We start from the raw sequence: 72,089 nt of genomic DNA, 5'->3' as shown, positions 1-72,089 counted from the left end.
CAATACTAGTTATACCTCAATATGAACTGCTGTATCTGGCTTTTTTTACTAACTAGATTGTAAAAGCTCTTTTTGAACCAATACAATGTATTCTGCCAATAATTTTCATCCTGAGGATTTAATAGACCTGTGTGGCATTTATGCTTGTTTACATCAATTGCTTGATACATAGTGTTTATTCTGTGCATTGCTGTCTCTGTAGTAGTGTAAAATGATAGCTTCAATAAACATGTCCTAGAACTGTTGCAGTTTCCTCTTGTAATGTATGATAGGGGACAGAATATATAACCTGTGGATTCTTGACTCTCTAATATGGGAATTCTTGACACAACAGACTATCAATGGTCTTTTCCAGTAGTTTATTGAAGCTGTGCTGTTATAGCTATATGTCACAAAGAATACAATATAATCTGTGGATTCTTGATTCCTTAGTATGGAAAATAATGACCTACTAAGCCACGAGTTGTTAAGACAAAGATGGGAAATTTTGAGTACTGATGTATTTCAATATGAATATTGACACAATAGTGCATAATGCTCAGTGTTGGCAATGCAGATACCTGTATGCAGCAAATCCATGTAAAAATAACTTGATGTGACATTTTAAAGATTAAAGATACTCAGTTCATGTCCAGTATCTCCTTTAATATGACATACCTTATTAATGTTAACATTTTCCCCCCAAAAAACAATTACAGTAGTAGTCATTCTTATGGAATACTTACCTGTCAAATTTCATTTGAAAAAGAAAAAAGTTATTTTTAACTAAAACAACCATCAATTAGTATTTAGAATCCCAATTTTTAGTTTTGTGTTTCTAATTAATTTAAAGCTTCTAAACAGAGTTTTATCATTTATTTTAAGCACATGGATATACTGAATTGGCTTCCAAGATTAAATTCTTTGTGGCAAATTTCAGAGTTCAAGCCTCTCTGAATATATTGGCTTGTAATTCCCAGCACTTCTGATTTCCTCTACAAATCTCCCCTTCTCTGACCACAATAACAGAACTTTGCCATAAATCAGGAAGGTGGAATGCATAATCATTAACCCAAACATTCTGTTATTGTACTGTCACTCCATGAGATAGCTAACAGGGGATACAGTACAACTGAAACCTCCCTAACCCCTCTGCTGATCCAAATACAAAGTACATCACATCTACAACCTACCTGTAGTTCAGGGAGTAGGAATGTTACAGATGCACCATATGGTAGTATAATAAGATGCAAGTGCACCAAGAGGTTTTGCAATTGTCTCTACTCTTTTGTTATTTCTCAACCTGCTAATTTATTTCTGTGTAATTTAATGTTGTTTGATGCCTTTCTCCACCCCCCACCCTCTAGAAAAAGAAAAAACATCAAAGCAGAGTTGTGGTGATTAATGATTGTGGAATTTTCCCTCCCACATTAGTTGCTGATTAAGAGTCTGCATTTAACCAGCTGGGAGGGTATAAAAATGGAGCTGCTGCAACACCTAGGAAAACGTGGGGACATATGATTTGCCTCTTGGAACAGCAGCAATAATTTGTTGGCTAGAGCTAACTTTATGGAAGAAGCCTGCAGTGCTTCATTGCATCCAGTGGATTGTGTTTGATCCCTGCAGGCTGTTTTGTGCTGGTCAGATTTCTGGCCATGTCCCCTTTCCTTGTTATTCAAAGTGTCCCTGCCACCATTCTGTTTATTTCCCAAAGTGTTACCTGATGTCCTAATAAAATAATAATAAACATTTTAATTGTATTTTAACTGCACAGCAAGATGCAAATGCTAACAGTGGATTCAACCAATACTACAGCTAGTCCAGAATTCTGTTTCTGAGAGTAGCCTGTACCAAAGGCTTTGAAAAACAGCATGAGAAAATCCATAATGGACAGTTATAGAATAAACAGCTGAAGTTTCATCCTAACCCATATCAATTAGTGGATGGATTATATCCTGAAGCATATGTTAAAAAATAAAACTGCTTTAGCCTATCTAATATAATTGTGGGTGTTTTCATTATCAATATAAATGTCAAATTCAGTTTTGATTCCTACTAAATTATTGGCCTAGGAGATATCTTGTAACAATGGGTTCTGCAGATTAATTATGTTTTGGTTAAAAAACAAACAAACAAACAAAACAAACCCTATACCTTATACCTAACATTCATGTAAACATTTTAAACTGCTTTTCCCCCATCATGCATTTTAGCTGAGATAAAAGTATGTGATCCGATAAAAAAATCTGAGGCATACCTATGCCTGTCTTAACTTGAAATCCTATTTGCACAGGCAGATTCCCTGCCAGGTTGCCTGCTAAAATATATTTTTCACTATTAGCTAAGTTATAGCAGCAGAGGAAAGGAGAATAATTAAAGCAAAAACATTTTATGATATCCAAAAGTCTTGCTTATAGTTAGTATGTTATATTTTGTAGATAGAAGAGCTCATTTGAACTGAACTGTTTTGAAGTTCAAATACTACTTTAGCTCCAATAGTTTCTGAATGTATTGGAATTTTTATGTCTGTACATTAGTGTTAACTATTTTTTACTTATACTGGCTATATAAATAAGCTTTGCAAAATCACCTAACCTAAATCATCTGTGGCACAACTGCTGATCGATTTCACTGCCTGACTTGCAATAGTGTTCAGTATCTTTATGTTGGATAGAAGCCATGGTCCATCATCACAGCATTGTTTTGATATGGGACATTTTGCATTTTTCTGATAACCTATGTTGAAGTTGATGCAATATCAAATTAATAATGTGAGTTTTGAAACATGGACCAGCAGCCAATAAAAACATGAACTAAAACTAAAATACATCAAATGTATTCTCCTTAATATCTTATCTAGATTTGACTTTTAAATTGCAACAAATTAAATCTATTGTACAATCCACTCAAATACATGCAGGGCTTGATAGTACAAATTCTTTTCCATTTCTCAACAGGGTGTATGAGACTGTTGTGCGCCAGTGCATGTGTGCATAGAGGGTATTCATGGATATAGGCACTAGGTATAATCCTCTGAACTGAATGGAAATACAGTAAGTCTTAAGTCACCGGCACCATCACTCACAGGAACACTGATGGGCCTTGTGCAAAAGCCATCTGAGCACCTATCTAGGTGCTGCCCTCTGAGGGCCTGATTCATCTCTATTAAAGTCAATGGAAGACTCCTGTTAATTTCCATGGCAGCTGGATTGGACCCTTAGAGCTTATCTGGAAGAAGTTACTTGGTCATTGTACAGAAGTGCTCTCTTTGATAAAAGTACTGCCTTCTCATCTTTTATTTCAGAGATGGTTAAAACAAGAAAAACAAATCATTGTTTTATTTTTTAAAGCTTTGCAAAATGCTCCATCAGTTGAGCAAACAAAAATAAAAAATATTAGTTGAGTTAAAAAAAATTGCGAAGTTCATCTAATACATAACTCAGCAATGATTCCTAAATCACCTTGCCATGACACACACTATACTCCACACTTGAACTATGTAGCCTACACCAGTATTGTAAAGTGAGTCCTCCCTTTATACAGAATGTGCCTACAGGGTCCCTCACATTAGCTTACACAATGCCCATTAACTTATTTAGCCTATTCTTTTTCTTTCTGCCTCCATTGATGAGGAGTGATTTCACTCAGACCCGTGATCTCTCGTTAGGTGACCTGTATCATTTATGTTATGAAAGCTAAGACTATTAAACTAGTTTAACTAAAATCTATGCACTGACAGATATAATCCCTGGCCCTAAATTGTGGAAGGGTTCAGTTGGATACCAGCCTCAGAAATGGTTACGTTAGCAGTTAATTTAACTATGGGTATGAGTTGTTTACATTACTTAAAAATAGTGATACCAATACATTAAAGAGACACAAATACATTTGTCAGCACTTATTAAAAAAGTGTGTGTTTAAACATTGACTTTACTATACATTGTTTAAAAAGGGAGACATGCTCAGCTTTCTTTTTCCAAAATACAGACAGCTTTATCAGATCATTGGAAATGGCATTTTTCACATCTTGCATTTGTTTCTAATTAATGTATTAGAATCACAGACTAACAGAACTTTCATGGCTCATAAATGATTCTCTGCTCAGTCCAATCGCATCTGTACATTTTACCAGACACGTCTGCTAGATCATAGGTGTGTGTTCATTCGAAGGCAGTTTGTCCCAAAGTACAAATCCAGGATGACTTGCTGAGGTAGCCATATGATCTTATGAAAGGATTTTCTTGGAATGGAGCATTAGGAAATGTCAAACGACCTCACTAAAACATTATATTATATATTAGTAATGAGGTAAGCAGGCAGTGTTCAAATCCAAATGGGGTTTAGGCTAGCATTTGGAGTTCATTGAATGCCAAATTGTTTTGATCTGCTCTCATGAGATTTCCATGCCATATGCCAGACATCTTACAGAAATCATTTTATCTTGTGATATCTCTGCCATCTTGGGCCAAAACTCTGGTGCATCCAAAGCAGAACTGGAAAATATGCATCTTCTGCTTTTGGATGCAAAATGTAAAGGGATTCCGATTTGAGAATTCAGTTTTGAGTCATTGAAAATATACATCATGTTTCAGTGCCCCATGCACTGCTAAATGTAAACAAAGAAAATCATTGCCTATTGTTAGTGTACGGGCACCTCTGCTTGCTACAGCCCAGAGACCACAATGACACTCAATCAACATCTTGGGTTGCTCCCATCAGCCTAACCACAAGAACTCCTGTTGCAAGATATTTCAAGTAACTGGGTGTGCTTCACACAGCAGCTAGCTTAGGGTGACCAGTTGTCCCATTTTTATAGTGACAGTCCCGATATTCGGGGGTTTGTCTTATACAGGCACCTACTATCACCCCCGCCCTGGCCCGATTTTTCACATTTGTTACCAGGTCACCCTAATCTAGCCAGGGTAGTTGGAAGCTGCAACCTGATTCCCGTTCTGTCTTGTAGGTGAGGAGTTAATGTTGAGATAGGTTGTGGAGGAGAACTATTGTAGTATTCTTGCTGAGGCTCAGAGTACAGAGATGTCACTCTGGCATGAGCTACAGCAGGTCAATTGGGTAGAGAAGTCAAGAAAGCACTAATCATCCCTGGCCTTCCTCTTTCTACTCCTGTGCTCACCCTCTAACCCTCCCACATTGTCTCCTACATGACTTTGTTACCTGACTGCCCTGGAAAAATCCCTTCTTCTTTCATCCTTGCTTGTGCCCGCACAACAGTGTTTACTTCTTCATCCTTCACATAGACCAGCTTACTTCACCACGGAGAGTCCTCCACTATGGCCACCAAACAAGGGCAATTTGGTGAGTTTTCTGATCCAGAGAAGAATTTAGCAGACCAGACCCATCTTTGCTCAAGGGCTTCAAGAAGATATGCAGGACTTAGAATCAGAGAATCATAAAACTGGAAGGGACCTCAAGAAGTCATCTAGTCCAGTCCCCTGCACTCATGGCAGGACTATGTATTATCTGGACCATTCCTGACATGTGTTTGTCTAACCTGCTCTTAAAAATCCACAATGATGGAGATTCCACCACCTCCCTAGGCAATTTATTCCAGTGCTTAACCACTCTGACAATTAGGAAGTTTTTCCTAATGTCCAACCTAAACCACCCTTGCTGCAATTTAAGCTCATTGCTTCTCGTCCTATCCTCAGAGGCTAAGAAGAAAATTTTTTTCCCTCCTCCTTGTAACAACCTTTTATGTACTTGAAAACTGTTATCATGTCCCCTCTCAGTCTTCTCTTCTCCAGACTAAACAAACACAATTTTTTCAATCTTTCCTCATATGTCATGTTTTATAGACCTTTAATCATTTTTGTTGCTCTTGTCTGGACTTTCTCCAATTTGTCCATATCTTTCCTGAAATGTGGTGCCCAGAACTGGACACCATCCTCCAGCTGAGACCTTATCAGTGTGGAGTACAGCGGAAAAATTACTTCTCATGTCTTGCTTACAATACTCCTGCTAATACATCCCAGAATAATGTTTACTTTTTTTGCAACAGCGTTACACTGTTGACTACATTTAGCTTGTGATCCACTATAAAATTAAATAAATTAAAATTAAATTAATGGAGATATCCTATCTCCTAGAACTGGAAGACACCTTGAAAGGTCATCAAGTCCAGCCCCCTGCCTTCACTAGCAGGACCAAGTACTGATTTTGCCCCAGATCCCTAAGTGGCCCCCTCAAGGATTGAGCTCACAACCCTGGGTTTAGCAGGCTGGTGCTCAAACCACTGAGCTATCCCTCCCCCAGAACCCTTCTGCAGTACTCCTTCCTAGGCAATCATTTCCCATTTTGTATGTGTGCAACTGATTGTTCCTTCCTAAGTGGAGTACTTAGCATTTGTCCTTATTGAATTTCATCCTATTTACTTCAGACCATTTCTCCAAACTCTAAGGTTTGGAGAAAGCAGCGTGGGCCACAGGAATGTGCTGGCTGCCACTTTCTGCAGCTCCCATTGGCCGAGAATGGTGAACTGTGGCCACTAGGGGCCATGGGCAGCTGTCTGGCAGCCTGACAGATGATTACCCTGATGGGCTGCCTATGGGCCGTGGGCTGCAGGTTGCCCACCACTGGACTAGTCCTTTTTCTGTAAAGTGTCATGTAAACCTATAGTGTTATATACATTATGAATACAATTTACAACAGAAATTTCACAGACAGGCATAACTGGCAAATTTTAATAGGATGTAACTAGGGGCGTGATGACCACTTTAGGAGCCTTTGTTAGCCTGGCTGCACCACCGACTGGTAGCCGCCTGAGGTAAGTGCCACCCGGTAGGAGCCTGCACCCCAAACCCAGCCCTTAGCCCTGGAGCCAGCACCCCATGCTCCCTCCTCCACCCTGAACCCCCTCCTGCATCCAACACCCCTGCCCCAGCCCTGAGCTCCCTCCCAGAGTAAACACCCCAAACCGCTTCCTGCACCCCAATACTCTGTCCCAGTCCGGAGCTCCCTCCTGCACCCAAACCTTTCACCCTTCACCCTGTCCCATACTCCAAACCCCTCAGCCCCAGCCCAGAGCCCGCACTTCCTCCCACATCCCAACTCTCTGCCCCAACCCAGTGAAAGTTAGTGAGAGTGGAGGAGAGCGAGCGACGGAGGGAGGGGGGATAGAGTGAGTGATTCGGGGCCTCGGGGAAGGGGCGGGGTAGATCCTGGGTTGCACTTAAATTCAAAAGTGATCTTGTGCATAAAAAGGTTGGAGACCACTGGCCTACATTATAATAGGATATAACCACCCACTATAAAATCCAGTTTGACCTGTGTGAGACACAGGGTTGAATTAAGTGGTGGACAGACCCTGCCATCACAAAATTTTTAGGAACTCTGCTGGGAAGATTATAAAATCATAGAAGTGTAGGACTGGAAAGGACCTCAATAAGTCATCTAGGCCAGTCTCCGGCACTTAAGGCAGGACTAAGTAATAATGAGACCATTCCTGATATGTTTGTCTTACCTGTTCTTAAAAATCTCCAGTGATGGAGATTACATAACCTTCCTAGGCAATTTGAACAATTACACAGAATGAATCTCTATAAAAATCTTGGTATTACCAGAGTGGAAGGGACCCCACGAGGTCATCTAGTCCAACCCCCTGCTCAAAGCAGGATCAATCCCCAACTAAATCATCCCAGCCAGGGCTTTGTCAAGCCTGACCTTAAAAACCTCTAAGGAAGGAGATTCCACCACCTCCCTAGGTAACCCATTCCAGTGCTTCACCACCCTCCTAAAGAAAAAGTTTTTCCTAATATCCAACCTAAACCTCCCCCACTGCAACTTGAGACCATTACTCCTTGTTCTGTCATCTGGTACCACTGAGAACAGTCTAGATCCATCCTCTTTGGAACCCCCTTTTAGGTAGTTGAAAGCAGCTATCAAATCCCCCCTCATTCTTCTCTTCACAGACTAAACAATCCCAGTTCCCTCAGCCTCTCCTCACAAGTTATGTGCTCCAGCCCCCTAATCATTTTTGTTGCCCTCCACTGGACTCTTTCCAATTTTTTCACATCCTTCTTGTAGTGTGGGGCCCAAAACTGGACACAGTACTCCAGATGAGGCCTCACCAATGACGAATAGAGGGGAATGATCACGTCCCTCGATCTGCTGGCAATGCCCCTACTTATACAGCCCAAAATGCCATTAGCCTTCTTGGCAACAAGGGCACACTGTTGACTCATATCCAGTTTCTCGTCCACTGTAACCCCTAGGTCCTTTTCTACAGAACTGCTGCTTAGCCATTCGGTCCCTAGTCTGTAGCAGTGCAGTGGACAACTTTAATTGGATCACAGAATCCATATCTTAAATATGTAACAATGGAAGACAAATATTTAAACAGGGTCCTACATAGAAGAATTTGAATGTTATGCAGAATGGAATATTAATCTAGTACAAAAAGCCTCTGGTTGATCCACCGTGCAATGAAGGATTTGCACAGTATTGAATATTAAAGGACAGGATAATTGTCACTTAGGAGCATAGGGCCTAGCAAGAACATTAACCTGAAATATGCTGACTACTTCCTGAAAGGCAGTGAGTAACATCAACTCCCACAGACTTCAATGACAGCTGTTGGGTGGTCAGCACTTTTCCAAAAGCAAATCCTTAAATTCACATGTAGGCTCCTAAATTAGGAACCTATTTTTTTAAAATCTTGGAAACATAATCACTGATTATGAAGCTTGTTACCACATTGCACTAACATTGCTACAAGCCAGTTCTTCCAGTAAAGATGGCTAATTTGAAATCCCATGGGATATCATAGTAGCTCATGAGATCAGTGCATTATACACACATTCAGAAAAGAAATACTTTGAATTATAGCGGAATTATAAGAGTGTCAGAGATGTCTTCAAACTCTGGAGACTGGTTAATATGAAATGTATCCTTTTCCACTTGTTAATACTGGTGTACATGTCCTCATTAACTGAGCCTCATGCTAAGCAATGGAATAAGAACATGAATCCACAGTGTTAAGCATCTTTAGTATATGTACATACTTATTTCACTCAAGTTAAAGAGTCAGCTGAGTATTTGCATGATGTGCTCTAAATGCTAACATACCTAATCAGTACATTCAATCATTGTACCTAGTAATAATTCACCTGCCATGTTGCATTTATAATCCAATGATAATTTGATACATTTCCAAACAATTTTGTTGCATTTTGAAGTATTATCCCAATATGGGAATTGAATATCCAGTCAACTCCAAGAGCCCAGCTGACAAGGCAAATTTACAGTATGTAGCGGTTTGAATGGCTTATTAAACTTCAATCATGACCAATTAAAAAGGATTGTACTGTTCCTCCCACCCCCAGTAGTAAATACTCATTTATTTTCTTGTCTAATTTACTTTCTGGTGTGCCCCTATTAATAAGCTTTCTCCCCTGCATGACGCAACCTGCTGGGAAATACAGAGGAGAGGAAACAAAGAAGATTACACCTGCAGACATTTAAACTTTGCTATGATTTTATTCACTGAGGCCCTGACCATGCATTGCTTTATGTGACAGAGAGAAAGCAAAAAGACTATATGCATCCTATGTAGTGTTTCTGTAGCCATGGAGGCCCCAAGATATTAGAGAGACAAGGTAGGTGAGGTATTATTTTTTGTTAATAGATCAACTTCTGTTGGTGATAGAGAAGCTTTTGAGCTACACAGAACCCAGTCCCAAAGAAGAGCTCTGTGTAGCTCAAAAGCTTCTCTCCCTCAGCAACAGAAGTTTCACCCACCTTGTCTCTCTATATGCATCCCTAGTCAGTTTACACAGAGATACCGGTGTAAGAGGTAGTAGCACATATGCCCAGACCACACCTGCCCTCTGCACATCCTATTTGTTTGCCCTTACATAGAGAGGAAAAGAGCATGTAGGCAAAGAGTGGAAATGGCTGAGATCACCTGTGGCAGTTGGCAGTAGTGCCACCATCTGCTTAGATGACCAACTTGCCTTTCCTGCACCAGGGCAAGATCTCAATTTCTGCACGACAAGGATCAAGGTAAACTGTAGTGGTATTGTCAGTGAGCCTCTGAGAGCCACAGGTATCAAAGCCAATATTCTCTCTCAGCATGGTCAGCAAATCCAGTCTATCTTTTTTGTGAGCCACTCTTCATTTGTGGGCAAGTAGGAAGACATGGTTTCTAGCTCCAAGGTAATATTGTGGTGAGGATGAAGCCTAGTATCTCTATCTTGCAGGAGTTATAGTTTAAAGACTTTTGGCTCCTGAATCGAAATTTGTTTTCACAGGAACAGATAAGTATTACACAGATTCTAGAGCCAAAAATCAGACATTTAATTTCACTTCAGACAGAGCTTTAAATATTACTGCAACGAAATGTCAATATGCTGACTATAATACTGACGCTGCTAACCTTTCATGTAAACTGAGCATTTTGTTTCTATATATAAGATATATTACTTTTTTGCATGATTAATTAAAATATGATCTTATAGAATGGTAAATATAATTAAAATCTACTTTTGCTTATACTGTAAAATCATAGTTTCTCTCTCAGAAGACCCTGGCAAAGGTATCCCGCCTAGCCAATGCCCAGTGCAGGCTGGGTTATCATTGGACATTTAGCATTCTAAGAATTCCTGCTGAAGAGAATGGTTATTGGCAATCATCTTTACGTTATTCACAACTTAAATTGCATAAAGTTACTACCTCTGAGGGTTTCAGTTATCTAATGCACTTTCATGGAAGAAAATACAACCATATTGCTAAACAAATTGGAAATTTGCTATAACCATTGTGAGTAGAACTCTTTAATATTAAAATACAAAACGTTGAATGGTTAAATTGTGTTTAGAATGACTTAAAGGAATACCAAATTCTGAGTTAAACTAACAATTTTGCATCCACATATTGCAATATTTTCAGAATATCACCATACGGTATGTTAGGTACCAATTACAGTGTCATAACAATGAGCTATTGGTAAAGTGGCAGCCCATGCTTGGAATTCCTGTGCCTATTTCAAATGTCGGTAAGATGCTTAATATTATTACAATATATTTTAATTGCCTTTTTCCCCAGTTGTTTTAGTTCTAAATCTTGAGGTGCATTTAGAGAATGTGATAGTTATTATTCCAGTGTACCCATTCTAACAACAGCTGCTCTGTTGAGAAGGAGGAATTGTTAGGATGTCAGACTGTAACTAGTCTTGCATAGTAATATCACTACATATTATAAGATTAACATACATTACATCCCAGTGTGTGTAATGCATACTGGGCTAAATTTTCTGCTCAAGAAATACACTTCGGATCCTGATTAATCTTATGGCACAAAGGCAGCAACTTTTACATATAAATCCACGGGTAAAATTTGGGAAATTGCCTTTATATGATTTAGAAGCCAATGTCTCATTTTCAGTAGTCCCAAAGAAAGACTTGCCCCAGGGGAGTCTGCTGCAGGAAGGCATGGAAGGAGGAGGTGCAAATTGTGCTGCTGCAGTGCTAAGCCTGTAGAGCCATGGCCTTGGATGCAAGCCAGCCAGGACAATCTTGCGAGGGTAGCCTGGTTGCATCTTTTGCTGGCTGCAACACTTGCTGCCTTCTCTGTCCTTATGGCAGCTGCTCGGCTTCATGAGCTGGACGGTGCAGGCGGCTATACCTGGCATAGCACCCGCTGAAATGTCACATAAGAGGGTGGGTAAATCCTTCCCCAGTAAGAGTCGGAGCAGTGAAACACAATACAGCTCAGAGAGGCAAAAAGAAACCACTCCATACTTTCCTCAGCAACTGCCTAAAAGGCAGGGACAAATCCACCCACCTGGCTAATTAGAGGGGCCACGTGGTCTGAGGAAAAACTCAGGCCATGACTGACCAGAGGGGGAAAGGAATGCTTGCTGTCACTCTCAAAAGATCCTGGCAAAGGTATCCCACTTAGCCACTGCTCTCCCCGGGGGAACTATGGGGTGAGGCAGGGCAGAGAGTGCAGGCTGGGTTATCATTGGGCATTTAGCATTCTAAGAATTCCAGCTGAAGAGAACAACAATTTGCAAATAATCATTACACTGGCAACACAGTACTCCATGTGCACTACAAAGCATTGACAGAAGTAAACACTGCACATTCGCATGACTAACCACATGACTAATGCATGAGCCGCTCAGCTAACATAAATAACTGTTAAAATGTTACAATAATGTACCAAAAGGATCAGTCCACGCTGTAGACTGGTAACAACAGGGAAATTTTCAGGCTGCAAATAAAGCATTTTATAATTAAGGAAACATGTTTAAACACCCCAAACGAGCCAAAATATTTCTGTTTGTTGCTTTCCAAGAAGAGGCCAAACCAATCTGAAAACCAATTTCATAAAAATAAATAAATAAATAAAAAGTAGCTCTTGGACCAAGAACCTCTATATTGTGCCAACATTCATGAATATTACCATCTGAGTTGTAAGCCACAGAATTCAAGGCCTTATAATACTATTGCTGACCAAATCATAGCTTCAGTGATGTTTAAAGACACCGCCTGATATTTAAAAGGTTCTGGTCCAGCTTCTTGGCCCCACTGTGATGCATTAATTTCAATAGGAGTGTGGGCGTGCTTAAAGTTAGGTACATTCAGAATCAATGTCGGTTCCCAGGAGATTTTTTTCCCTTCTTACATTTTTTGTAATGTTCTTCTTAGAATATTACAAAAAGATTTTACATATTTACAAAAGAAAGCTGCAAAGGCTCAGTTGCACTAATACAAAACATTGTATTGCACTAAATTCTTTTCTAAGTAACACTAGTGTAAATCTGGAGTAACTCCACAGGCTTCAACTGAAGTACAATAGATTTGTATTAGTGAAACTGAGGACAGAATTTGGCCCAGAGACTCTACCTTGCAAGAGATTAATGTACTTATTTCACACTATCCTTGAACCTTGTAATGAAAAAAAGTCCAACACATGAGAAACTGAAGATGAATAGCAGGCAAGGGAAAAAATAAAAAGGAGAGAGAGTGGGAAAAGGAGAGATGTCCGAGATCTTCACCTTTTGTACTTTGGTCACAAACTTAATTTTCTCCTACATTTGAATTGTTTGAGTTTTCAGGAAGTATTCCCCGATATCTAGAAACTTTGTCAAATGGTTGTTAAATTGATATATTAGCTCCTAATCTGATGCTATCTTCCCCCATACAATCATTAACAATGTGTTGATGTGGATTTTATCATTGTCTCCACACTGTTTCCCTATGAATGGGCAGGTTTCAGACTTTAGAGACCCCCTCATGAAATTAGTTTGAAAACCTCACAGAAATCTTATCTCCATATTGTGTACCTGGCAAACCTACTCTGCCATTTGTATGCACCGGAAGGTTATGTGATATACCTATTAATGCTATACTGGTTCTCACTTCTGATCTCCCAAGGTTATATGACCAGCTATATTCAAAAGCTGCTAGAAAGTTGAAACAGACTGCAGGTAGCAGAATTTGCAGACCATGCTAGGGCAGGTCAGAAGTGCAAGAGTTCAGCTGGGGGCAGTTACTGATGTAGAGATATGGTATAGAACTGAGAAAGAGTGAGCAGAAGTTTTACTTGAAGATACTTTGAGTGAAATCCTGACCCCATTTAAATCAATGGCAACACTCCCATTGCCTTCAATGGGGCCAGGATTTCACAATGGGTGCACCAACCCCATGAGGAGACAGAGTGATGATTGACTGAAACCAGCTCAAAGTGAAACACCAGTTCCCTGTAATCATGGAAAACACTAAGGCTGAGGAGATTCATTTTCCCGCCTGAACAAAATGCTTTCTTCTAACCACCACCATGAAAGAAGGGTAAAACCACGTGCCAAACAAATATATGTTAAGTGTACTTTGCTCTTACTTTAGCTCTTAAAACATATACTTGAGTATATTGCACTGGGTAGTATAGTAGACTGTTCATAGGGAGAATATTACAGAGAGGATTAAGCCTTTTAGAGATGATTTAGGGGTATCCCTATTTTCCAGGGAGGGGAGGAACCTTGTAGAAATCTCCCCTTCAGTGGAATCTTTGTTCTTTTGATGAGTCAGAGATAATTATACCAGATGAGGAGAGCTTTGCAGGATCCAAAGATAAGCATGAGCTCCAGCCAAGATAGAGAATCTCCCCTATTTATCTGAATATTAATAGGGCTCAAAAAGAACTTTTTAGAGCTTGTACTTCTTCCTGTCATTACTATCACGCTCTCTCTCTCTTTGCCCCGCTCCTGTCCCCACATATACAGGTTTTGAGGGATCCACAGCATAAGGCTGAGCCTCAAGAAAATGAGCTGACCCTCAACTAGGTGGACACCCAGATTGATGCACACAGAAAAGAAAGAGGTAGTGTCCGCTGAGTGTAGAAGAAGAGGCCCCATATTTCCGCCACACAGGTATGCTGTATAGATAATATAGCAAAAAATTGCCAGGTCAAGAAAACACACACACACACAATTTAAAAATAAAAGTTGGCGGTAAACCCAGCATACTCTAGCTATTTGACTACAAAATCCAGATAGCCAACACTATTAATATATCGTAAGTGCAAAAAATTGCTAGACAATGTAGATGTCTTATACATCTGCTAGAGAAATGCAATCAAATATATGAGCATAGAAGGAAATTAAATTTACTATCCTAAAATAACTCTTTTCTTGCGTATTCCACTATATTCCTTTATTTTCTTGCTTATTCCACTCCCTTATTTTTGTCTCCTTCCATCTGAGTCATTTTAGTCCTTTTTTTTTTTTTTTGGCCATTTATGTCCAATGATCTCCTTTCATTGGAATAGACTACTGCAATTTTAGGGAGGGTTTCAAACACACACAACATATGGATTGCATTAATAAATAAAGGAACAGAAGCTCATCTTTCTGACATTATTAAAAGTGGGCAAATTAAGTCAAGGTACAAAACTACTCAGGAGAAACTTTCAACTTGACTACGAGCTATGTAGAGCCAACTGATTGATACCTCAAGGAAAAGAGAGGGACTTCAAGCAGCTGAAGACTGTACCTTTCCTGGACTGAAGAATGTCAACTGTGAATTATCAGTGGGGTGTCCCAGCTACAATAATTAGATATTCAACAGCTATTTATTTAGTTCTTTTTAACTCTAACCACCCACCCCCAAATAAAAAAAAAATGTCTGAAACCCTGTTCTCAATTGTCTCTCCCCAACCTTTGTCTTGACTTTCTTTGAAATACAGATTCTCCTTTCCACTCATTCTTTGTCTCCCGTATTCATGCTCATGTTTGGTATTCATCCCCTTTTGCTCTCACTTCTGTGTTACACGGCCTATTCCTCCTTGTCCCATCATGTGTTTTTCTGTTTTTATACTCTGCCTATTCTCATTACACAGACCTGGCATCCATTTTAAGATTTTTGTCCTCACCTTTACAACAGTGCCTATCCCTATTGATCTGCTTTTGTATTTTATCTTGTTGCCCTCATCCCCTCAACCACCTCATCCACTTTTCTGCAGTCTTTGTGCTTTTTTTTCCCCCCAAAGATGTCCTTCACACTTGGTATGTCTTCCCCCAACTTTTTCTCCTTCAGATATGTCCTTAAGATGCACTTCTACCTGATACCTACGAGAAATTTTCAACTTGTAATGGCTAGATATAGGGCCTGTTGGGATTGCAGATTGTTATCTATTTTAAACATAAATGATTCAGAACCATCTGAACACATTGCTCTTCCTATCATCCTCCTTCTCTTCTTTTTTTCCTATTGCTTGCTATACACACTTGTGTCTTATCTCTAATTAGGTTCCTTTGAAGGTCTTTGATGGAGTGACCATGAATCTTATGTGTTCACATGTACACTAGTACAAAGAGACCCATAAAGGCTCTATAGCAATACAAATAATAATAATAATTCAAAAAGCAGACATGAGCACCTGGCTGGTTAGTCTAGTACAGTTGCTCCAGAATTGAGTCACTCAAAAAAAAGCTTTAATTATAAAAGGTAATAAAAACATAAGTGATTCAGAGAATTACTGGCGCTTACTTAGTGTTTCTGATTCAGAAAAGTGTTGGCACTGTAAAGGACAAATCCATCTTGGGCTTTAATTTTGGATTAGAATTTGGATTTAGATCAGAGATGCCTATCTCAAAAATCACCCACTGAGTGAATACTACCGTGCATCCTCCACAGCCATTACCAACCCACAAAGAAATGAATAGATCTGTAGTATTTTTTTTTAGATTATTGAACTTTCATTTTTTTCACACCTCCTTCGTGTACAGCTGGAGTGGCTTGAAGACTTAGTAATAGACTTGATTAATTGCTTGGCTTTCTATCTTATACAGATATCGAATGCTCTATAAATTTGAATTTTCACTGAAGGGAATAAAATATCTCATAGCTGGTGTACTTGTGGGGGGGTTTCACTTCAAAGATTTTTCACCAACAGCTATATGCCCTATGAAAATATTTTTATAGATTCATAGATTCTAAGCCAAAAGAACCCATTATGGTCATTCAGTCTGATCTCCTGTATAACATACTCCACAGAACATCCCTGAAATAATTCCTAGATCCCATTTTTTACTGAAAAACTCTCCATCTTGATTTAAAAATGATCAGTGATGGAGAATCCATCATGACCCTTTGCAAATTGTTCCAATGGTTAATTACTTTCACCGTTAAAAATATGCTTTATTTCCAGTCTAGACGATTTTAAAAAATCATCACTGGTGCCTGGAATTTCAACCTCCCGTCCCACTCCACCCCACCCCAGGTATGGTACCTCAGGGATTTGAGCTCATGATCGCTGAGTTTGTAGGCAAGAGCCATATTGCAAAGCCACTCAGCTACTTAAAATTCTGTCATCTCACAATTTTCAAAAGTGACTAGCGATTTTGGATTCCTCTGTTTTGGGTGCCCAACTTGAGATACCTGGGCCGTGAGTTTCTGAAGTGCTGTGAATCCATTCTGAAAACCAGGCTCCTTTACCATGTCTTAAGTTGAGTACCCAAATACTGAACATACCCCAAATCACAGGTCACCTTTGAAACTTCAGCCTGTACCTTCTGTGGCATAGCTCCCTAGGGAAATATTTCAATCTCCAACTGCAGAGTGGGACTATTTTGATTTTTTAAAAATCAGAAATATAGGGCTCAATCCTGCAGATGCTGAGTATACCAGAGAGGTAAAGAGTGAGCATCTTCATCTTCCACTGACTTTGAACCTGTCACAAAGCCCACTGAAGCAAATAAAAAAGACCTATTAACCTCAAGAGGCTTTGAATTAACTGGCAGGTGTTGTGAGCACTCAGCACCTTGTAGTATTTCACCATGAGAAATAGTGTTTTCATTTCAGTTCACACAGAATGAAGAAAATGGGCAGGTACTGGCAACTTTTAATTGAAGAAATATGTCTTAATACATCAATGAGAGATGCATGTTGGCTTAATTGAGTTTCTTGTTGCAGAATCCTCATCCTTATGGAACTTGATCCATTAGAAATATTTTCAAAACTGCTGATTTGGAAGAACCCTTGATAGCATTGTTTGGTGGACTCTTAAGTGCATCTGGTCCATATCTCTAAGAGCATCTACAGTAAGAGGAGATTTTTTGTGGAGAGCTAGAACCTAAGAATAATTTCCTATTTTGTTCATATTTATGTAGGTGATTCATCCAAATACATTGTTTCTTACGATAACACTTTCAATAATTTTCTACAGTATTTTCAAGATGTTTTCTGTACTAGCTGTATTGTTTAGCAGCCCACTAAGGATAACAAAACAATATTTATCTGTTTCAAACTTCTGCTTGGATTACATCAAGAAAAGAAGCTCTTTAATTAATATGGTATATTTTCAGTTAGTCTCTATGAATAAACTTTTAAATGTTTATTCACTTAAAGGGACAAACCCTGGTCCCTGTACACACCTTAAGCTAGCTGGCTGTGCTCAACAAAGTTCCACATAAGAGAGGAATGGAATCTTACCTGCTAGTCTGTAGACTGACAATGGAAGCACCTTCTTGAGGAGGTTTCAAGTAAGTGGATATGTATAGTAGGAAATCTATCGGTCATGTCCTCACTTCTTCTCAAGCAAAATTCTGTTCTGCTTCAGTTCCCACTCCCTTTAGATAGGCAGATGGAGCCCCCCACAGAATTCTGTTCAATTGCTCTCAGGAGTCACAGTTTTCCAGAACAGGCTTGCCAATATTCTCCCCCTACACTGCACAGCAGAACCTTAATGATTTCACTGCCTATCAACCCTTCCATATCAATAGAGAGAGTGGGCAATTGTTGCTTCAAACTGAGAGGAAGATGTCATTCATTCTATACAGAAAGGAAAGGAATTAATCATAATGTGACTGTGGTAAAGGACCCATTGCTTGAACCTAATCACAAAAAAATTTGAGATAGGGATTAGGATATAAAATTTTGAACAGTAAAAGCAAGTAGACAGTAGTGTAGGTTACGAAGGGAAGTGATAGTAGCTCCATTACTGGACATATTTAATTATCAGACATTAATGGGATGAGAGAACAATGGAAATGGAGGTGAATCATTCTGCAAAATACAGTGGGTGAGTTAGAATCGTGCAATAAATAAGGGATCTTTTCTGAGACTACAATCTGTGATCTATGGTAGCTTTTGTGTATTTTTAAAAGAGAGTGTAGTGTAATAGTGATGGGGCCTCAGCCTCCTCTTACTAAAGTTAACAGACATTTTGCTATTTATTCCAATGGAAGCAGAATCAACTCCAGTTGTAATAAACACTTTCACAGAAAAGACAAAAAGCAGAGCTCTAAAACCAAGCATATAACATTTGGTATATTTTTTCCTATGTAGAAAGCTATCTTATGATGGGCACTGTCTGGGCTTTAATGAGCATTACTAACACTCTGAAGAAGAGAACTAAGACTTCACATGAGTATAGAATTGAGATTGAGGAACTACAGAGATTTCCTCTCTGTAACCAAAATTCTCCACAGTTTTTGTAAACTTTATTCAAGAAATATTCTAAACATCAAAGACACCCAACTTCTGTCATGGCTCAGTAATGATGTTGTTGTGTTTTCCATTCACTATAAGGAAAAATGGAATTTCAATCCTGATCACTTTGTTTAGATTCAAGAAGAAAAACAAACAAACAAAACAATTTTCTGCTAGCCTATATCAACAACAAATTATGACATCCTTGTGCCAGCTCAGCTGTGCCGGCCTGCATCTTGAAGGGGTAAAAGTCAAGGCTCTGCCAACTTCCTGCCCACTTGCTTTAGGAAGTGTGTGGCAAGGACTTATAGTATAGGTAGACTGTGCAGATGTGTAAGAGAGGTTTTTACATTCTAGCCCAGGGGTTGTCAATTCTTTTTTGTCAAGGTCCACATTTCTTGGTCAAGGTATGGTCAAGGCCCAGACTCCAGAAAAAATAATAAAAAATACCAATAATGATAATAAGTAAATAAATATATTTCAGGGTCTGTTCAAAAGTGTCTATTGATCCAGATTTGGCCCAGAGTCTGCCTATTGACTACCCTGTTCTAATCCATAAAAAGTCCCTGAGTCATATTATGCCACCCCTACTCATGCTGACATTGAGGTACCTGTGAATAACTCAATGACGTTGCTTCTAGAATGAGATTACTTCTCAGTGCAATGGTGGCAGGAACAAGATCTATGAAAGGGAAAGCAGAGTGCTTAATAGAGAGAAGGGAGACTTCTTGCATTTAAAGGTGCAGTACACACAATCATAGCTATGTACGCCAGAAATTTCCTGTCATTTTAATTTAGGTGAGTCTCTGCAGATAGTTAGCAGATTTAATGTACTTTTCCCATTTACATCCTACAGTAAGATTTCTTTAAAAGAAAAGTCTTCTAGAATCTAACAGAATAAACTCTAGTAGCAAAACTGTGTGTTGCCTTCAGTTTCTATAATACATGTGTGGTCACATCCAAACAAACACACACACACACACACACACCTGTCATACTTCTTTATTCTACTCATTCCATTCTCAATATAATGTACCCTGCTAGACCAAACATTGTGAGATGATATCTTGGTGTAGGTTTCTGATAGCATGCACTACAAGAGGCATACATTCTTTCATATGAAGAAGCATTGTTCTTACTACTGAAAGAAAAAATGGGACCAAAGTCTAGCAAGCTTTTATGAAAAGATAGTTTTTAAAGCTTCCAGAACAGATAGACTTAATAAACCTATATAAAATACATCATACTTTTGCTTTATATGCTTTTATCTAATCTGATATTATAAGATGTTTTTGTAACTTTGATGGGTAAAAGGTACTGTATTTAGTGACTCAGCTGTTATGCACTGGCACTTAGAGTACATTGTAATCAACCAGATAATCTTTCTAGTTTGTAGTCTTCCTTTGAAAGTACATTACCATGCTAGACACATTTTGTTTATGATATCCTAATACTGTTTTTTCTTTTGTCTTTTCACCTCTCTTGTAAACCACATAACATAATGGAAAGGGGCTTAACCAAATGGACATAAATGTCAATGCCATTATTTCTTCTGCGAGGGCCAAAATATCTCAGGTGGGCTGCTGAATGAAGCACAATGATGTGTGTCCCTAGACTTGTAAAAAACAGTGTAGCTTTACACAAGAATGGGCAACTGTGGAGTGGACAGGGGAAAAATATTACAAGTATCTGAATAATAATGAGAGCAAAATATGAAAGGATGGCTGGTAATCTATTCTGATCAGCAGGGCAGCTCCAGGCACCAGCGCAGCAAGCACGTGCCGGGGTGGCAAGCCGCAGGGGGCAGCCTGCCGGTTGCTGTGAGGTTGGCCGTTAGGCTGCCTTCAGCAGCATGCCTGCAGGAGGTCCGCCAGTCCCACAGCTTCGGCAGCAATTCGGTGGTGGGTACGCTGAAGGTGCGGCACTGGGAGACCTCCCGCAGGCATGCCGCTGAATCTGCGTGGCCAACGGACCTCCCACAGGCGTGCCGCCGAAAGCCACGCCTCTGAAAGCCGCTTGACTGCCATGCTTGGGGCGGCAAAAACCATACAGCTGACCCTGCTGATCAGGCTCCTATCACTCCTAAATGTCAGCAGGAGGGGCTAGACTCGCAGAGGTTCTCAAACTGGGGATCGGGACCCCTGAGGGGGTTGTGAGATTATTACATGGGGGGGGGGGTTGCAAGCTGTCAGCCTCCACCCCAAACCCTGCTTTGCCTCCAGCCTCTATAATGGTGTTATAAATTAAAAACACTTTTAATACATATGGGGGGGGGTCGCACTGACAGGATTGCTATGTGAAAGAGTCACCAGTATAAAAGTTTGAGAATCCCTGGGCTAGAGTGAGAAAGGACGAAACCAAAGAAAATAAACAAGAATTATCTATTGGTTGTAATTTTACTTATTTGTTGGGGAAGTGTAATGTTGAGAACTTATTTTTTAATTAAAGAAAACATTGACGAGCAGAGGAAAGATTTATGAAGTATATTACAGGGCAAGAATATAGACCTATATAGTAGTGTATAGCCTCACCGATGCAATGCAAACTATGAATCGACCTTAAAGTTATGAACATCTGGTAATTTTCCTAGAAACTAATTGTTATGAACCAAATAATGTATTATTTGGAATTTGAGTTTACAGGAACATCCTTTTATTCCTTGTCTAATACTAATTTTTCTGACATTCACAGAATTACATGACTGTGACCAGGAATCACAGACCAAAGGAAGCATTGTATTTTGTTTTAAATAGCCTCCTTCATTTCCTCCATGAAAAAGAAAATGATCCGTTGCATTTTTTTTTAAAATGGTGGTGCTAATCTCAGTAGAAAGCTGTATCTAGCTGGTAAGGTAACATTTTTATTTATTAATTATTATTATTATTATTGTGTTACTAATCCTGACCTCAAAACCCTCTGAAAACATATATGATGTTACAAGAGAGAGAGAGAGAGAAATTATTTCACCCATCATTGTATTGCAGCCAACTCTGGAATGTAACAACACACGGCATTATACGATAACTTCCTATGTTTGTAAAATTCTATTCTGAGGCAAGTCTGAGGAAATAATTTTTATGTGCCTGTTCTTTCACACACATACACTTTAAAGCAGGGGTTCTCAAACTGGGGGTCAGGACCCCTCAGGAGGTCGCAAGGTTATTACACAGGGGGTTGCGAGCTGTCAGCCGCCACCCCAAACCCTGCTTTTCCTCCAGCATTTATAATGGTGTTAAATATATAAAATGTGTTTTTAATTGATGGGGGGGAGGTGGAAATTGCACTCAGAGGCTTGCTATGTGAAAGGGGTCACCAGTACAAAAGCTTGAGAACCACTGCTCTAAAGAACTTTTGATTTCCTCAGAACTTTCTGACAGCCCCCAAAAATGATCAGGGCTAACAGCAAAAGACAAGTTAAGTGTCCGTTAGGAAGGACTGCAATACTCCTAACCATGAGATTTCTTTATAGTTGTTTTTTACCTTTGCTCTATCTGTTGTTTTAGTCAGTACTTTCCAGCAGATACAAGAGTGTCTGTGATGCTGGACAAACATCGAATACAAAATAAAAAATTCTTGTTTTCAGATATCTAACGTTCCTCAAGAAACCTTTGTTCCAAAAGAGGCAATACTTGGTTACTTTAATACACTTCTCTGACTTTGAATTTCTACATTCCTTCACTTGGTGAAGCAGAATTGGTGGCAGCGTCAAGAAAAGATATATAAGGCTGAAAAGCAGCATCAATGGAGACCTAAATGTTGTGAATCCCTGTCCGGCAGGGCCGGTGCAACCACTAGGCGAACTAGGCGGCCTAGGGCGCCTAGTAGTTGAGGGCGCCTAAAAGCCCACTCAGGCGAGGAGGTGGAGTGGAGGTGAGCTAGGGCAGGTGGGGGGGGGACGCAGGAGAGGGTGCGGGGGGGGAGGGCGTGGGGAGGGCCACCTGCAGTAACAAGGGAGGGGGCGCACAGGGGAACCGCTCCCCACCCCAGATCACCTCCACTCTGCCTCATCTGCAGAGCACACAGCCCCCGCTCTAATTCTCTTCCAATTGGCGCTACAAGCCTGGGAGGGGAGGAGAATTAGAGTGGCGTCAGCGTGCTCAGCGGAGGAGGCGGAGCGGAGGTGAGCTGGGACTGGCTCCCCAGGCGGGGTTAGCTTCTGTGCAGAGGGGGGCTCCCCGGGCAGGGTTAGCTGCCACAGCGGGCGGGGTTAGCTGCCGCGGGGGGACGGGGGTGGTGTTAGCTGGGTGGGTGGGGGGGTGCAAGGTGGAAGTTTCGCCTAGGGTGCGAAACTTCCTTGCATCGGCCCTGCTGTCCGGATATGTGTAGCATACCTTTCTCCAGCCACTGCCCTTTCCCTTTCTATGCCCATGGTTCATTCATGGAAAGTCAATGGCAGCATGGTAACAGAGCTAACTGTGAACTTATCTGTACTTGCAAATTCTTGGCTTGTCAATGTTTTACAGACCAAAGCACTTCTCTTTGTGCACTGCCCCTAGTTCTTTTTTATGGGATATCAAACCTTTTGAAGTCAATGGAAAGACTTTGCATTTGACTTTTTGTGACCTTTGTTCATGAGGCCCAATCCAAAATCCATTGAAGTCAATGGGAGTCTTTCCATTGACTACAATGAGATTTAGATCAGGCTCATTACATACTTGTGGATGCTAATACTACCCAGAGCATCATTAAATTACAAGGTCACATTCAGTAGATGTTCTCCAACTCTTCCCCATTTCCTGCAGGCCACAACTCTGGCTAAATAGCCCAAAGTAATCTTTTCATAGAGCAGCATTTCCTCCCTGGCAGGTCTCCTCAGATCCCTTTCCACATAACTTATGTCCATCTAGTCCCCTCTGCTCTGCATATGGACTGTTTTTTTTAAGGGTGTTGCTATTGTATCCTCCGTATTTGAGATTGCAGATATTTGTGTATACAAATATCCACATATTCTCATGCAAATTAAGGAAGTGAACTTGCAGTTTAGTTCTTTTGCATGCAATTAACCAGTCTGCATGTAAAAATGAAGGTTTTTCTCACTCAAATGGATGCAATAAATACTTCGGGCATGATTAAAAGTAAGCCATTTGAAGTGTTTGTTCTCTGTATAGAAGTAATAACGTGAACATGCACATTACTTAATAAATATACTTGCAGGGAGTCACCTACCACTCACAATAGTGACATTTACAGTGTGAGTCTTCACCATGCGTTTTTAACATATCGCAAATGCAAGAGTACAGGAAATACTACAATGTGGAAAACATCAAAATGTTAATGACTCCCATTGTAGCTCGCAAAACTGATTACAGGACAGAACAAAATCTATGGTCCTGATCATCTAACTGTTCAATGCAGACAAGTTCCACTGAAATCACAGTTGGAGTTTTCCATCCTGAAAGATTGCAAAATTGATCCCATTGAATTTCTTTTTTTCTTTAAGTTTCTTTTTAATTGCCTATATCAATGCCTCTAGGTGCCTTTGCAACATATAAAATGTACAAATTACAGGCACGAGAATAACTCTCTGCTAAATATATTATCAATTACTCATATAAAACCAATTCAACATCAAAATAATACCTCTCAGAGAACAATTAGAATCACCACCATATCTCATGCTGTCATTTCAACCAATACATCATAAAATATGATAAACAAGCCCTAAAGGTTAACAAATCTGACCTCTGTCAATCTGAATGAGTAAGCAAATTCTACAGTTGCAGAAAAATTATCAGCTCTCTTATATCTAGGGACTGGTCACTAGAACACCTCCACCGATTGCAACTATATTGATATCACATGGTGGTGGGGGGGGACAATCATAGAATATCAGGGTTGGAAGGGACCTCAGGAGGTCATCTAGTCCAAACCCCTGCTCAAAGCAGGACCAGCACCAACTAAATCATCCCAGACAAGGCTTTGTCAAGCTGGGCCTTAAAAACCTCTAAGGAAGGAGATTCCACCACCTCCCTAGGTAACCCATTCCAGTGCTTCACCACCCTCCTAGTGAAAAAGTTTTTCCTAATATCCAACCTAAACTTTCCCCACTGCAACTTGAGACCATTACTCCTTGTTCTGTCATCTGGTACCACTGAGAACAGTCTAGATCCATCCTCTTTGGAACCCCCTTTCAGGTAGCTGAAAGCAGCTATCAAATCCCCCCTCATTCTTCTTTTCTGCAGACTAAACAATCCCAGTTCCCTCAGTCTCTCCTCATAAGTCATGTGCTCCAGCTCCCTAATCATTTTTGTTGACCTCTGCTGGACTCTTCCCAATTTTTCCACATCCTTCTTGCCCAAAACTGGACACAGTACTCCAGATGAAGTATCACCAATGCTGAATAGAGAGGAATGATCACATCCTTTGATCTGCTGGCAATGCTCCTACTTATACAGCCCAAATGCCGTTAGCCTTCTTGGCAATATGTTGACTCATATCCAGCTTCTCATCCACTGTAATCCCTAGGTCCTTTTCTGCAGAACTGCTGCTTAGCCACTTGGTCCCTAGTCTGTAGCAGTGCTACCGATGGGGAGAGGCAGTCTCTTATGTAACTAGGTATGAAACCACTTAGGGCTTTAAAGGTCAAAATGAATATTTTAAAGAGTTTATGAAAGCTACATGAAAGGTCAATAATCAGGAGTCTGTAGGGTGCACTGTGCTTTCTGCAGGAAGCACTGTAGAAAAAGTGGGATGCTACACAGTTCACTAACTTAAGCTTCCACAAGATCTTAGGAGCCCCCATAGAGTGTATTACAATACTATCATTTGGAGGTCACAAGAGCATGGGTAATCATAAGGAAGTTTGCATCAAAAAACACAAAGTGCCCTCTTCTTGCCCTATGCACATGAAAAGTGTTCCCTTGGCCACAGCTGCTACCAGGGATTTACAAGACTGAAATTGCAAAACAACATAACAAATGGCAAGCATAACTATATAAATCACTGATGTTGGTGTGCTCTCCACCAATACTTCTGAAGAGAATTGATGGCATTTTGTTTGCAATAGTGGGCTAAGGCTCAGGAGATACAAGCTATACTGCTGGTTCTACCACAGGTTTCAAGGGTGACCTTGGCAAATCATTCCGTTTCTCTGGGCTTTATTTCTCCAATTGTAAAATGGGGATAATGATATTGCCTTACCTTACAATGATGTGATGATAAATTTGTCTATGTCAGGTGCTCAGACACTATTCTGAGTGCCAGCAAAAAGCCTATAAATAGGATTCTAGCTACTTCTGCAAACTATCTACATAACTTCAATCTTGTGTAGCTTAAATCTCACTCATGCCCATTCAAATTTAGATGGTATCTACATGCCAAATATTAGGTGATATTATTACTCTTCATGAACATTCATACATATATCACATCAAGAAAATTGCTAGATGGATATTTTAGATTATAAATGACATCATTACCAAACAAATGGGCCACATTCTGTCCTCAGTAATATCTGTGCAGTCTAGGGCAGGGATAGTCAATAGGCAAACCACGGGCCAAATCCAGACCACCAGATGCTTTCGAATGGACCCCAACCTCTTTTTATTTACTTATCATCATCATTATTGTTATTATTTTTATTATTTCCTCTGGAGTCTGGACATTGACTATACCTTGACCAAGAAATTTGGACCCCGATTACCCCTGGTCTAGGGGATTGGACAGGTGTTACTGATGCAAAACATGGCTGACAAAAAGCAAATCCTGCTCCTTATTACATGAATGCAATTCCCATTGAAGGCAATGAGTGTTATGTATGTATAAGTGGAGGACATTTTTTCCCCCACAGCATATTAAATAGGATTAGATTGTAAACTCACCATCTGCCCTGAGTGAGTAGTGGCATTGCCCTAGGAGCAGATCAGATTGCAAATTGTGAATGAGAGTCATAATTCATTCCCTGGAGGGAGATGGGGAAAATGGGTATGTGGGAAGTAATTTGGCCAGGAGCATATTACTTCCTCCTCCCAGCCAGTTCAGCTCTACTGGCTGGCATACTGAGGGGCCAGACGTGGAATCAGGCTTCCACACATTCCCACCTGTCTTACTGCCCTCTACTCCCTTGTGCAGGTGAGGATAGCATCCTGGAAGGGCATGCTCTCCATCACATACTGTGACTAGTGATTTAAGTAGCCCTTAAAGGCCTAGGGCATTTTAAATAAATAGCTACTTAATCTATGTCAGCCAATCTGACTGCAGAATTCACAAAACTGATTTCAGCTAGACAAAAAAAACCCCCAATTAGTTGTAAACAAAAATAAAAAAAAATAAAAATAAGTGATAATTTTTAAGGGAAAACCTATTCTTTTACTGGTTAATTGGTCTCTGAATGTCTGAAACACACAATATGTCTGTTCTCTGAGTCTAAGCCAATCCAAATGCCATAGGGTAATGATAATACAGTGAGCCACTGTCAATTTACTGCATCAACATCCATCACATAAAGTTATTAAATCTACATCTCTCATTTTCTATAATAGAAATAAAGTCATCTAATAGAATGTTGTCATAAAATCAATAACTTTGAAAATAAATGTCTTGGCTTCATCTCAGTGTTTACAATACTTGGTAGCAGAAGACCATTATCTTTTGACAATGTTCTATAGTGGTGGCAATGTCTCTTAATTTTAAGATCAACTACTGTATGTGTCCTTTAGTTCTTGTATTATTTATCAATTTTTGCATTAAAGTTTCTATGTGGAGGTAAAAGGAGGAACTATTTTTATGCACTTCACTATTTCATCACAAAAGTAGCTGGTCACCTATTTGTGACCACCACATTATTTTCATGCTCCCCACTTGTCTCTTCTACACCAAAAATGAAATTCACTGTAAATGTTTCAATAATATATATTTCTTATATGCACAGACCCTGTCTTTTGTTGACATTTATTGTATGTGTAGGATTCAGGGATGGGACGATCCATTGTTTGGATATGGTGAACATGAGAATCCTGGCCCCATTTCACCCTTGAAGAATATGAATACCTATTAAATAAATGTATGTACGAAATGTGAGACCACTCCTCGGAGCAATTTCTCATGTAAGTAAACCTTAAGGAGTCCTATTGATGTTACGTGTGTATAGACTACTTCTCAAACCCTTACTTCATCACGAATGTTATTTTAATAAATGTTTTGTGACAACTATGCATTAGGATCAGATATCATTTTTTTCATAGATGTACAGAATCTCTAGATAGAAAAGACTTGTTGCATCATCTAGACCAATTCAATATAGAAATATTCCCTACACTGTGTATGTCTAGCCTTTGTTTGAATGGATTTCATCTCTTCTGTTAGAATGGTGTTCCATAATTTTGTGGACTTTATTGTTAGGACATGTTCTCTATGCTCAGCCTAATTTTTCCTTGCTGCCTGATTCATCCATTATTTAACATGTTTGAACCAGACTATATATGTTATTTATTTTAATGCTGTCCTCATACCACAGAACAGTGATAGACATGAAATAAATCTTCCTCATACCCAGTATTTTCCACTGCCAGATCATACTTTTCCTTAGTTCTCCAGTATTATTTCATAAATATTCTCATTCTGCAACCATTTTATTGCTTCCAGCTTTACTGGATTGTCTACTCCAACTCTGATTTTAGCAGGTATACTGATAAGGAATAAGCTCCATATAGTTGAATATCAATTGTATCCTTCTTTCTTTTATTTTGACTTAATGCAGAAGTATTTACTGTAGCCAAACTAAGAAAAAGCTTGTGTGTCCCAGACGTCAAATGTTTTATTCTTTTCGAATAACTCTCTAAGGAATAGAGAAGATTCATATGAAATCTGGGATTTATCTCTCCCACCCATAAAATTTAAAACCATGAGGATTAACCTCTAACCAAGGTTCTGAAACTTTAATCAATGCCAGTTCTGAAACTCTGAAACAACATACCAAGGAAATAACAAAGAAAGACATTTGGATATCAGATCGCAAACAGAATTTTCCCTCCCCCTATAAAATAATCCTTGTCTCTTTTCGGTATTCCACACATTCATGTATTTTAGTCTCAGTGTTCTATGTAGCTCTGTGCACTATCATATGCTCCTTGCTATTTAATAAATCATACAAAATTAAATTTGAAGCTTTAATTATTACTCACTGAAGTAGTTTTTCCTTTATAAGCTGAAACTAAAACCTAAAATCTAAGGAACTGACCTGACCCAGCCAAAAGAATTGTCGTTGATATCTATAGGGACTGGAATAGGCTTAAACTTTCTATTTCCCAAACAGAATCTTTACTTTAGATTCAAACATTGAGCTATTTGGGAAGGGGGAGGGGTGTTGTTGAAGATTTTTGCAAAAAAAAAAAAAAAAAATCCCCATTTTTCGCCCATCTGTACAGCAAGATGAATTCCTAGAAATTCTATTGTGTTCTCTGTTGTGCACCCCTTTCAGCTTGTTCCTGTCAGTTAATTTTCCAGTCAGTTAATTATATCTGGAGTCATGCAGGAACATTCATGAACAGGGCAAACCAGGAACTGGAATTATGGTCTGGATGGCTATTAAGTTAAAATCAGCAATATGCTTAGTAACTTCATAGCTCCACTACTGCCACCTGAATGATAGAGAATGAAGCAACCACAGAGATAATACATCTTCCTCATTTCATTGGCATTGGTTTGGGGCATGGAAGTCAGATCACATATTTCTGTACCTTGGCATTGTCCTACAACAAATATATCCCACTCTGATATTCTCTAGATCTTACATAGATTAAAGTACACTTCACTACAGGGACCCAACCTCACCAGGATACTTCTCTCTAATGGCATCTATCACTATCTCCCTCCTTTTCTGGAATACAGTTTACTGACAAGCTGATTACTTTCCCTTTAAACAATATTCAAATTCTGTCAGAGTGACCTTATCTCTCTATCCGAAATGGATATTATATTGCTCTGTAGCTGTCTGAGAAGACTTGAACATGAGTCTGTACTATATGTCTGAGATGTGGAGTACATTTCTATAAGGCTAATAACTTCAACTTATTTATAACAAGCTTTTCTCCTCTGGAAAAAAAAATCTTAAATGCTCTGATCAAACGAAGAATATTCCCGAGACTGCCTTAAAGCATTCATCTCCAAAAAAGCAAGCACAGAAGTCATTATCAAATCTCAAGCCACTGAATCACACTTTAAGGGCAGAAACCTTCAGAATAATGGTTGTGAGGGTAACATTGCATTACAGGCATATGGCACTTCTGACCTGATGCTGCAAGGATGTAGGATACAGGGCCGGCTCCAGGCACCAGCCTGGCAAGCAGGTGTTTGGGGCAGCCGCTCTGGAGTGGGGCGCCACGTCCAGCTATTCGGCAGCAATTTGGCAGACGGTCCCTCACTCCTGCTTGGGGTGCCAAAAACCCTGGAGCCAGCCCTGGTAGGATAAAAAGACTTAACACTTATATATGTTGTCATCAAAGTCTGAGCATACATGTGATACTTTTGTTTACTGTTCTTATATTTTTAATTCTTGTACTAGGACTACAAAATTCTGATAGATGAAAATTAAAATCAACCTAATAAATAAATAAAAACATAATGGGACAGACCTAACTGGCTGCAGTGGTGGGCACACCTATAATCTTAGCTACTTGAGAGGCTGAGGCTGGCAGATCACTTGAGCTCAGGAGTTCTGGGCTGCAGTGTGCTATGCTGATCCTGTGTCTGGTGCTACTGACAGGCTGGCCAGAACTGAACTGGTTAGAAAAACACAAATGATGGGTTGTGATTGGTTCTTTTTCTGTGAGGGCCAATGGAATGATTGTTCAAGGTGATGGACAAGATCTAAAGTTGGAATAAATCTATTGAAGTCATTCAGCTATGATGATTTACACCAGCTAAAGATCTTGCCCTGGGATTTTATTTACTGAGTTAAATTCTTCAGTTTGTTTTATACAGAAGATCATACTAGATGAGCATAATGATTCCTTCTGGCCTTAAAAATCTATGAATCTTATCGTATTTATTTCTGTAGGAGACTGTGGTTACGCTTGGCCAGGAAACTGAGATGCTGTTTAAAAACTGTGATATTATTTTGTTTTGCTGGTTCAAGAAAAAAAAGTTATTACACAATATCCTGGGCATTCTACATTTTGTGGAGGGTATTTACTAGTAAAGAATACTTTCGGTAGAAATTGTGCTCTTTTCTACTAGAATACTAGAAATTGTGCTCTTTTCTGTGGTGTTCTAGTACTCCATAGCTAAAGCATGAATTGCTTTACCATTCTGCCAATAAAATGAGTGTTTGCTCAGTATTTTCTAATGAAACTGTGAATGTCAACAACTTTGATGGCACAGAACAGGAATGAAAACAGAACAGCATATTATGACTAGGACTTAAATCATTTACTGTACTGGAATCATTTCCATATTGACCCAAAAGAGCAATCTTGTGCTATTCATAAAATCAGGAGGAAGAAGTTTGAGTCTAGTGAATTCAGAACACCAGGGCACTTTCAGCCTAATGTATCATCCACTGAGTGAATACCAGTTGGAGTTTTCTTTTAGCACTAAACACAAAAGGGAAAACTGGTTTTATTGAGATCACTTTTGATCAGAAATAAGGATTTTTAAAGAAATGGACACTCTGGGCAAGATTTTGTAAAAAGCTGAGCAGCCGACAGCTCCCATTTAGGCACCTAAACAAGTGTCTGGCTTTTCGAAGGAACTCAGCTCCCACTTAGGTCTCTGAAAGAAGTGGCAACTTTTGAAAGTCTGGCCACTTCATTTATAGGGTTGCCAACTTTCTAACTGCACAAAACTAAACCCCTTTGCCCCACCCCTTCCCCAAGGACCTGCCCCTGCCCCACCCCTTCTCTAAGGCCCCACCCCCACTCACTCCATCTCCCCTCCCTCTGTCACTAACTCTCCCCCACCCTCACTCACTTTCACTGGGCTGGGGCAGGGAGTTGTGGTGCAGGAGCGGGTGATGGCTCTGACTGGGGATGCAGGCTCCAGGGTGGGACAGGGTGTGGAAAGGGGCTCCGGGCTGGGACAGGGTTGGGATCCATAAGGGAGTAAGGGCTCCCACTGGGGATGTGGGCTCTGGGGTGGAGCCTGGGATGAAGGGTTTGGGGTGCAGGAGGGGGCTCTGGGCTGGAGAGAAGGGGTTCGGAGTGTGGAAGTGGGCTCAGGGCTGGGGCGGTAGGTTGGCATGCAGAAGGGGGTGTGGGCTCCTTCTGGTGGTGTGAGCTCTGAGGTGGGACAAGGGATGAGGGTTTTGGGGTACAGGACCCAGCTCAAGGATGGGGCAGGCAGTTGGGGTATGGGAGGGGTTACGAGGTGCCGGCTCCAGGAAGGAGTTTGGGTGCAAGAGGGGACTTATAGCTGAGTTTGGGATGCAGGGTGTGTGTGTGCAGACTCCAGGAGGGAGTTTGAATGTGGGAGGGGGCTCAGGGTGAGGCCAGTGGGTTGGGTTGCGAAAGGGAGTTCGGGGTGTGGGCTCCAACCAGGCAGCGCTTACCTCAGGTGGCTCCCGGTCAGTGGTGCAGCAGGGCTAAGGCAGGCTCCCTGTCTGCCCTGACTCCATGCGGCTCCCAGAAGCAGCCGGCATGTCTGGCCCAGCTCCTAGGTGCAGGGATGGCCAGGCAGCTCCGTGCCTGCATCTGCCACCCCCACACCTCTCATTTCTGTGGTTCCTGGCCAATAGGAGCTGTGGAGCCAGCACTCGGGGCAGGGTCTGCGTGTGGAAGGTTCCCTGATTGCCCATGCACCTAGAGGTCGCAGGAACATGCAGGCCACTTCTGGCAGCCACACGGAGCCAGGGCAGGCAGGAAGTCTGCCTTAGCCTGGCTGTGCCGCCGCCTGGACTTTTAATGGCCCGTCAGCGGTGCTGATCGGAGTCACCAGGGTCTCTTTGCAACCGGGTGTTCCGGTAGAAAACCAGACACCTGACAATCCTATTTATTTAGGTATCTACATTAGAGCTAAGCTTGTTTTTAACAATCCAGCCCTATATTTTGTACCTGTCTCTTGTTCAAACATCTGTTTTCATCTAGCTTCTGAAGAGAGCCACAGTGAACTTACACAATGAATAAAAAGAAAAGCAAATAATTGTCATGTGGCTGAATCCTGCAATCCATACTCAGTTTTTCCCCAGTCCAAAAAACTCACAGAAGCCAGTGACCATTTTGCTGAAATAAAGAGTTAGGCCTGAGAAACAACTTCAGGTTTTGACCATTGCTATCAGATACCAGAAAGAAAATGGTAAAAACGGAAGCATTCAAAGTTTTTAGATTTGGAATCTAAAAAAAATTATAATGCTTTCTATTATATAACTACAAAAATAAATACATGGTAATGCAATTAATATAACTTTGTGAGGATATATGAACTTGCTGAATTACTCCAGTAATAATTACTACATAATCCACAGTTTTAGGTCTCTTGATAACTCTTTAGCTTAGAAGGAAAAACTAATCACATAATTGCTCTCCCATTATATGGTTGTTACCATGTAAAGTAGTTGGCACTCAGCTAACTAATCAGGTGTGATTACAGTTTTACGACTTGAGTATTTGTGCCTATTTAAAAAAAAAAATCTTACTGTGTGTTTCCAGAAATGAAAGTAGAAACCACATGAAAAAAAAAGAAACAACATTTAATATGCAAACATGACAGGCAGCAGGTCCAGTGGGTAGAGTAGTAGACTAGAATTCAGGATGACCGGGATTCTGTTCTTAGCTCCACCACTCACTTTTTTTGGAACCTTGGGCAACTCACCTTACCTCACTCTGTACCTCTGTTGGTGGGAGTGATAGCCAGGGTTCATGCAACCCAAAGCTTTTGGTAACTTTACTCTGTGCGAGGTGATGTCATGAACTAAATCAATGGAGATACATCTGTTCAACCGATAGATGGCTGGCACAAATGGTACAACACAAGGGTGCTTTCACTCAAAGCTATACTTTACTTAGTCTTAAGCATTTACACACATCTGCAACAGGTTAGTAAAATATCCCAACTCCTAGGAAGGAGTACGGCAGAAAGGGATCTAGGGGTTATAGTGGACCACAAGCTAAATATGAGTCAACAGTGTGATACTGTTGCAAAAAAAGCAAACATGATTCTGGGATGTAGTAACAGTGTGTTGTGAGCAAGTCATTCTTCCGCTCTACTCTGCTCTGGTTAGGCCTCAGCTGGAGTATTGTGTCCAGTTCTGGGCACTGCATTTTAAAAAAGATGTGGAGAAATTGGAAAGGGTCCAGAGAAGAGCAACAAGAATGATTAAAGGTCTTGAGAACATGACCTATGAAGGAAGGCTGAAATAACTGGGTTTGTTTAGTTTGAAAAAGAGAAGACTGAGAGGGGACATGATAGCAGTTTTCAGGTATTTAAAAGGGTGTCATAAGGAGGAGGGAGAAAACTTGTTCACCTTAGCCTCTAAGGATAGAACCAGAAACAATGGGTTTAAACTGCAGCAAGAGAGGTCTAGGTTGGACATTAGGAAAAAGTTCCTAACTGTCAGGGTGGTTAAACACCGGACTAAATTGCCTAGGGAGGTTGTGGAATCTCCATCTCTGGAGATATTTAAGAGTAGGTTAGATAAATGTCTATCAGGGATGGTCTAGACAGTATTTGGTCCTGCCATGCGGGCAGGGGACTGGAATCAATGACCTCTTGAGGTCCCTTCCAGTCCTAGAATCTATGAATCAATGATCACCGAAGTTGGGTGTGGCTCTCAAGTGGTACAGCAGCAGCCTTCTGATTGGCCCATCTTTCAGCTGCTGTTGGGGAACCCAAACTATGCCCATGAATAGATTCCCCAAGAGTCTAACCCCCCCCCCCCGTGCTTATTTATCCTTGTTGGTAAACAATAACATGTCAATCAAGAAAACTTATTAGGCAAGCAGTTTCAAAAGCTAAAAAAGAGGTTTCCTCAGATTGCTAATTAGCCAGATGTGTTCCTGCAGAGTCTGCATGCCTTCAGGTGCTGACAGACACATCCCAGAAGGCAAATATAAATAAACTTCTTGCTTTTCTCCTAAAAAACAGACCCCAGCACATCCAACAGAGATTTCATTAGGGAGGGATGCAGGGGAAGGCAAGGCTAAGCAAGAGGCTCCTGTGATAAATGAAGTGTATGTGGGGGTAGCTACCTTTGATGGACACCCAGCCAGCTAGTTAGTTGTAAAATCCCTCTTGGTAGCTGTTCTCTACTTGCTTTACCTATAAAGGGTTAAAAAGTCCTCCAGGTAAAGAAAAGGAAGTAGGTATCTGACCAAAAGAGCCAATGGCAAGGTAGAACTTTTTAAAATTGGGAAAGAAACTTTCCCTTTGTCTGTTGTTCTCTGGAGAAGGAGACATGGAGCAGCAATGCTATAAGCAGGAATGCTATGTAAAGTTTGAACCAGATATGAAAACCGTAAGATCATATCTAGAACTACTTTTAACAACCCAAATATGTAAGTAAATTAGGAATGTTTAGGAAGACACAATTAGGTTTATTTCTGTTTATTTTTTAAGGCTTGTGGACTCCTCTGTGCTATCCCCAGATGATTTTGTTTGCTGGTAACCTTTAAGCCAGGGATCGGCAACCTTTGCGTGGCCCACCAGGGTAAGCACACTGGCGGGCTGGGCCGGTTTGTTTACCAGCCGTGTCGCAGGTTCAGCCGCTCGCGGCTCCCACTGTCCGTGGTTCAGCACTCCGGGCCAACGAGGGCAGTGGGAAGCAGCGCGGGCTGAGGGATGTGCTGGCTGCCGCAGGCCAAAGGTTGCTGATTCCTGCTTTAAGCTAACCCCCAAGAAAGCTATTTTGGGTGCTTAATTTTTGGAATTGCTCTTTTAAAATCTAGCAAAAACCTAAGTTCCAGATGTGTTTTCTTCCTTTTTTAAAAATAAAATTTACCATTTTTAAGAACAGGATTGGATTTTGGTGTCATAAGAGGTTTGTGCATATGCTGTTTGATTAGCTCAGTGTTTCTCAAACTGGGGTCGCCGCTTGTGTAGGGAAAACCCCTGGCAGGCCGGGCCGGTTTGTTTACCTGCCCCGTCTGCAGGTCTGGCTGATTGCGGCTCCCACTGGCCACGGTTTGCCGCTGCAGGCCAATGGGGGCTGTGGGAAGCAGCGGCCAGTATGTCCCTCAGCCCACGCTGCTTCCCACAGCTCCCATTGGCCTGCAGCGGCAAACCGCGGCCAGTGGGTGCCACGATTGGCCGGACCTGCGGACGGGGCAGGTAAACAAACCAGCCTGGCCCGGCCGGGGCTTTCCCTACACAAGCGGCAGTTTGAGACACACTGGATTAGCTGGTGGCAACAGCTAATTTCCTTTGTTTTCTTTCTCAGCTCTTCCCCAGAGGTGAGGGGGAGGGAGGGTGAAAGGGCTTGAGGGTACCCCACAGGGAGGAATTCTCAAGTGCTCCTTCCTAGGTCCAAAGGGTTTTTGTTTGTTTGTTTGTTTGCATTTGGGTGGTGGCAGCGTTTACCAAGCCAAGGTCAGAGAAAAGCTGTTACCCTGGGAGTTTAATACAAGCTTGGAGTGGCAAGTATTAATTTTTAGAATCCTTGCGGGCCCTCACCTTCTGCACTCAGAGCGACAGAGTGGGGATTCAGTCTTGACATCTCCCTTTGTGGTCACCCAAACCCCCTCCTCTCCTGGCTTAGTCCCGCTAAGCTGCACAGGCCTACAAAAAGACCTGCTAGTTTTGGCTCCTGTTAGCACCATGGGTAGCAGGTGAACCTCTGCTTTGTGGAGGCTAGGCCGCCGGACCTGCCCCTTCCTCTTGAGGCATTGCCCCCGCATGCCAGAACCCTCAAATCCTCCCCCCATTACCAGGAGGAGCCCTGAGGACACGCCCCCCTGTGACTGGAGGAGCCCCAGCCACCCACCCCAACCACACCTGACCGAGCCCCTGCCATGAGCACGGGCCAAGCCGCCATCCCTCCCAGCTACTGACGCCCCCCTGGCAGAGCCACCGGCCCTGAACACTGGACCACTGGGCCGAGCCGAGCACCAGCCATTCCAAACCGCCAACCCCCCTACCCCTGAAGGCCATCCCCAGCCAAGCCGGGCCAGCTTCAGTGCCAGGCCAGGCCAGCTTCAGTGCCAGGCCAAGCTCCCAGCCCCCATGAGTGCCGGGTCGGCCCCAGCACCAGGCCGAGCCACCGCCCTCCCACCCCCAAAGGATCCCTGGCCAACCCGCTGGTCCCCCGAGCGCTGGGCTGAGCAACCCCTCCCATCCCAAGCTGGCCCCAGCACCCAGCTGAGCCATCTCACTCCCCCGCCAGACACCCCTGCCTGCCCACCCACTGCTGGTTTGCCCCGTCCCTCCTCACTCCCTCTCCAAGAGTAGGAGGGACGCGGCGAGCAGCGGGGACTTCTGGAGGGAGAGGGAGGCAGTGGAGTGGAGGACTTATTGGCAGGCAGCAGCTGCAGCAGGCAGTGGGGGCATCGGGGAATGGGGGGGTCCAGGTGTCTGGCGGTGGGTCTGCGGCAGTTGCTCCAGGGAAGACTTAGCCTTCCCTGGCCTATTATATCTGCCACCCATGGTTAGCAACAAATATGAATCCGTATTACACTATTGGTAGTGGTCCCTGGCCTTTTACTAGTCCATCAAAATCTCCCCATATAGGAGTATGGGTGAATAGATATATAGACAGTTTTTATAGATGTAAATTCTTAGGGGCAGGGACTGTCTCTTACTATGTGTTTGTACAATATGGAATACAGTGTAGTCTCAGTTGGGATCCACGGTTGTTAGTTGTATACAAAATTAATTCCCAGACAAATAACCTATATTCAAATGAAGTTAAGGTGCAGAGTATGAATCAGTAACTTAATGGAACAAAATACTTCAGGGATGCTGTAGTTACCCCAAAACTAAGAGTTATAAACCAAAGAAATTCAGAATTAATGTAAGAAATGCACAGTTAAGGAATTCAAACAACTCTAACTCTGGTTCTGCATTGATGTCATCCAGTAAGTATACAATTTTGATTAAGGCATTCTAGTGTTTGTAGTCCCAGATTGAACTGATTTTAAAGACACATTAAATTGTTTTGATATATTCCCCACTCATAATGTCAAGGCAGGGCAGAGTTGAGGTTTTTTGGGTGCCTTAACCGCGAATTTCTTACCTGAAGAAGTTTGGATTGCTTTATTTGTACAGCACCTAGCACAATGGATATCAATTCCAGTTGGGACCGCTACCATCATACAAATAGTAAATAATAATGTTTAAAAATAATTATTACTGTCTGGCCACATACACACAACTGTCATCAGGTATACAGCACACTGACTGCATAACCAGAAGCTCTTATCACTTGAACTAAAGGAGAATCTCTGCACTATATATCTCTCTCTCTATATATATATCTATATCTATCTATCTATATATACACACATACATACATACACACATAGGTATTGAGGTTTATAGTGTTGACAATGTTTAATACTCCATTCAAAAGGAGAACTGTGGACACATGGGAAGTTTTGTGATTCACTTTAATGGGAGCATAATTTTCCCCATGACCTAGTCAGCCTACTGTGACAAAGTTCCTCCTCTATCTTGGTGGGTCCTGCGCTTATTGGCGGATTTTCTTGCCTCAGAGATTCACCATGTGGGTTGGGGAACACCCCAGAGACCTTCCCCTCTGGAAGAACCCACAGTCCAGGTCAATTGGGAGGTTTGGGGGGAACCCGGGCCCGCCCTCTACTCCGGGTTCCAGCCCAGGGCCCTGTGGACTGCAGCTGTCTCTAGTGCCTCCTGTAACAGCTGCATGACATCTACAACTCCCTGGGCTACTTCCCCATGGCCTCCTCCAAACACCTTCCTTATTCTCACCACAGGACCTTCCTCCTGGTGTCTGATAATGCTTGTGCTCCTCAGTCCGCCGCCAGCAGCACTCCCACTCCCACTCAGCTCCTTGCACCTCTTGCTCCCAGCTCCTCACACTCACACCACAAACTGAAGTGAGCTCCTTTTTGAAACCCAGGTGCCCTGATTAGCCTGCCTTAATTGATTCTAGCAGCTTCTTCTTAATTGGCTCCAGGTGTCCTAATTAGCCTGCCTGCCTTAACTGGTTCTAGCAGGTTCCTGATTACTCTAGTGCAGCTCCTGCTCTGGTCACTCAGGGAACAGAAAACTACTCATCCAGTGACCAGTATATTTGCCCTCTACCAGACGCCTGTACCCCACTGGTCTGGGTCTGTCACACTACTATATCATAGAGTCCATTCTAGTAAAGTATACCTTATCTATATCTGATCTGTATTGGAGCACAGGTAGCATACAGATTCAATAGGTCAACTAAACTGTAGTCAAGGGGGCCACCGATAACCTGTAATAGCACCCTCTGCCCTGACACTGCAACTCTGATCCCAGCCCAGTGCGGTTAAGGGAATAGGAGATGAGCCTGCCCTGCACTCACTCTGCAGCAGTGGCTTCTGTCCCATGGCTGTTACAAGCCAACACACAGGGTTGCAGTGCCACTCAGATTTGGTAGTTCAAGCTATTTTAATGCAAGAGAAGAGGCTTCTGTGCTGGAGCAGCCTGAGAAGGGGTTAGGAGCATTGTCTGGAAGAACTCTACCACTGTTTAAGGCAGGAAGGGACCATTGTGATCATGAAGTATGACCTCCTGCATAAAACAGGCCATACGACTTCCCTGAATTAATTCCTGATTCAAGTCCAATATCTAGGGTTGAAGTACAGCATATTTTTTACAAAAAAGATCTAAGCTTGATTTAAAAATGTCCAGTAAAGGAGAATATTCCACAACCATTGGTAAGTTGTTCCAGTGGTTTTTTATTATCTTCACTCTTAAAAATCTGCATCTTATTTCTATTCAGAATTTGCTTGACTTCAACTTCCAGTCATTGGTACTTATATCTTTGTCCGCTAAACTGTCAAATTTCTGTTCCCCGTGTAGGCACTTATAAACTGTGATCAAGTCAGCTCATAACCTTGCTTTTGTTAAGTTTAATAGATTGAACTCTGTGAGCCTTTTGCTATAACACACATTTTGCAATCCTTTAATGATTCTTGTGACTCTTCTCGGAACCTTCTCCAATTTTTCAATGTCTTCCTTGAAGTGTGAATGCTGGAAAAGGACACAGTATTCCAGCAGCAGTCACACCAGTGCCAAAAACAGGTAAAATAACCTCACCACTTTTACATGATATTCCCATTTATACATCTATGGATCGTGTTATCCACAGCCTCACACTATAAACTCATGTTCAGTTGATTATCCATCATGACCCTTAAGTCTTTTCCAGAATTGTTGCTCCCAGGGATAGAGTCCCCCATCCTGAAAGAATAGCCTACATTCTTTGTATCCAGATATACAACTTTACATCAGGCCATTTTCAAATACATACTGTTGCTTGTGTCCAGTAAACTGTACAAGTAATCTGTTCTTTTTTTTAAACCATTCCACAAATCCTTCAAATTCTCAGTAATGATTTTATGTTGCTTTCTTCTAGATCATTGATTAAAGAACATAGGGCAAAGAATCAATCCCTGTGACACCCCCCTAGTAACATATCCACTTGATGATTGTCCATTTACAATTACATTTTGAGACCTGTCAGTTTGCCAGTTTTTGATCTAATGTTGACTCTGCCATGTTGACTCTGTATCTAGATTCTCAATCAAAATGTCACAACCCGTAAATTGTTCAAGGGTGGGTTAAATTGGATTGTACACCATCTTTGTAGGCATAGGAAGGACGCAGTGAATGGATGAGCGTACCTATGTGAGAAAACACAATTAAGGATATTTAAAATCATGGATTTTTCATAATTGAATGTCACTAAGTGCCCTGGGGGGTTGTTTCTGGTTGTTTTTTTTTTTTTTTTTCTTGGTATGAAGACTGGTTGGGTAACTATAACACAGAAAAAGTTCCAAGTGGTATCCTCAGATCAGGTAATCATTATCTGTACCATCACTATTTATGTGTCCCCCTATCCAACAGCAAAAAGGAAAAATTAGGAATTATATGCTCAATAGCCAGCCAGATGACAAAACAGACATATGACACTCACTACTGTAAGGGACTGAGATTATATATACAATAGCCACCTAAAAGAGAAAACGTATGATTGGTAGATGACAATCTAACCCTGAAAGGGAAAGAGATAGTTATTAACAGTTTCAAATGCTACACACACACACAGACCTGCATTAAGTGAATGATGACTCACAAGACAGCAATACAACTTGGCTATTTGTAATAGCTATGATGGGCAGGCTTTAAAATATATATATAAAAAGGAAAAGCTGTAAGCAATCCTCATCATTCAACAATTTTGCCTCAATTTTCAGAAGTTTTAAAGCGTAATTTGTCTATTCCTGTATGTGAGCTGTATGCTAGTGAAAGTTGCCTCAAGGTGTACATTTCAGTCACCATAAACAATTATCAGCATCTTGGAGGGAGGGGAGGAAGAGGAAGAACTCATCAGTTATTCCCATCTCTTTTTTGATTACTTGGGCTCATTTTCCATTTTAAAATAGGTAATAACTAAGTAACACTTGCTGAATACTGCTCCCCACTGTGAGTGGGTGTTGGTTAGTGTTCAGTGATTCAACCTATGCCAAAGTTTAATCACCAACAATCATAGTTATAAACTAGATACAGAGATGGAAAATAATATATCGAGTTTTGTTTGTTTTTCCCTGTAATTAACCAGCTGGCGGCAAATTATGACTCTTATTTTTTTAATGTTAAAGTAGTTTGGATCTATTCAAAAAAGATGAAGATTTATAAGAAGTGCATTACTCTTTTTCCTATTATTCTATTCTGTTTGATTTAATTTCAAATAAGAGTTTTAAAAAGAGTACAGACTTGCTTGTTTTCCTACCCTGTTATTTTAAAGGCAAAATTGCAGAGGAATCAGTCTGGCCTCTCCATTCAGGCAAATTTAGAAAATGGGTGTGCAATTCTGGGCATCCAGGTTTAGAGGCCCTCCCCATTTCATTTATTTACCTATCCTCGATATCTCACAAGTCAAAATATCTTCTCTGCCATTAGCACATGGAATCCTCCATTACACGATGATGCATGCATGATCCTGGCCTTTTTTTCTGATACTAATTGAAAATGTTACAAATACCAAACATCACAGATGACAGTGGTAATTTGCTAATTATATTTCAGCCAGTCTCTTGCTATCGTTTCAGGTATGCGCCAGCTCCCAGGGCTCTAAAAATGCAGAATCAATTCATAAAGGCACTATGACATTCAATATATTTTTTCCATGTATTGAGCTGCTCATGTTAAAAGACCACAATGCCCTTATTAAATCAAAAGTGGCTTTCTACTAAAGAGTCCAGCTCTGATTCAGTAAGTTACATAAGAATGTGTGTAACTTTAAACATGTGAGCAGTCACATAGATTTCAAGGGGACTGTTCATGGGCTTAAAGCTAGGAACGTGCTTACGCACCTTGCTGAATCAGGGCTTAATTGCTTAAGTCCTGCAACTCTTTTTCAGACTATAAGAAGATTTCTAAATCCAAAAGACCAATTCTGTCAGTGTATTTATGCAAAAGTTTTGCAATTTTATTATTTCATGAATAAGCTCTCAACTTTGAGAGTAGACTGTATATCAACTTAGTCTCCTAATTACAACATGGAAATGTTTCAGCAAATTCTAAAGAACATTCAATAACACCTGTTTTTAAGAAACCCTGCTCATCAGCTGAGGATATGTCTAAATTTCATCCTGTCTCAGATGTACAGTATGCTTCTCTAAGGTGCAGTGCTTCAAAAAAAAAAAAAAAAAAATTCAGACTCAATTATAAACTCATTTAATTCAATTCAACCTATCTGAAAAAATTCATTCGGATTTCAGAATACCTCACAGCACAGAGATGGCTCTACTGACAGTGTACAATCATCTACTAAATGCAGCTGACTCAGGTTCCTTCGCACATCTTTAAATTGCTCTGTGGCATTCAACACCACTAAACATGGTATTCTGCTGGCAGGTTAAGAATCCATTATTAGGATCTCAGATACTGCCTTTGTCTGGTTCCAATCTGTAAGGGAGCGGACTCATCCCTGCGGCGCCTCCTGCTGGTCGTCTCGGGAATTAGCTCACCAGTCGTCAGAGCGCCATCTGCAGGCCAGGTGTCCCACCTGCTGTTGGCCCCCATGTCCCTCCCAGACCCCAGTGCCCTTGGCTTGGGTGCTGCCCCCCTGGTAGTACCCCACTCTCTCTGGGTCTCCCCACCCAGGGGAACCCCCACCCCTATCGCCATGTTACCTCAGTCGTGGCTACTGCCAGTCACCATCTCGCCCCCGCACTCTGGGGCGGACTGAAGTCTATCAGCCAATCATCACAGGCAACAAGGGGTTTGGACTGGCTGCCTTTACTCACCCTCAGGCTGCCCCTCTGCAACCCCAATACCTATGTGAACTTGGGGAGTTGCTGGCCTAGGGCTTCCCAGTCCCTAAGGCCTTTCCCCCAGCCCTGCCTCACTCTAGAGCCCCAGGTGAGTTCCCCTGCAGCCAGGCCTGTCTCTCTCTCCAGTCAGAGTGAGACTCCTGAGCTTCTGGCTGCCCTGGCCTTCTTACAAGGCCTAGTTGCTCAGTTTGGGGCATGGCCCCAGCTGCAGCCACTTCTGCCAATAAGCCGGAGTTTTGCTCCCTTCCACAGCCCCAGCCCTCTGCAAGGCTTTTCCAACCCCTTCCGGCTGAAGCAGGTGTTCACTCACTACACAATCATAGTTGAAATTTATGCTGTTGACAGTCTCCATCAGTTGTTTTATAGCTAGAGATGGACCCAAACGAAAACCCCACATCTATATAACCCCAAACTTTGGGTTGGCTGAAAAACAAATGTGAACTTTGTAACTCAGGCACATCTATTGCTACATATATATGATCAAAAATCCCTCTGCTATGAAGTACCCTCCAGATATGACTTAGGTCTTCTTTCCTTTTGCATGCAGATGTTAGCACTTCATACCATTATGAGGAATTATGACTGGAGTTTTCAGTGTTACTAAAGAAGTTAGAGAAAGCAAATATCTACTAGGTCATCTTGTCCATTGTCTTGATATATTAAGTCAAAGTCAATCTAATTAATCTCCCTGACAATGTAAATATCTACCATATTAGGTCATGTGGCTGCAACTAAGATGTGAAAATTACACATTTATCTTATTCTATCATTGTACTGTTATTGATTATCATTATTTGTATTATTGTAGCATCAAGAGGCCCCAATCAGAATCAAGGCTCCATTGTTCTAGGTGCTGTAAAAACATAGGGCTGGATTTTGCAACCCTTTGTGGTGCTGCTGAGTAAATGAGTAGCCATTGATTTCATTGCTCACCAATATGAGTCAAGGCTACACCATACAGTTACTAGGAAGATAAGTTCTCTGCTGTAGTTATTGTACTTAGCCTCGAGATCTACTTTATTGCTTTTATGACATACAGCTAGAGAATTATAGGAAAAGTAAACAAATGCAATTGAAATGTTGCAAGTTTTAAGAGCTGCAGAATTGTGTTCAATGTTTATGCTTACTGACAGTTTGAACTGTGTCCCTTGGAAGCTGATGGTCATGGTGACATTACTGAAAGCACAAAAAAAGAGTGTATAAGACAGCTGATGAGTAAGAGAACAAAACAAATCTGGTATGTGCCCCACAAGGGTTGTAAAGAGGAATGGAGTTAACATTCATAACACATGAAGAAAGGAAATTATCTCAAAAACTAAAGAAAACCAGGGTTCATTAGAGTCCAGTTCTCTATTCTAAGTTTAGGGAGAAAGAAAATATAATGTTAAAATACAATTTTTTTGTGGAATAATTAATATTAATATGAACAAGGAAGCTGCCTGGATTTCAGTGGCAGTTCAGGGAGTATTAACACAAATGTGGGATTTTTTTTCCAGTTGCGAGAAGTGTTTTTTTGTTTTTCTTTTTATGCGTACACCTTGGGTGAAAATTATTCTTTTTTATTACCCAGAATCAATGCTGTGTTAAGAACAAAGAATAACCCCTCCAAAAAAAAAAATTACTGAATAATTATTAACAAATAGTGAATTAAATTGTAGATAGATGCTACTGTGAAAATAACTTGCTACTCTGCTAATCAGTGCTATGTGAAAATCCAAGAGAGATGAAGAGGTTAAGTAGAAAATTCTGGGCACATATTGCAAGAACTCCCATTGACCTCCATGGGAGCAGGATGTTAGGTTTGTCCTAAGGGAGAAAAAATAAGTCATCTGAGGTTCCTTAAGCCTAATACCTGGGATAACCTCTCTAATCCAACCTTCTCTTGGATGGCAATTAAGTACTGATCCATAAGTCGTAGCATCAAGGGTGTTGTCCTCTTTATTGCCTGTTTTCAGTGGGGACCCATCTATATTATCTTCTGTCATGCAGCCATAGAGGTTGTGTCAGGCCTCCATCTCACAGGCTGTTCCTGCTGCTACCATAGCCTGCTTACCTGCTCGGCCTCTCTGCTTGTCATCGAGCCCCCTTGACCCAGATGTCATGCTGCCTGCTACCTTGACCTTGTTCCATTGTCAACTTACAGGCTTCTGTCTCCATCCTGCAACTCACACTCATACACCAGAATTCTATCTTCTCATCTCCTTTTCCTCATCTCTCTGACCCAAGCTCCTCACTTCCTTTCCCAAGTCATTCTGAGCAATACAGAATGTTAATCGGGATCTCTGCCCACCCCAGGATTACCTAAAGAAGCTCATTCTTTTAATGACAATGGTGACATGGGGTGGTAGGCAATACCCAAGAATGAGTCAAGGGTTTCATTAGAATTGTACTGTAAAGTACCATGGTATTTTTAGGCGGAAGACATTATATATATGCATTATGTTGCTGTTGAAAATATCTCCAATGATTGTTTACCAAAAAAAAGCAGAAATGAATGTCACTCTCTTTCTGAGACTCTATATTCTTTGCCAAGTGTAAGCCTGCAGCAATTTTGTAGCCCAGTTATAAATCCCTGAAAAGCACGGTTTATGATGAAAGCATTGACAGACCTAACTGTAATTGCACAAACACATCACTATCATGAAGACTGTAAATAAAAAATAATAATAAAAAAAAATCAATATAGTCCTGGTCACAAAATGTGTTATTGTCCTTGTCTACAGCTTAAAACTATGTTCTTCTTTCTGTCTGGATTTGTTTTTTTTTAAATACAATAGAATAAAATATGAGCATGATAAGGTAAATATAATGTAGGAATGGATATTTTGTAGATATTACATATTCTAGGCACAAAGGGTGAAATTCACCTCAGTGTAGAAAGCAGAACTGAAAAAAATCTGTCAACAGGTTTTTTTTCAATGGAAAATTGATTTTTCAATTAAATGGCAATTTTCACTGAAAAAGGCCATTTTCATTGACATTTTTATGTGTTCATAAAACACCTGAAAAATATAGACAAACAAATTGAGCAGGTGCAGGGGGTAGGAGGGGTAGAATCATTTCCCAACCTGTTCTAGAACAGAGCCAGCACAAGGTGCACAACCCACATAAGTTCTAATTAAACCCTATTTTGAGGACTTAAATGGCATTTAAGTTGTGCTTAGGTCACTTGCTCATTCTACTGAAGGGGTGAACTTTGTTCATAGTGTTAGTTGATACTACAACGATTTTGCCAGCATAGCTATACTGGCAAGACTTCCTCCTGCCCCCCACAGTGGACATGCTGAGTATACTGGCAAAATAAATTAATTTGCCAGTATAGATAAACCACATACTCGAATGACATAAGCTATAAAGGCAAAAGAACTTTTTGCCAAAATAGCTGCGTCTACAAAGGTGTTGCCTATGTTGGTTGGACTGACATAGCTACACTGACAAAACTTCGTAGCATAGACACGGCCTTACTATAATACATGCACAAATCCTGACTTTGTATCCCAACTTCTTTGACAGTTAGCTGCAAACTTCATATTTTGAATTGGTTTCTAAGACCTTTCTTTCCCTTAGCGAAAGGAAGTCTTCTTTGGAATGGTTTCTAAAAAGATAAACCGATTTGTACTGGAGCTGAAAATGTATGTATGGAAATTTGTTTCTACCTTTTCCCACTTGAGGATGGTTTCCTCAAAGTAAAGTAAATTGCTATAGTTATAACTTGCAGCTCCCATTACTGATTCTCCATCCTCTTATGGCCCTAAAAAGGATATACCACAATTGTATGGTTACCTAGGTCTGAATGTAATTTCACTGCAAACAGATTTATATTAAAGCAGTTAAATCTGTCACAGCCATCCAGACAGGGCCAAATTCTCCTCTCGTTTACATGGATGTAAATCCAAAGAAGCACCAATGACTACAGTGGAGTTAATCCAGATTTACACCCCCTAAATGAGACCAGAATTAGGCCAGATTAAGTCTCCAGTACAGGTTTAGTTTTTCAACACTTATGATGTGGAGTGCAGTTTCGTACCCCAAATTGAACTTGGTAATTGTAGGCAAAGATATGGAAATGATGGCAAATGAAATGCATATCTCCTACTGCCAGGTCATAATGTGATCGCATTATCTTATTGGTAAAATATTGCCAATACGTTGGTGTATCATAACATTTTCTCTTTATCAGATTTATAACTAAATAGTTGCATTGCATAGTAAGGTACTTGGAAGTATATTAGTATGTGTCTGCATGTTTGTTTATCAAACTCTGGCATATATTTTTAGTACTACAGTTACAATTGTGCCACAAAGAAAGAAAAGATAAAGATGTCAAACTGTGCCAAGGGTGGCAGCCAATATAACTGATGAGACAAAATTGGCACTCAGAGTAAGTATGTTTAAGTGTGGTCCCATTAATAAACTTCATGTTTATAAGTGGTACTGGAAGCTTGTACTGTTATACCATTCAGAGAGAAACTGAGAGCAGAAAAAAGAAGGCATGAAGAAAATGAATTGAGCTTCTGAGTTCTGAACCGCAGAACTGGCATCAAATTGGTTACCTTTTTTATTGACCACCAGAAAGCTCTGAATAAGTGATACACAGTATGTGAGGTAGTCTTTTTTGTCACTACCTAAATTAGTTTTGGATAGTTCAGCACATCTCCAGCTACAATCTCATATTGGCAAACATCGCAATACATTAAGTAACCTGAATGAAATACAATGTTCAAAATCAATACTGCATTTTCTGCAGCTTTGAAGCACATTATGAAATGTTCAATGTAATATGCACATACAATTGTTTCCCCCACTTTCAGCTTTCACATTTTATTTACTAAATGAAAACTTGATAATTGGTCAAGAGTGCAAAATGCATTTCAACAGAGCTGCAAACAGTTATTTATGCATAAAAGTTATTTTAAAATGTCAGATTGGCTAAAATCTAATTCTGTCTTCCTCTTGACATTCCAGACCTTCTGATGCCATAGTGACTTGCCTGGAATGATACTAGCATTTCTTTCTAACAGAAACATGTTTACTTTAGCAGTGGTTAATAATAGATCCTATTAAGGCTAAACTGTTTCCCTTTGGGTTGGAATAGATGCCATCTGCTTTTCAAAACTATGAGAGCTCTGTTTAGGTATTCCCACCCGTATCTTTAGTCTTACTACCATGCATGACTAAAAAGTAGAACACTAACTGATTCATTAAAAGAATGGTTAACTTTTCAAATCATTCTCCTACAGGTAGATCAGTTCCCAGTCATGAGAGAAAATGCATAGAGGAGAAATATTCTGGTAAACGGTCAGAAACACTCATCCTCATTCAAAGAACTATCGAAAGAATCAAGGTATTGAATAAAATTGGACATTTTTTTCATGAAAAATTACGCTTTTTAACACATTTTCAGTTATTTATTTAACTAAATTATAGAACTGGTTGACAACTTACAAAAAATTGGAATTGTCAATGACATGAAAAATACAAATATACTTCACTGGAAATTTTCACTATTTTTCAACCTGTTCTAATATTGGGAGGTTCAGAAAGATTCTTCTGTATCTAGTGTCACCACTTCCACACAACAAGGGAAAAAAAAAAAAAAAAAAAAAAGGCCAGCCCTTCTTGATGTAAAGACAGACATGGCATAGTTACTGGTCCACTCCATAACCACTCTAGCTCTGATATAGCTAGCATGCTAAAAAGAGAGTAAAGCTGCGGCAGCACAAGCAGTGGAGGGGTAGCTGCCCTGAATATAAACCTCAACTAGGCATATATTCAGGAGATCTAAGTCCTCCCACCCCTAGCATTTCCATGGCTGTACTCTATTTTTAGCACACTAGCTAAATCAGAGCTTACACAAGAATGTCTCTTAGACCCCCCAGCTTGAAGTGTAGACATATCCTATACATTGGGACTAATTCACCCCTATTCAGTATCAGTCATATGCAAATATTCTCTGAAGTATATTTGTCTGCCTTTTTCCTTTGTCAAGTGATTCTGTTCTCCATGTCAATTCCTTCATTTCCCATCAAGCCAGCTTTGTGGCTTACATGAATATCACTCCCAAATTTAATTGTTCTATTGCAATCCTCACTTTCTGATAAAATAAGGATTCACCAACAAATCTGTGCAATTCATTATACTGATTCCTTGATTCATGAACTAAAAGTCATAAGAACATAAGAGCAGCTATACTGGGTCAGACCAAAGGTCCATCTAGCCAAGTAGCCTGTTTTCCAGCAGTGCTAATGCTAAGTGCTTCAGAGGGAATGAACAGAACAGGTAATCACCAAGTGATCCATCCCAGGTCGCCCATTCCCAGCTTCTGGCAAACAGAGGCTAGGGACACCATCCCTGCCCATCCTGGCTAATAGCCATTGATGGACCTATGCTCCATGAACTTATCTAATTTCTTTTTGAACCATGTTATAGCCTTAATTAAATCCTCTGGCAAAGAGTTCCACGGGTTGACTGTGCATTGTTTGAAGAAATACTTCCTTTTGTTTGTTTTAAACCTGCTGCCTATTAATTTCATTTGGTGACCCCTAGTTCTTGTGTTATGAAACGGAGTAAATAACACTTCCTTATTTATTTTCCCCACATCAGCCATGATTTTACACACAAGTCTATCATATCCCCTATTAGCCATCTCCTTTCAAGATGAAAAGTCCCAGTCTTTTTAATCTATCCTCGTATGGAAGCTGTTCCATACCCCTAATAATTTTTGTTGCACTTTTCTGTACCTTTTCCAATTCTAATATATCTTTTTGGAGATGGGGTGATCAGATCTGCACGCAGTATTGAAGATATGGGCTTACCATGGATTTATATAGAGGCACTATGATATTTTCTGTCTTATCATCTATCCCTTTCCTACTGATTCCCAAGATTCTGTTTGCTTTTTTGACTGCCACTGCACATTGAGTGGATGTTTTCAGAGAACTATCCACAATGACTCCAAGATCTCCAAATCAGATTGAAAGAGTTGAATGTAACCCATTTATATCATACTCTGCCTAATGAATATATAGGACTGTCACAGATCCTAAATGCTTTTTCCCCCCATATTCAGTTATATTCTGGTTGTATTCTGCATTTAAGTTTTTGGAATGAAAAGTTTTTGGCATCTTTGGTTTAGTGGATAGGATCTAATGTTAAATCCATATTTTGTTTCAATTCACACAGAAACACACTCCTGTCATTAAATACTGGTTCAGTATTTATGTGATCAATCTTTATATATATATAAATATTTTATTGATTCAGTATTTCTCTTGGATTATTTTAAAAATAATGAGATACAGCTAATAAAGGTGGGTTTTTTCACAAGGTTTCTGAAAGCCAAGTAAACAATTATCAGGATATGATGTTACATGATCTTTTTATTTTTAATTCATTTCACGTCACTTTTAATTATTAGATTTTGAATTAAGCACCTTATCTCTTTTATACCACTATAGGATATTATTTTAGTGATTTAATATTTATTTAAGGGGAAATCTTCCACAGAAAAAGAGTTAAAGTTGGGATAGGAAATTATATAAACCATGATCGATGGTCTGGAATTAACTATGGAAGAATCTGATTTCTAATCAAGAGAACTGGATAATGCAGAAATCACAGGAGTGAAGCTTAAGCAATTTATAGAGTCAATGAGAGAATTAAGATAAGTCTATTTCCAATATAGTCAATCCCAAGCATTCAGAAATCAGGAGTAAGGCCCCTAAAAATAAAAATAGTGTTAATTTAAAAATAAATTTCTAGTTGTTTTTATTTGCTTTCAGAGTTTTGAGCATTTAGGGATCATATTAGAAAGTTTTTCTCTGAAACAATAAGGGTTAGAACCTTACTCTCTCTTTCTCTCTCTTTGAATGGAAGTTAAGGCTCTCATGTAATTACCAGACTCCAGGAGCTGGTCTTCAAGAAAACCAGCAAATATGAGACTTGTGATAAAATCACAAGAAGTGTCAACATTCTATTTCAGAAACATGCATTTTAATGATAAAAGAGAAATAAAATGTCATAGAAAAATTTTAATTTTTCCAAGTTTGGCCTTTTGTGAGTGTATCTTGTGATGCAATTCCTGTGATGAATATTGCAATGCTAATGTACATAGCACAAATTTAAGGCCAAATTCTGCCAGTCATACTCACATTGAGATCCTTTACTCAGTGAATTGCCCCCAACGATTTCTATAGGACTTCTCATGAAGTCAAGTGCATCTCAATGTAGGTGTGGCAAAACTGGGTTCTAAAACCTGCATCGGAATTCTTTGTAAAGCAAATCTCTCAGTGGGAGCAAATCAATGGGAGTTTGGCCTGGAATATTAATCCCTTGAGTGCTAGTTATGCGGAGGTAGTCAGGGTAATGCTCATTTCTGAACACATGGCCTAAAGTGTCACAAATTGAAAGAGAAACAGAAGAGAGAGAAATAGTAGCAATTGAGATATTTGACTCTGAATGCATGAAGTCTGAGTCTATAAACACTATTCTAGTGTGCCAGTAGAAATCAGGGCACAGGGTGATTGCACCATTCTGCAATAGTAATTCCCATTCTGCTGTGGAGCCTGGAGCTGCCCTGCTCACCCGAGGAAGTGGACAAACCAGGCAGGAAGAGAGCATGACTACCATGCCTTGATTGAGCCCATTGACTGGGCACCCTTCACCAGTAGGGTTTCTATGGTGTCTCAACTATAAAAGAAACCTGCCCTCCACTGGTGGAAACCTAAGGGAAGGCAGAAATGGCAACACCGCCTGCCTTCCCATGGGTGCATGCCCATCCCCTCGTGTAAAGTGGAACTTCTCTGTGCTGAATGGAGTGGACTGAGCCCTCTTTCTATAGTAAGAAGTGTAGTTACTCGTTGTCTGCGTGTATGTTCTTCCCGTGTGCTGTGCTGGCTCTGCACAGATAGCTGGCCCAGCAGACCTCGATCTAACTGCCCAGTAAGACCACAGCACTCCATTTGTAGCAAAAGGACCTGGCCCCGTTTATTGTCGATGAAGCACGGTATTAGTGCTACAGGTAAACTTAATACATATATGCCTGTGACAATGGACTCAGCTCAGTGAATAGTGGGACTTTCCATTCCCCCCTTCGCTGGACAAAGATACACACCCTATGACAACTCTTTATACACTGATACAAATAAGTTATGTATTGCCCCTCTGATGTGGTTAGTTACAACCCTTTCCCTTGTACCTGTAGGTTTGATCAAAGCATCTCTATCCACCACCTTGTGGTGGTCATCCTGACCTTATCTTTAAGAGGGGTCAATGTGTCCTTGTATCATCTTCTGGGAGTGCATTTACACCATAACCCGGTATCAGGGTGTTCTGGCATTACCCTTCCGGAATATGTTTATGTGAATACTTAGTGCCTAGGAGTGCTTGTGTTTTTGTAGTGCCAGCCCTGTTCTTGCCAAGTTCTGTGAACTTGCAAGTAGCTATGTTTTGTGACTAGGCCTGACTTTTGCTCATAATCAGGCTCTCTCCTTCTACTACAGGGAGCACTGGTAAGACAGAAAGGAGTCATTAGGAAAGCAGTATGGAGTATGGAGTAATCTATTTCACTGAAGGGAGTAAAGTAACTTTCAGAGTTATGCAACACGTGTTTAATAATGTGATTCCGAAGCATTTTCAGACAGTCTCCTTGCTTCTCTTTGCCAAATAATATTTTTTTTTAATTCCTGTCACTGTTTCAGGTATCGGTACCATATACTCCTAGATTTAGCAATGTGAAGGTTATGTTGTCTGGTGCACCTTGGAATAGGAGAAATACCACAGAGTATGCAATTTTAAGATATTATCTACATGTGTTGTGACTGTAGATGCCAGTTGCCTTAGGTGCTAGCATAGGGATTTTCATTTTTTAGCAATGGTGGGGTCCCTTAAAAGAGGAGCTTTGAATAAGAAAGGCAGTTAAGTGGGGCTGAGGGAAAGGGAGAAGGATTGTATCTTCACAATATGTTATGCTGTCATAAAAATTATATTAGTAATGTACTTGACATATTGATGTTTTACAGCCAAATGCCATTTTTAACTAGAAATGGCTAAACAGATGCCCCGTGAAATCTATCTATTCCTTTTGAAGACTCTTGTGTTTCTTTTTTTTTCTTGGAAGAAAACCTTGTCATTCATGCTAGCAGTTCTAAAGTGCTTTATTTCCACACCTCCAATGGTAAAGCTTTTCAAATGTAATTTGTTTTCTCTCACATATTAAGAAGCAGTAAAGGCCCCCAAAGGAAGCAGAAATGGAAAATAACTGGACAATTGTCCACAGTCCTTATTAACAGTGGCATAGAATTCTCCAATAATGGGGCCAAAATACTACATCTTAATGTTACTGCTGCAGTGATTTACACCATTATTCTAGATTACTGTAGTTGCTTATTTTTAAATAAAAGATGATTCTTTGTGTCTGGCTGCAAAAGGCCAATTTATCTTCCTGCTTAAACTTAATTTAAATCCATGCAATCTAATTAAAGATAAGTGAAAGGATATGGCCTTAAAAAAAATCCACTTTTCCCCCCCCAATTATTTATCTGATTAAGAAAATTCAACTTCCATTCCTAAACAAGAGCTACATTCCTAAATATCCTATATCTTCTTGGAGTAACTCAAGTCCAAACACCATTTTTTTTTTAGTTCTCCATGGCTATAGGGTCATATATACTACTGATGTGGACACGGAATATAGGACATGATACCTCACTTTTTGCCTGACTCCAGTACTTACACAGTAGTCTGAAAAAATGGGTTGGGGGGTCAGCCATCCCATTGTTCGCAGGGAGGAAGTGGGAAGGAGGGAGCAGAGCTGTCCAGAGCTGCTGAGCTCTTTCTGCTGTCTTCTACCTCCTCCTTCCCTCTCCTGAAAGAAAGGTCTCAGCTTCTGACGGAATGGGGAGAGAGCTCTGCCTGCTTCCCACTGCAGCTCTGATTGGCAGCGGTACCCCAGTAGGTGGGCAAGTGGGGAAAGCAGCCAATGAGAAGGTTTTTCTCTCCAGGTGGTATTGAAAGTTTGCACCCATCTGACCCAGATCAAGTTGTAGATATTTACTGCCCAGGTCTGCAACCAGTTTTGACCTGCTTCCTGTCTCTGCTGCACTCATGTGAATGAAAATTGTATCAAAATCTCACTCATTTGCTCTGGAGAAAACAGAGTAGAGGGTCAATGTGATGGGCACAAGTTCATGAAACTAAGACCTGATTTACACAAAAACTTTGATGGGTTTAGTTAAATCAGTTTAGTTAAACTGGTCCAAAACCTTGTGTGAACTCTCTTATTTCGGGGTGAGTGTGGCTTATTTTGGTTTATCTTAAACCAGTTCCTAAGTGTATTACACTAAACTGAAATCCACCTTGTCTACATGCAGAGTTGCACTGGTTTAATTGTGGTGTGATTTTAAACCTATTTATTTAAACCATGGCAGAAAGCTGTGTGGCTACTCTTATGTCTGTTTAAACTGATATATTTAGTTTTAACTAAGGGTACATCTACACTACAGCGGGGAGTCGATTTAAGATACGCAAATTCAGCTACGTGAATAGCGTAGCTGAATTCGACATATTGCAGCCGACTTACCCCGTTGTGAGGACGGCGGCAAAATCGACTTCTGCCGCTTTTTGTCGGCGGCGCTTACTACCACCTCTGCTGGTGGAGTTAGAGCGCCGATTCGGGGATCGATTGTCGCGTCCCGACGGGACGCGATAAATCGATCCCCGAGAGGTCGATTTCTACCCGCCGATTCAGGCGGGTAGTATAGACCAGACCTAAATAGGTTCAAAATCACAGCTTGAGTTAAACCAGTGCAACTCTGCATGTAGACAAGACCTAAAGAAATCTAGTGAGTTGACTTGACCAGCAGCCTTGACATTGTCTCTTTAAGACTGGCTTAATGAGAATTCCAAAAATTCTCAGTAGCTGTTACAGAAATTTCAAAATGATAAAAATATATTAAATATTTTGAAATCTGGTTATGTCCATTTGCACAATTCAGGTGGCATAAAGGGGCTGTATGTAATCAATCTGAAAATCGTCATCAGACAATTCCCCTGGCATACAGGAAATCCCTGCTGGCACATCTATGCCACCATCAAGCTGTGGGCCTCAGTCCTCCTCCCTGACCCCCGCATTTCTCAGCTTTAGGGGTGAATCGGGGCAGGGATATGCTCATGATGGAGCTCTGTTCTGCTACGCCAATCCTCTACTGGCATAATTTAGAGCTGCAGCTCTAAGTGGCCTTTGGGTTTCGCCTGTCCCTCAGAAAGAGTGAGCTGGAATCTGACATTCCCCCCGCACACACACATATACATACCACTCTCCTGCGTAAGCAGAGGTCTGGACCCATTGTGACTTCCATCTCAAAATCACAGGACTCTGACTTTTTGGACTGACTTCATGACCAGAAATTGTCTCTTTTGTGTGTGAAATCATTCTAAATCAAAGGTTAAATATCCATATGGATGTGGGCTGCAATCCAGCTTCTCAAGACAGCAGCTTCTCTTTTCAGAGACATATGCACTATATGTCAGTGATGGGTTTTTTTTCATACATCTTTAAGCTGATATTGCTGCTGTGAGAGGGAGAACAAGATGTGCATGTGAGATTCTGATATTTATTTTTACCTACAATATAACTAATTAAAGCTGTAGGGTTTTTTAAGTAATCATAGGTGATGCATGTGTGAGTAATACTAGTGAAGGCTAGGATGAAATGACAGACTAGTTTTATTATGTAGCTATGGTTTACACTAACAAACACTGATTATTACCATGTAGAAGGAGCCAGATACATGGTTTCTCTAAAATTCTAATTAAACTATTAATTAATGGATGCTAATGACTTTAATGTAATTAATACAATTAAATGGCATGGAGAGAGCAACATAATATATGGTAATAAATAAGGGAGAGAACCACAGTTTTGAATTTCAGCTCATTCCCCTCATCCCACCTCTTTCCCTCCATAACCACATCACTAAAAAGACATGAGCCAATACTCCCCCTTACCATTTTGTGTGTAGTTTCCCTTTCTCCATCTTAATTTGTCTGTTTAGGTTGCAGGCTTTTGGGGTCAGGGACTGTATCTTCTTTTTACTCTGTACTATACCTAGTATACCTTGGACACCATAACAAAATAGGTGGTCTGTACCATTAAGATGGAATTCTGGGAGAGGATGAGCTTAAGTAACAGGTGAATCCAAGGGGCCACCATGGCACCCAAGGGCAAGACAGCTGGACAGGTTCCAATTCTCAGACTGTGGTGGTAGATAAAGGGTCCGTGCTCTGTGAGCATGCCCAGAGACCCCAAGATTGGGACAGCAGCTGGACTCCATTCAGGCTCTGGGGGGCTTAAAACACCCAGGATCCAGGAACCCAGAGGTTTGGATTCCCCTCACAGAAGTGTGTGTGGTGGGGGAACTAGAATCGTGACAACCAGCTTCACACCATTGTGACACTACTGACTTCAGTGGAATTACACCAGGATAAAGCTGGGCTAGTGGATTGGTGAATCAGTCCCTATGACTGATGCCTGCAGGGGTGTGCAGAACTAGCGAATGACCTCTTAATCAGAAGTCCCTCACTTTCTTAAATTCCTCCTGCAACATATTCATATATGAATGCTAATCCACTATAGAAGTCAATAGCACAATTAAGAAATAACATGTTTTCTTTCTTTTTTTTAAACTCTCCTTGCTCTTAATTCTGCTTAGCATTCTTTCAGACTATGACAGGTGCTGAATGCTAAGGAGATGATAGCTAGTTCGACAAAATGCATTTGAGGGTCATTAGCCTGGTATCAAACACCTGACTCCATTTTTCAGGTGCTAGATGAATCAGGTATTTGGTATGAATTTGGTAACCCCAAATATCAGGTATTTCAACCCTGGCCCATCTGTTCCTATTTAATGCAATTTATATGCAAAAAGTGTGTTGTATAACTTTCCAGTGGAATGTACACAGAAATTGAGTATAAATGGAGTATAAGTTATTCATGAATAGAAATTGTAAAATTGTTGACAAAAGTGGATCCATTCCCTTTACAGTTGTTGTCATCCACACAGATACATTTCATCCTAAAAACAATGATTTGGCATTTTCTTTTTTTCTTAACATATTTTCATAAGAATAAAATATCAGAATTGTGTGTTATTAATAGAGACTTGGAACATAAGGAAGTTCAGATTAAATTAGAACTTTTTTCTAAAATTGTCAATTACCATACTAAGGATGCAGAAAAAAATAGCTTGGCTCTCCCAATGCTCATTACTTTTTTTTCAGAGGGAAAAACTTAATTTTTCTGTCTCTCTCATCTTTCCTGTGTGAGGAATGCTTTTTATATGTCTGGGAAATGAATCCTCAAATGTAGCTGTGTACTGAATGTGTTCAAATGCTTCATTAAAAACTGGATGTTTTATTGCACATAATTGCATAACTGATTACTTTTTACTAGTTATTAATTATTAATTATTATTATTATTAGATGTGGGCTTGAGCGATAATGTTTGTCCACATGTACATCCAGATTCAAATCTGGTACTGGAGCCAAACTTCCCCCATGCTTGAATATATTTAGATTCAGTGTCTTGTTTAGATCCAATTTCTATTTATTATTTCTATTATTTCTGTCTCACTCCATCTGTCTGTCTGTCTTGGGGTTTGCTATAGCACTTATCACTTCAGTATCTAAGATTCAGATGCACAAAGAGGCTTAGGTGCCCTACCTGCTGGACTAGGGATATTCTGAGGAGGATCAACATTCCACTTTGTATTAAACATGCATTCGACCACAGAATGAGGATGACTTTATGAACCAGTATTTAGAGAACTCACCACAAAGGTGTGAAACCCCTTTTCAAATCCTCTCTCTTCATCAGGTAGAGGGAGGAATTGAACCGAGGTCTCCCACATCCTAGCTGAGTTTTCTAACCAGTGAGTTAATGGTGATATCTAGGGCCTGACTAAATTCATGGCCATGAAAAACACGTCATGGACCGTGAAATCTGTATAGTATAGGGAAAAAGCACACAAAAGACCAGATTTCACGGGGGAGACCAGCATTTCTCAAACTGGGACTCCTGACACAAAAGGAGTTTGTGGGGGGGACACAAGGTTATTTTGGGGGGATCGTAGTATTGCCTTCCTTACTTCTGCCCTGCCTTCAGAGCTGGGCAGCCAGAGGGTGGCGACTGTTGGCCGGGCACCCAGCTCTAAAGGCAGTGCCTCTGCCAGCAGCAGTGCAGAAATAGAGGTATGAACTGGGACCATATAGAACAGGGGTCGGCAACCTATGGCACGTGTGCCGAAGGCGAGACGCGAGCTGATTTTCAGTGGCACTCTCACTCCCCGGGTCCTGGCCACCAGTCCAGGGGGCTCTCCATTTTAATTTAATTTTAAATGAAGCTTCTTAAACATTTTAAAAACCTTATTTACTTTACATACAACAATAGTTTAGTTAAATATTATAGACTTATAGAAAGAGACCTTCTAAAAACATTAAAATGTATTACTGGCACGCAAAACCTTAAATTAGAGTGAATAAATAAAGACTCGGCACACCCCTTCTGAAAGGTTGCCGACCCCTGATATAGAACATGGTTGCAACCAAAGTCCTGTAGTGGCACCAAATCTTGTATAAAGGGGGTCAAATGAGGTGTCTAAGACAAGATTATGGTTTCTGGTTATGATTATGCTGTCTATATGTGTGTATCAATTTTGTAGTTGAAGTTATGAATATTGGCTCTATATTGTCTGTATTTCAAACTTATGCTATAGTTTTGGGAGACATCCCAGACAAGTTGGTGTTAGCTCTGCCTAGCCTGCTTGATGGCCCATTAAGGACCATCAGCTATACGATTGACCCATTGAGAGAAGGCAGATGTGCCTTGTAACTCAGCAAAGTATGCAGGAACTTGCCCATGTGACTCCAGACTCCATTTTGCTTTAATTTTCCACAGTAAGAACAAAGGGGTGTTCTTACACCTGGAAAAGACTATAAAAGGCTGATGCCTCATCTCCATCTTGTCTTCAATCCCGCTTTATACCTCTGGAGGGACTATGCTACAAACTGAAGCTCTACACAAAGGACTGATGACCCATCCTAGCTGGGGATGTATTCCAGAGACTTGATTTGAACCTGCAGTTCATTCTATCACTGCTACAAGCCTGAACCAAGACTTTGCCATTACTGCATGTAATTGATTCTATGTAACCAATTCTAGCTCTCATCTCTATCTTTTTCCTTTTATGAATAAACCTTTAGATTTTAGATTCTAAAATATTGGCAACAGCGTGATTTGTGGGTAAGATCTGATTTGTATATTGACCTGGGTCTGGGGCTTGGTCCTTTGGGATCAAGAGAACTTTTTTTCTTTTACTGGGGTATTGGTTTTCATAACCATTTGTCCCCATGAGGAGTGGCACTGGTAGTGATACTGGGAAACTGGAGTGTCTAAGGGAATTGCTTATGTGACTTGTGGTTAGCCAATGGGGTGAGACCAAAGTCCTCTTTGCCTGGCTGGTTTGGTTTGCCTTAGAGGTGGAAAAACCCCAGCCTTGGGCTGTAACTGCCCTGTTTTAAGCAATTTGTCCTGAATTGGCACTCTCAGTTGGGTCCCGCCAGAACCAGCATCGTTACAAGGTGGCAATACCATACCATGCCATTCTTACTTCTGTGCGGCTGCTAGCCTTGGCTCAGCCTTCAGAGCTGGGCATCCAGCCAGCAGCCACCGCAGTCTGGTCACCCAGCTCTGAAGGCAGCACCACCGCCAGCAGCAGTGCAGAAGTAAGGGTAGCAGTACCGCAACCCCTCCTTACAATAACCTTGCAACCCCCCACAACTTCTTTTTGGGTCAGGACCCCTACAATTACAACAACATGAAATTTCAGATTTAAATAGCTGAAATCATGAAATTTACTATTTTTAAAATCCTATGACCATGAAATTAACCAAAATGGACCGCGAATTTGGTAGGGCCCTAGATATAAGGAAGGTTGCTGCCATTGCTCCATCTCCATAAGCTGTTTTGTGTGGAGTTAGGCATGTATTTCTGCCATTCTTGAAAGAAACAGCTTAGGCAACAAAGATGCCTGACTCCAGGAGAAGGGTAGCAACTGCAGATCCAAGCAAAGATAGGCACACAACTCCCTGAGAGAGGCAGGGCTTAGGACACACCTTCTTTTTGTCATCCATAGTTGGCTAGCTTTGGCAGTTCCCCACCTAGTGTGCTGGCTTTTGTTGATCTCATTCTCAGGTGCCCATCTTTCCCTATTTAAATTAATGGAGATATCTTATCTCCTAGAACTGGAAGGGATCTTGAAAGGTCATCGAGTCCAGCCCCCTGCCTTTACTAGCAGGACCAAGTACAGATTTTGCCCCAGATCCCTAAGTGACCCCCTCAAGGATTGAACTCACAACCCTGGGTTTAGCAGGCCAATGCTCAAACCACTGAGCTATCCCTCCCCCTATTCATGGAACAGATGGTGAGCCAGGGCATCCAACTCACATTTTGTGGATTCCGCTGGGTGGCTAGAGGCCAAGAAGTTAGGGTACATCTACACTACAGGGGGGAGTCGATTTAAGATACACAAATTCAGCTATGTGAATAGCGTAGCTGAATTCGACGTATCGCAGCCGACTTACCCCATTGTGAGGACGGCGGCAAAATCGACTTCTGCGGCTTTCTGTCGGCGGCGCTTACTACCACCTCCGCTGGTGGAGTAAGAGCGCCGATTCGGGGATCGATTGTCGCGTCCCAACGGGACGCGATAAATCGATCCCCGAGAGGTCGATTTCTACCCGCCGATTCAGGCGGGTAGTATAGACCTAGCCTTAGATGTTGCAATGCTTACATCCCTTTGTGGATCCAAGTTGAAGGCTCCACACATGAGCAATCATATTGACTTCAATGATAATACTCAAGTGTGAACGGTAAGCAGATGCTCAAGTGATTTGGTGGAGCAGGGCCTAGCTGTTCACTCTCTCTTCTCCCCTGCCACCCTCTTTGTGTCTCCAAGAGTTCTTACAGTATACAGATGAATAATAGAAGTCCAATCATCCACCATGGTATGTGGCTGTAAAAGGCATGTTACTGTATGGGTGCTATACTCTACCAAATTATGAGCAAAGTGCACTAAAATCTGGTGTTAGTATGGTTCTCCTCAAATATGGAGCAGGTTAGGCAACACTGTGGCCCTGCATGTCAACTTCTGAGCATGGTTAAAAAAAAGTGTGGACACTGTAAATCTAACATGGAAAAAGACAAAATGCAGAGCACAGCTTGTTTCATAGAAAGGATATAGAGCTGCATGTGCAGTACTAGTTGTAATACTGGGGCAGGTGTGGCATAACTAAAGGCCATAACTACAGGCCCACTTCCTTTAACTAATGGGGAGGAACCACTAAGTCCAGGCTACAATTGATTTCTGGGGACAACAAAAGAAAAAAACAGGTGCAGAAGTGAGGTCATAGGTTGAAAATCAGGGACCCAGATTGGACACCAAGCAGAGAACCCGTGACTGCACTCACTGCTCATCAAAAGCATCTAGGGAGTCACTGAGCAATGTAACTGGTGGGCTGCTAATATCAGCTTCTAATGCTGCACCCTAATGCTGCAAGAAAGAAGTGATATGGAGCCCAGAAGACATTGGTGCACAAAAAAAGGTGGATACAACAACCAGATACCTCAGATATCTTTTTCATACGTGATTACTGTTCCCCAAGCCTCCCAGGAATAACTCTGGGTTTATGTGCATATGTGGAGTCAGAGGTCTCACCGTGACCTTTGCACTCACCCCAAAAAAAAACCCAAACCCCCACTCTTAGCCTGTAATAACCCCTGTGAACCAGGATAGGCTGATGCTCATAGAAAGGAGAGAAGTGCAACAGGTGAATCTATTCATTTCTCTCTTTGTTTATTCAATTTTTCCCCCTCATAACTACAATCATAGCAAAGGACAACACAGCTGGGCTAAAATACCCGTAGTTAATTAAATGACAATGTGTACACTTTGTTCCTGTGAATATTAACAGTATAGTATTTCATTCAACTCTTGCGAACTTGAAATGGTAAGTAAGGGTAAAGACCTTGGTGAGAAAGGGGTATCCTGACAGAGGAAAATGTTTGGTAATACCTGCCATTTGGCAAGATCTGATCCATTCCCAAGTCAAAACAAAATCCTCTACAGAAGCAACTGTGTGATCCCCAAGGAGAGAAAGGGGAACTACAAGGTTCTATAACTACCTGAGCGGACTAATATAGAGAATATCCTCCCAAGCCAAGCCTTGAGAGAGATTATTTGTCTGAAGATCCTTCACAAAGTAGAAGAGTTGGTGATTGTGGGGCAAGGGGATGTTTTATAAGGGACACTAAGCAAGGTACATATTCACACATAATTCAGATAGGGTTCAAATAAGCATCCATTCTTTGGGATAATGCAAAATTAAACCATCAACCTTTGAGGTTTGCTCATCATTAGTTGCCATCAGTGGCATTGTTCAACTCTTGTAATGAGAATGGTTGTCTCTTAATAAGAAACACTGTGACAACACTTGAAATGGTGTTGAGTAATTTGACATGAGCCTAAAAAGTTAATTCAGAAGACAAGGGGGTAGCGGGGAAGAATCTGTCATGTTTTTAAAAAATTACAAATAACTGGAATCTGAGTTGCCAAGCCCAGAACAAACAAATTGATAAAAATAAATGGAAATAATAATAAATAGTAATAATAGTAATAATAATAATTAATAGTTAATAGACATAATGAAGGATGTTTTTCATTAGATCAAGTATGGAATAGTAATATCAGTGAAAGTTGTCACAGCAAACATAGGTCAATCAAGATGTTATCCCTAATGAAAAAGATTACCTATATATGACTAACCTTTGTAGGCTCAATTGATTCTACTTATCTCCAAAATTTCATACTTTATCTTCTCATTAGAGCAGCACCTGCTAGTACTGTTGCAGTTTAAAGTCAGTTCTTAAACCCGAAGAAGAAGGATATAATAAGTATCCAAATGATTTCTTTTAACTGGCTGATGTGTGATGTTTGATCAGTAAAACATCGATGGGGATTTTAAACACTTTTGGGGCTCAGTTCTAACTCAAAACCCCCTTGATTTGTAAATTTAAAGGTGAAGAATCCAAATCAGCAGAAATAGTAAGGAGGTAGTATCCATGCATAGAATTGCTCCTGTGGGATCCTGCTAAGAGTGAAGAGCAGCATAACTTTGCTCCATCAGTTACCTGTGTCCGTAATTGGGATGTTGAAATAGCAGGCCAGGGTATTCACGAAAGGGAAGCTCTCAATACTATCCATCCTGTTAATCGTACTTCATAGCCAAAATCATGAGCAATGTAGCTATTCAGGTGTACTAGGGAGCATATAATAGTAAGGTTGTTTACTACTTCGGGACCTTTGCAGTAATGATAAACCCAAAGGAATGTGTGATAGACAGAAAGGAAGCTTGGATTCACAGGGACTCTCAGGGGCAGATTCTCCAAAGAGCTCAGCACCCAACAGCTCCCATTTAGGTACTTAAATAAATAGCTGGATTTTCATAGAAACCATTTTCCCATTTAGGTGCTTAAATGGGAAAACTGGATATTTTTCATTTTGCTGATTTTTTTATTCTATTAGATGTAAATTTCTCTAATTTTGACTTTTTCTTAATACCAAATTAACAGGAAAGTATGTAGGAAGGTTTACAATTAATGAGGATAGTAGGGTTTCATTCACTTTTTATGACTTATCCCCCTATTAGGAATAAAAATAATTTAAAAGGGTTTGCACAGTAACTGTCAGAAAACAGTCTATGGCTCAGTAAATTATCCTGTATAAAAGAAGAAAAAACAACAGGCCCATGAAAGTCAACAAAAGCTGTCTTAATTTATGAGAGTAAGACACACTGCTGTGCTGTAAATCATCTGATAGTCTTCAGGGGGAAAAATCAGATTCAAAAAGAAATGGATTGGCCATCAATTTCAGAGAAGACAAATGGTTTATGAACTACATAATTAGAGTGTTCTTAATACTAAGCAAAACTGAGATTTTAAAAAACTTGTCTTGTTTTTCCTTAGGATGCCTAACACCTGCACAAGGGAAAGAAAAAAAAATCATCTCAGAACAGCAGATTTATGCACTATGCCCTCATATATAAAGATCTAGGATTCTCTTTAATTCAGCGCATAGCCAAGTTGCATTTTACATGCAGGTGATTAAAAGTCATCTTGGTGTACTTATTTTACACGGCCCCCATATTTTAACTACTTGACCCTGCTCCGCCATTGGGATCGACTAGTACAGAGCCCTGAACCCATTCAGAATCCCATTTGCTTGAACTCCACAAAGGTTCATGCTAGTAGTCTCTAATTCGGTATTAGGACCTTAGAGATGGACCAAAATCACATAAGGACTTCTCCAAAGCACACAGTTTTTGGATTTAGTGTTCCTGTTTGGCCCTTTATAGAGGAGGATTGGAGCTGTGCTGTATGGGATCAGGATTGAAATCTGAACATCCCCAACGTTTATAAAGGGAGGTAGATCTACTGTTCTAGTTCTGATCCAATTCTATTGTTATTATTTATTGTCTTATTAAGAACCAGCAATGTACTCAGCACTGTACAAAATACATAGTCCCTGCCCTGAATTTCTGGCAGTCTAGATACTGGCAGGTGTACGGTAGGAAGAACAGATAGGAAACCTAACCTTGAGGAGGATTTTTAAAAGGATTATAATTTTATATGAATCCCAAGAAAATCTACATTTAACAGGATAACCATTTAACATTAAACAGGATAGAAATTTATGCTTCAGGCCACATGACAAACTTCAGCTGCCTGAGTACAGGAACAAATTGCACATGGGCAGATTATTCCATTATGGGTTTTTTTGTACCTTCCTCTGAAATATCTGATACTGACCACTCTCAGATGAACTACAGTATGGCATCTCCTATAATTCTTATGTAGATAAAGTACATCTTGTGGGCTTTTATTTTGGAACCTGCATCCATAGAAAAATAATAGCTATAGGACTCTAACCAGCAAAGTACATAAGCACCTACAACCCTACAGATGTTTAAGAACTTTGCTGGGTCAAGGCTTGTAACTGGCAGTGTTTTTAAGTTTCAGAACCAGAATACATTGCATTTGTGACTTTCATACACTGCACATGCTAATATTTGAAAGCTATAAACAGTGAAATTTGGGGATGAAAATAGTGACACAGCTTTTAAATCCTTGGAAATACACTGTTTGGGGAAAACTTTTGGTAGGGACAGAGTGGGGGAAAAGAAATGGAATAATATGGATTTGTCCTTGCTAAATAGTGACAATCGGGATATATGCATTAATGACCTGAAATGATTCTGAGCACAGGGTTTACAAATCCTGCAGGCTATAAAGAACTCCTCATTAAAGCTATTATCTTTGTAGTGATTTTGCAGAGCACCCAGAAGTTAATTTTTGCCTTAGCAAATAACTTTTAAATTATCCACCTAAGATATACTCCTAAGCACAGTTCACCTTGAGGCTTAGTTAATGCAATAAATGTGAAGTTCCTGGACCAAGCTGCTTTTGAGATAAGCAATGGAAGGAAAAAAAGTTTTCTTCCAAATGTAAAGTACCAGCCATTTTTGGAAGTTCACATATCAAACAGCTGGTCCAATCCACTCAGACTTTGCAATAAAATTTTCTCCGGAAAGAGAGAGAATTTTTAACAGAAATGCATATCTGTAATAGTGAGGATAATTTTAACTTTGAGAATTACAAAGGTATGTGGTTTATTTTCCAGCATTTAGAGTCTTTAAATCAATATTGGATGCCTTTCTAAAAGATATGTACTAGCTGAACAACAAAATACTGGGCTATATGCAGGAATCACTGGGTGAAATTCTATGGCTTGTGTTATGTGAGTTTATGATCTTAAAGAACCCATGGCCTTAAAAATTATGAATCTATGAGGCTACACAGACTGACAGGATGAATACCATCCCTACAAAAAGAGGTTTAAAATCTTACATATGGAGTTGCTACTACTTCTACATAATATGGTCGGGGTTTTTTATAGTTATATAGCTCAGGTAATAACTGCTCCTGTATTCCCCATGTTGTTCTGAGGAAAAGGGTACTGTTTGGACTATAACAATCATACTGAATTATTCTTCGAAGCTTGTTTCTCCCAATCTAATTCAGGTACTACATGTGGTAATGAAAGGCTATAAAATGTTCCATGCAGTAAGTAATAAGTTAAGTGTGTCAACATTATGGCATGTCTTTACTAGCTTTACTATGATACAGAGTACCACAGAGATAAGTATTACCTGATCTGCCTAATAGGGAAACATATTCTCATTTACTTCACACTCATCAAACCCATCTATTCTGCTAGACAGGCAGTCTTTACAGAAATCTATCTTGGCTATCTATCCTTAGATAGGGATCAGCTTTACTTCGATATGTAGTCAGAAACTGTAAGAGGCAATTTTTTTAGTTAAAAAGAAATCTATGTACCCATTTACGTGCATTGCCAATCTGATAGTTTATTAGTAGTGATATGGTCTCTTGTCTCCTGATTGCTTGTTCTTTGGGATGACATGGGCTAAAAGACCTAAGGAGACAATATAGTCAACCCCTGCAGTCAGAGGATGTCTCATGTCATTCAAGAATGATTCATCTGGCCAGTTTATCAGTACTGACATGCTCTAAAGGAAATCTGTGCAGTTGTTGACTTAAAGCATGGTTGGCTGTGAGCTGGCACTTTCCTGTGGGGAGAAAAGCATTGGAACTGAACTTCATATACATTGTATCTTTCTAAAGGCTAGACTGTGACTGAATTACACACCTGTGCAGAGGAGTAAGGGGGTGCAAGAACCACCCTTTCGGCCCCTATGTGCCTGAAGTAGTCCTTGCGGCTGGCTGCCCAGGATTAGGTGAGTGCTGCATCCCTGTTCACCGACACCCCCCCCCCCCCCAGAATGGGGAGTTGGCAGAAAGAGCAGGGGATGGGCAGAGTTTTGGCTTCACTCACTAGCCAGCACAGATGAGTTGACATGGTGGATGTCCTACATTGCTGCTGACATTGGCTAACAACAAATTACTAGTTCCCACCCTGGGTAAAAGAATTGTGCCTCCGAGGGATGCATCTGAGTCACAGTATCTTCCAGAGGTGACTGCTGGAGTGGTTCAGCTTACACTGTTCTCCTTGCTCAGAGCTGTGCCTGAAGTTAAAATTGAGCACTAAGTCAACTAATATGCATCATCTCTTCCTGTAATGGAGCATGTCAGATTAAGGTGTTACAATGGCTCTACAGTTGAGTCACAATGTGCACTAAAACCTGTCCATGAGTTAGGCCATTGCATTTTCAGATTATTTTGTTTCTCACCTTTTCTTTCAAGTTACATGTTATCATCAGGGACATCATCAGCAAGATTCCTTGCATGATCAGTAGATACTCTCTCTTCTGTCAGGAATACTAAGCAAACACACACACATACACAATTTAGGTGTCTCACTGCCCTATTCTAGCGTATTGTTCTAAAACTGCCAGCCACAACACAGTAAGTGATAAGACATAGGCCAGGGGTGGCCAAACTGCGACTTGCAAGCTGCATGCAGCTCTTTTACAGTTAAAGTGCTGCTCGCAGAGTCGTCGTCCCTCCCGCCACTCCCCCTATTCTCCACCTACCAGATTGGGGGTGCAGAGTTCGGGACTTCTGCCCTGTGGTGGGGTAGGAGCGTCTGCCAGAGAATACTGGTGCCTGCTGAGAGTGGGGGGGCACAATTTAAAGGTTGCCCCCCATCGACCCAACAGCCTGAGTCACACCCCCTCTTACCCTCCACGGCCCTGAGGTGTTAGCTCTGCATGGAGAGGCAGTGGCAAACAGCTGGGAGCTGCAGGGAGGGGCCACTTCTTTAGCTTCCTGGAAAGAGGCAGCAGCAAAATCAGCGGCCCATTCTGCAGCCCCCAGCTGTTTGCCGTTGCCTCTACCCAAGGCACAGCTTCCAGCTTGCTAGCTCCAGTAGTTGCTATGCAGGGAGGGAATCTGGTGACACCCTGTGACCAAGTGGGGCCAGCAAACATCTGGGGGGGGGCACATGACCCCACATGCCTCTCTCACGTGTCATCTCTGGCTTCTGCCCAGTGGAGAGGGGGGTCTCGGGGTTGGGGCTTCAACGGGAGCAGGGCAGGGCTGAAGCTCCAAGCCCCGGCAGGCACCTCCAATGGGGTTGAAGCCCTGAGACCTCTCTCCCCACAGGGTTCAAGCCCTGAGTCCCAACAGGCACCTCCCATGGGGCTAAAGCTGCGAGCCCTGTCAGGTGCGCCCCGGCTCTTGAACTTCTGAAGATTGTCATATGCAGCTCAGAGGGTCAGTAAGTTTGGCCACCCCTGATATAGGCATTACCAAACAATCCAACATAAAACACTGCTATAAAATGTGGAAGGAAAATTTCCTCTTCAAGAATGATTTATGTTTTCTAATTTTTTAAATCTTTTATTTTTAGAAACAGTTTTTAGTGGACTTTTTCTGAAAAAAGGGTGATTTTTGCTTTGTTTTTCAAGATTACATCAGGTTCTCAGTACCTGCACACTTCCTCCCCTTTTTTTTCTTTTTTTCTTTTTAAGTAGCGCAATTTATGTGGAGGAATAAAAGAAGCATTCTTCTGTTTTTTCAAGGAATGAGAATTTGTAGCTATCACCATGACACTGACTCACTGACAACTTGTAGCCTTGTGCATTGCCTGATGTAATCCGTAATAGTGCAGATATACTGTACTCACACTAGCTTCATTCACAGGATCAGCAATCAGGGGCAATCTCCAGGGAAAGGAGATCAGCTACTCAGCTAGTCAAAAAGTGGCATCAGCAGCCACCACAATTGTAGAAAAGATATTATATAGCTACCATCTTAGGAGAGAAAGTGTTCAACCTAAAATGACAATTTTGTTCTGCTTTACAGCTTAATTTATATACTGTACATTTACAGAAAACCTTCCTTCCTTACCCTTCTGCCCCAATCCCACTCTCTGTCACACACTGTCATAATACTTAACCTTTTGTTATAAAGAAGAGTGAATCGCTTCTTTAAAATTGAATTCAAGTTCTTAGCTGCGCAGCCTGGCTGAAAGGGTTTCTTATTTAGAGATATAGCTGTCACTCCTCCATTATACATTCAGTCACTGAGAAACTGAAATAAACAGCCCTGTTACAGTTACTGTTACTCCATTTTCCCATTCGGTTTGACAACTCAATTTTACCTGTGAACATCCACAGGGCATTTTGGCATTCACTCCAAAGTGTCCCAGCAAATTACTGAAGAGGATTCTCTACTGTCTCCCATAAAACATCTGAAGCATTCAAAAGCTTTCTTTACTAGTGATTAAGTTAACCAACAGCTGATCAAATAAGACCCAGATAATATGTAACAACCTATCTTTTTGCTCATATTGTCAATACTTGGCCTTATTTTTGTATCTTAATAGGTTACTGGTCTAATTACTACTAGATTTATTTGTATTTGTTAGTAAATTAAGTTGTTTATCACAACCCCCCCTCAATATCAATGTCAATGAAACCATAGGTAGCATTACCATTATTTCATTTTCTAATTCCAAAAGAAGCAAATGAAACCTTAATGAGATGCAGGTTCTTATGTGTAGCTGGCATTAATCTTCCTCTTAAATTCTTTAATAGGATTATTAGCCTCAAAAAGATAAAAATAATTCTATCTGAGTAAACAGTCAACTATCAATCTAGGAGCTTTTCTTCCTGAAATATTTGAAGCATCTCTCTGCTCTTGCATAAACAGAATTTGAAGGGCCTTGTACATTCTGAAGACAACATCCCTTAGCAGAGAATAAATAGGCATATCCAAAGCAAGTGCAACATAACTCAGTCAGAAAATACTACATTCTCCTCTGTTTCTTGTAATTTTACCAATTGAATGCCATCTTGCAATCACACTACAACGCAGCATCTCGTATGTGCACCATACTATCTCTGTGGTAATATACACAGAGACAATAACAATTCCAAATGGCAATAGATCACTTTTTGGGTGTGTGTGTTTTTTATAGAATTTGACGTAAGACTCGTATCAGGCCTTGGGTGCTAAAATGATAGCTGAAGACTGTTATGCATATCAAGTTTTCAAGAGAACATTCCTTTACTGCCTTTCCTATGTCACAATTAATAGTTCTAAATCATTTGCAACAATATATTTGGTGCTATTGAAAATTTAAAAAGTAGACACTGGCTTTAAACGTACAAATAATCAAGTCTACTACAGGGTTTGGGTTTATTTATTTATTTTTTGTTACAGTGAAAAACAGCATAAATATGCTGATTGCTTCCAGCTATTTAATTTATAAAATATGACTTGTAGAAATAACGTTTCTCTTGAATTAAAATTAAAATTTCAGGACGGGAACATCTATGAGTTGTATATGTAAATACTACAGAGGTGTATTGCAAAAATGGATGATTTTAAAAAATGTATAAATCTATTAATGAAAAGTACATAATGGAGATTTCTTCTCAGGATCATATTAATTTGCTTGCTTCTATTTCTGAAAGATGCACATTAACTCTGACTGTTAAAGATGTTTTTTTCTGCAAATTTAAAGAATTATTGTTATTATTCACATCTGGTTACCTTCCCAAGACTTGAAGAAGAAGACTCTGTGAAACTGGAAAGCTTGTCCTTTCCACCAACAGAAGATGGTCCAATAAAAGATATTACCTAACTCATCCTATCTCATCCATCCCGTCTCTCTCATATCAAGGGAACAATGTGGCTACAACAACACTGCAAAGAAACTATTAATACTAATAATACCACTACTAATAAATAATAATAAATGACCTGCAATTATTAATAAATAAATAATAATAATAATGATATTGTTATTAGTATTTAATTTGCAGGTCATTACATTTTCCCCAAATTTGACTTATGCATGATATTCCTTTGGGGGCCTCTGCTTTATATTGCAGGTTGCTACTTTCCCACTAAACTTTCCACATAATTAAATTATTTGGAAAATTTTAACTAACACAGTGAACTCTTTACATTTATTCACATGCTCAAATAGAAATAAAAAAAAATCAGTACATCTCAAATTATAAAAAGAATGTCATTTTTATAGGCTAGTGCTGGCTGTTTTTTTTTTTAAAGAGAGCTTATAATTAAGCAAAGTTATTAATAATTGTTGCCTATAACTAGAGTTGCCTGGCAGCTCCAGTCAGCACTGCCGACTGGGACATTTAAAGTCCGGTCGGTGGCGCAGCGGGGCTAAGGCAGGTTTCCTGCCTGCCCTGGCTCTGCACAGCGCCCTGGAAGCAGCTGGCATGTCCAGCCACTAGGTGCAGGGTCGATCAGGGAAGCTTCTCGTGCTGCCTGTGCCCCAGGTGCCGGCTCTGCAGCTCCCATTGTTTGGGAACCATGGCCAATGGGAGCTGTGGGGTGGGGCGCAGGCAGCGTGCACTGCACAGAGCTGTCTGGCCATGCCTCTGGCAAACAGCCAAGACATGCCTGCCATTTCCAGTAGCAGCGCAGAGCTGGGGCAGGCAGGGATCTTGCCTTAGCCCCGCTGCACCGCCAACCAGGAGCAACCTGAGGAAGCGCCGCCCGACTGGAGCCTGAACCCTGAACCCCCTGACCCAGATTGGAACCCCCTCCTGAACTCCCTCCCAGACCCCGCACCCACACCCCAGTGCCCTGCCCCGGAACCCCCTCCTGCATCCTAACTCCCTCCCCAACCATGCACCCCACACCCCCTCCCGAAC

Source organism: Malaclemys terrapin, chromosome 1 (assembly GCF_027887155.1).
Source record: "Malaclemys terrapin pileata isolate rMalTer1 chromosome 1, rMalTer1.hap1, whole genome shotgun sequence".
Taxonomy (NCBI): domain Eukaryota; kingdom Metazoa; phylum Chordata; order Testudines; family Emydidae; genus Malaclemys; species Malaclemys terrapin.
The sequence above is the reverse complement of the archived record's forward strand: the minus strand, read 5'-3'. Positions refer to the sequence as shown.